This window comes from Protobothrops mucrosquamatus, unplaced genomic scaffold (genome assembly GCF_001527695.2).
Source record: "Protobothrops mucrosquamatus isolate PMUCROS unplaced genomic scaffold, P.Mucros_1.0 scaffold546, whole genome shotgun sequence".
Lineage (NCBI taxonomy): Eukaryota > Metazoa > Chordata > Lepidosauria > Squamata > Viperidae > Protobothrops > Protobothrops mucrosquamatus.
In genome coordinates, this window is record NW_015386850.1 from 525,996 (window position 1) to 598,084 (window position 72,089).

Below are 72,089 nucleotides of genomic sequence, written 5' to 3' on the forward strand. Positions count from 1 at the left end.
CATTTTTAGTCCTAGGTAAGAAATCCTATTACTTATACTCAGTGGTGAGATTCAGCCAGTTCACACCAGTTCCGCAGAACTGGTAGCTAATTTTTTGTTGCCCAGGCCCTGAATGGACTTCCGGAAGCAGCATCCACACAGAGAACCGGTTGTTCACGTATTTTAATCCCACCACTGCTTATACCAGTGATGGCGAAACTTTTAGAGACTGAGTGCTCAAACTGCAACCCAAAACCCACTTATGCATCATCGAGTGCCGGGTGGGTGTGGCCCATTGGGTGGGTATGGCAAATTGGATGGGCGTGGTGCGGTGGTAATAGCAGACTGGGTGGGCTAAAAAGTTCAATCAATCAATTCCAACTTTGCAAGATCTTTTTTTTTCTGCGAGAAGTTGAAATTGACTGATTGAACCTTTTTTTTTTTTTTGCACACGGTGGTGGAGGCCTAAAGCGAAAAGGTTTTATAAAACCCAGCTGAAGGCCTAGGACTGGGGCGACGGCACGCGTGCCCATAGAGAGGGCTCTGAGTGCCGCCTCTGACACCCATGCCATAGGTTCGCCACCACTGGCTTATACTGTACTTCAAAACATCCCTAAATTGCAACTAATTTTCCCTTGCAAATCTTTCAAAATGTCCAAAACCCTCTTGACATTAGCACAAGATTTTCCAGCACTGGTTAGGCTAAATTCCCATCTATATTTACTTTCTCACTGAACCATTACATCATGTCAGGATTTTATAGCTTTGGATGACAGGCACAGTATAGAACTGAATGCCACTCCACTAAATAATAAATATTGAGAATGTTTATGGAAAACAAGATGTCAGAGGAAAAGGTTTAGCCTAATACCAAACCTCTCTGTAATATGCCCGTTTTGGGGGGGTGTGTAATGTATGTATAAACCTAAATCCACATAATTTAACACTCAACTCCTAACTCCAAGTCTTGGATGTACCTAAAAGCGTCTTACTAACGTCTTATCCTTAAATTGTTATGAGACACAATCAAAATATCTGGAACAATAGAAAAAAAAAATCACAGGTAATAGGTTTAATCACTCAAGTACTGTGCGATGAACTGAGTGAGAAACTGGGGATAAACGATTTTTTTGTTCTTATATATCTGCAATTATTACAGAAGCTGCGTGAGTATAAAACGTACTTATAGGCATGCAAACAAATGGCAGCATGTTCGTTTTTCCTCCTTTTCCGTTCAGCCAATAAAAATGCGGAGGTATATCGGGCAGAGCCAATAGCAAGGCTGAGAGGCCTCTTCAAGACTCACTTGTTCATTCTCGAAATAAACGTAGAGAATGGTGGGAGGCAGGAAGTTCTTGTGCTTTTTAAGGGTCGGACTGTACTTTTGCTGGAGAGATGTCTCCACGTCTGGACATGCTTGGAGAGAACGGGTGGGGGAACGAATGCGGTTAGTAGGCGGCATACAGAAAAGGTGTTCTCGATTTTCACCATCTGACGCAGTTGGCGCTCTGAGGTTGAGAAGGGTGCCAGTGAAAAGACATGGCAAAGGGAAGTAAACAAAAATATTTTTGTGTGTCATTTGAAGGAGTGACCACCGGCGCTGTTCATGCAATACGCGGGTGCCACAGAATTCCAAAGGAGGAGTTTTGACTATCACACTGGAAAACAATATCTGTAATTTGAAACTCAAAACAGCGGACGAACCGTGTAGGAATGGCAGTCCGAGAAGCCGAAGTGCGTCAGAAGAAGAGAGGAAATAGATAGTTAAAGATGGAATATATAAATGAACGCTGCTAGGGAGGTAAGATCAGCTCTCGAATGATCAGCGTGGGCTCTGGTTATTTTGGAATCTCTCCCATAAAGATTTGAGGCTCCTGCGTGTATTTGTTTTGGTTGTCGGGGAGGGGGGAAAAAAATTACAAAGGAAGTACGTTTCGGTTCCTTGCCCATGGCGAGCAAAAGCTATAGTCCCTGTGCTCCTCTAATGGATCGCTTCCTGATCCTGGGTTGGGAATGCGCTGGGGTAGCGCAGCTGTCCGCAGGGCGACAGGATTATTTTGCGTTGTTTTCGTTTTGGCAAGCTGTCACGAGCGCGCGGCCCAGTTAAGACGGGCAGCCACGTGGTGGAGCCGGTCGGAAGGAGAACAGCTCGAACTCGCCTAAAAGCGGGAGGGCGGAGGGAGGGAGGTGGAGAAAAGAACGCCGAGCTCCCCGGGGGAGGGAAATGTTCTGTTCTGTACCGCTCGCTCCTGCAGTTGCCGAGGCGATGAGAGGCTGCGCTGATGATGCAAATGTGTAAACCGGTTCAAGAGGCACGTAAGCGCCGCCCAGATCCTAAATTCTGCCGACGCTTCTGAGCCAGCCCGCAGCCGCAGGTGCAGCCCTTTTCCGTGCTTCTTCCTCGTGATAGTCGAAGTTATAGAGGACCGTATTGGAAAAAAAAAGAGGGAAGCGGTTGTAAAGCTGCACTATAAGAAAAGCCCTTGTTTAGATGTATAGGAAATTAGGGGCCCGTGCTGGTGCACGAGTTAGAGATTACAAGATCCGCAGTGCTGGATCCTGCGTCTGTTCCCTTAATAATAAACTCTGTTCAGGAAGATTAGCCCCCGATAAAAGAGGTAGACCGCATCCATTTGTTTTAAGTTTGACGAATCAGTTCGTAATTATATATCTACATCTCAACTTCCGGGATACAGGAAAACATGTATTTATAAACAATGTGTATTCGCAATGGTGGAAATATTTATATGGACAGTATAGGGCATAAGCCACCCAGATTGAAATATTGTGAATATCAGTGATTGGGATGTGTGTGTGTGTGTGTGTGTGTGTGGAGTAGGACAGTTTAGGAATTTCACACGTCTACCAAATATAAAAACGACATTTTAATTACAATTCTGCATTTCAAGGAATAGGTCGCTAACTTTGCAAAAGGGACCATACTTTCCACTAACCGGAAGAATAACCTGTGTTTCTAACTGGCACATTTTCAGTAGCATTTTATTTTTTGCTTTGGAGATAAGGTTATTTGTTATGCATTCTGTTAATTATGAAAATTTAAAAAAACTGGAAAGAATGAAATTACAGACACGGTGTGTCACTATATAGTCTTTATTTTCAAAATGTTTTGCTGGTGCTTATGGTTGCAGTGAGCTGTATTTCTCAAACATACTATTTTTTAAAAAAAATACTATATGCATTGTGTTAGTTTAAAATAAGTGCTGTGAAAGTAATCCATATCTAAATGATCTTAAACCTGTGACCAGGTTATATGTTTTAATGTTTTCTGTGGATTTTTCTTAATAAATTTATGATTGATTCCTATAATAACTAACACTGCATTTTAGCTGTCTTAAAGCTACATAGGCTTCTACATAATTATGATGAAATTGGATCTGCAGGAAAAATTATAGAGATTCCTGACTGTTCAGAATTCCAGATAACCATGCCCTTTTTAGGACTTATTCCACTTCCTGCCCCCAAGAAATAGATAGTCTGTGCTGGCATTTTGTTGTGCTGAATATGCTTAGTAATGATTAGGCAGTCTTGGTTCAGCCTTCCTTGTTTTTACAAATAGTGTTGGCTTTTCTTTGGGTTTTATTAAGCTTCAAGAATTTTGGATATGGAAATGGTATCTCAATATAAAAGGATCCAGAATCTATTGTTAAGAGTTTTGTTTTTAACAGACCTCATATTGTCCTAACTTGAAATGGATTCATTGTTTTCAAAAGAATGTACTAAATCTAGCTCATACTGCAAATGTACGATTTGAAAATAAATTTTCTGTGATTAACTTTTAAGAATAATAAATGCTGCTATATCTTATAACAAAAAGCAAATGATACTATCAGTGTACATATTAGGGATGTGAAAAGCATTCCAACCTAGTAATGGCTGTTTTGAATGTTCAAAAATGAAACATGTTCCTTTCAAGTGGCTCTATTTTGAATATTCTGATTGAATTTCAATTGGACAATTAATTTGGCTGGATTTTTTGTTCTTCTAACCATTTTCCAACCTAATTGGCACAGCAGCATGGGCCAATCACCTCCCTACTACTATTGAGATTGATGGAATGGGATGGGTAAATTGTAGGTGGGTTTTGTCTGGTTCATTATTTTGCAAGCAGGTCAGGCAAAGGTGTGAATTGTTATCTATTGGTTGAATCATGGCAGTTGCCATGATTCAATCTTTACATACCTTTGCCTGGATGATTGAGAGTCTTCATGGACATCTGAATTGTGTTTCATACAAAACTTGCTAATGCTCCTAGGGTTATGTAAAGAGTACTGGTATAGTGTGGGTTTGGCAAACTTAAACTTAATTTGATAAGCTTTGACAGTTTTGCATATTATCTGCTTACTCTTAAGCACTATTGACATGATATTAAAAAGCAACAGCAAATTTGCCCCTACATTATTTTCTTTTTGCAGCCAGCAGTCTCTCCTGTATACAAGCAAAAAGACATAGCAAAGAACTAAGCAATTACTTTTGCTGGGCCTAAACCCAGGGCTTTTTTTCTCATAGAACGGCCAGAATGGAGTTCCGGCACCTTTTTTGGATGGAACCTTGTAGGGTAGGCAAGGTGGGTTGTATGACGTGTGTGAGTTCCGGCACCTAACAGAATGTCTACAAAAAGAAACACAAAATCTGTTTATTTCTATCTTTTCTGGTAGATTAAGATATTTTGTGGAGTTAGAGATATTAGTATTTGCTTACTTTTATATGAATATTATCCTGGGATTAGGTTTGGGAAGTCGAGGGGGGTGGGGGGTTTTTTGATTGTTCATTGTGATTACTTATGATTGTTTTTTTTTATGATGGAAAAATAAATAAAATTTTCTGAAAAAAAAGAAACACAAAATCTGTTACTCCAGTTATGTAGCAAGATCAAGTATCAATCCCTATAGAAAAATTGACTAAGGAACTTCTTAATATTTTGAAAAATATCTTCATTAAAAACTACAATTTGATATTTTTAATCCCTTGGGATCACATATGCTAGCAAAACTAATTTTTTAAAAAATTAGTTTGGTTCAACAATCTGGGAAAGAAATGGAAAACACTGATTTTCTGTTGGGAAACGAATGTCACTTGCTGATACCTGTTTAGATTAAAATATTTTTTTCCAGTGACTAAGTGCAGAGATGTTGTGAGCCGCCCTGAGTCCTTCGGGAGAAGGGCGGGATACAAATTGAATAAAATGAAAATGAAAAATGAAAATGTATTCCGCAGTTTCTCATGGGGTTTATTTAATGTTTTCAAAAATGTTCAAAAAATGCTGCCAGTCTTTTCTTAAAAACCTTTAATGATGGAGCAACCACAACTTCTGGAGGCAAGCTGTTCCACTGATTAATTGTTCTTACAGCCAGGAAATTTCTCCTTAGTTCTAGGTTGGATTTCTCTTCTATAAGATTCCAACCATTACTTCTTGTCCTGTCGTCAGGTGAAAATTTATATGGTTGCCCACTTCAAGTGATTCTGTGTGACTTATAAGGATAAAACCCAATATAAAAACAATAAAAAACAATAATTCCTCCTCCCCCCTGGTGACAATAGTCAAACATTATGACCTTGAGGAATAAATCATAGGAACAACAGTCCTGAGTTCCAGTTGTTTTTCTGGCCATAATACTTGAAACTTTCTACTTTTTTTATTGAAGTAAAGCAATAACATTCTGGTGGAGCATTTTAAAAGGGAGTATTTTATTCCAGATCCAGAACAAAGCATTTTAAAATTTTGCTTTGTACATATCCTTATGATTTATGCTTCCAGCTCCAGTTGTATTCTTGCTTTCAATATGATTGACTATTTAGTATAAAATCATATGGTTTATTAAGAAATAATCTGAATTATTTCCTTATTTCCTAAATAATAATAATTTATTCAACTTCTATGCCATCCATCTCTCAAAAGTACAAGTGCAGTCAAGTGACGGATCTCATTTTGTCACCGAAGGCCTGGGTAAATGGGGCTTTTAGTGCTATGTTACTGTGAGTATTTAAATAGCCTCATGATGCTCAACAAATACGTTGTCTGTTTCATAATAGAATCAATTGAAGATAAACATTCTTAATGGTATAAAATTTTATTATAGAATAAAGTATCAAATGAAGTTTCTGTGTAATACATATAAAAAGCAGGAAGGCTATAGTAAATGAATAGTTCCATTTTCAAATCTTTATATCATTTAAATGTGATAAGATGTAGGATTTCCTCACCATAATGATTCTTTATAATGGGGAAGAGGGGGCTTGCTTGTAATTGATTCCTTGAAACAAAGTAAACACTTGCTTGATCAGTTTCTTCTGTTCTACTGTTACCTATGTTTTTTGAGAGCAAATGAAGCCTGAGGTATAAAAACAAATAATTGAAATGCTGTGTGTGTGTGTGTGTGTGTGTGAATTAGTGATAAGAATGTCACTTTTCCATAAAATTGTGTGTGTGTGTGTGTGTGTGTGAATTAGTGATAAGAATGTCACTTTTCCATAAAATAGTAGAAAGTGGTTGTTTCAGTTTTGGAATCAATTTTATTTTTTTTCTTATGTTTAACTATATTTATACTGCTGCTTTCTACGTGATGTTCCATAGTTGTATGTCAGCTCCAAGGGGGAAATTTTGTAGTCTTGTAAGGAGTCTAATTATTCTAGTTTCTGTATCAGTATTGCCTGCAAAAGGCCAGTCTAAAAGTGAAGGTTAGAAAAAATTTGATGCATCACTTATATTGGATTGATAATGGCTTCTATTCCTAAGCTAAACATTATTTTCACTTTTTTTCAGTATTCCTTAAGAAGAAGAAAAAACTTTGTTCACTCTATAGAATTTTTAGGTTCTGTGCTTTCTTACCTTTCATGAATAAAATTTAAATGATGAATATGAACAAGAAATACATAAAATTGATGTTTAATCCAAATAAATATTTAGCTGTTTGAACCTTAATTTTTTTGCCTAACCACCACATAGTTACTTACTATAGGATATCATGCCACCAGAAAAGATATTAATGGAATTATCAGTGACAGTTCTCACTAATGTATGCATGGGCCTTCATTTGCACTAGGTGCTTTGGGTAGTAAGCAAATAAAGGATTGAAATGAGTCATGAAAAGAAATGAAGAATTATGCCATGCAAAGGGGATTAGGCCCCCCAAATAGAATACTAAGAATCACAGAGAAAGTAATTGGATGGTAAGTGAACCCCAATCAAACCTGTGCCAAATTACAAGTTTGACAGTGAAAATGAGAGAAGAAAGGACAAGTAAGCAATTACAGTGTTTTGACCAAAGAATATAAAGAATTGAGTGCTTCTTTGGTAGACTCATGAGAAGTACAATAACGGGACCAATAGAATTTGGAATAAGTTACAGTATTGGAGATTTGATTGTTTTGGATCCGTTAGTGAACAAGATAGAGTTGCTGGCAAATACACTATAGAAGAGCTGAAGTATTTTTATCTGTAGGAAGGAGGTAACACTTCAGCATTGGGCCAGTTTCTACCAGGGATCTAATTTGTCAATTCAACATCTCCCTCATGGATTAACCAGCAAGCTTTTGGGGTTAGATAGGGCTCTTTAGTACCTCTGGTGCAGTTGCCATTTGTAGCCGTTTCAAAGTGTTTGCTTGGTTGGATTTTTCAGAAAAAAAATAGAAGGAAGTTGAGTGAAGGAAGTTGGATAATGTTGTAGAAAAATACCACATACAAACAGCATTTAAACAGAAAGGCCATATTGTATAGTTGAACGTTTTGTAGCAATATAAAAATGTCTGTGCATGTCTGCACAAGCGCATATACTGCTGTTTCATAAAGAGGAGGCTATTGATATTGTAAAGGCACCTCTATATGCCTTTGCTATCTTTAAAACTAATAGGTATTAACATAGGATTATTGTCTGATCTATTCTAATAGTTAAAAGTATTATTTGTCCCCTCTATGTTATTGTATCTGGACTTGTTCTTAACAGAAAAAAAATAAACAAAAAGGATAAAACATGCCTCAAATGGGAAGGTTCTCCATGTGCTTTTCCTGTCTGGTTAATAGGTAATAAAATCAAAGTATTTAACTAGGAATAGCAAATGCATGTTTTGTAAACATAATTTCTGCTTGTTTTCCTAAATCAGATGCACTAAGAAAGCTCTGTTCAAAAGCCTTCTCTAAAAGCTGCCAGAATAACTACTTCTATAATTGTAATTCATTTTTTTCTGATACACCTCTTTTTGGTTGCTAAGTAACCAGTCACATTGCTTAGAATCCATATTATTATAGTATCTTCATTGTTAATCTTATGCCCTGTCCTTTTTCAATTTATTTTGTATTTTAATTACTCAGTTTAATGAAACAAGGAGAGGACATTCATACACATGTTTGAAACACTAAAGATGACTAAGGATATGATTTTAGGCCCTTTCTGCGGTAATCAGCTAAACAGGCCCCTTGCTATGAGAATTCAGGTTGCTACGGTTACCTATGGAAACTAGGACTTTGGGTTAACTCAGGACATGGATGCACAAAGCTCAGTACCTCACGTCTCAACATCCGCTAATGTGTCCTTGCCTCTGTATCTGAGTCCCAACCCCACCCCCAGACTTTAGTTGTAGGATAACAAGCTGAAATTTACCTAACAGAATTCACCAGTTGTAGAACTCTACATTCAATTTACACAATGGAATGGAGACCAGTACATCAAATATCATTCAAGTTAAGCTGAAAGACAAAAAGACAACTGTTTTAATTGGTGATCTGAGTAAGTTTTAGCCTGACATAAATGTTTTATTTATCCATTAGACTCTGAAATAAGCATCATCCTGTAATATGTTCGTTTCTGAGAGGGTAGATAAGAATAGCATTAGTAGGATTTCATTGCAGATCTTAAACAAAAGAATATTAATTAAATATGAGTAAAAGAAAAGGAGTTGGAAAATGAAAGATTAACATAGGATTTAAAGCTTAGCAACTAAATATTGGATCTTGGTATTCTCTAAATAGCTAACCTAAAAGATAAGCTAAATGTAGATTTTTTAAAAATAAAGTTACTGTCAAAATCCATTTAAATTTCATTTCTATCTCTTCTGATCTAAAATCAAATCTCACCTTCCCCTGGATTCTGCCATATTCCCAAGGGGGAGGGGGCATATGCCTGCGGGGTTATGACTTTCACTTCCTCTATTCGCTACAATGTAACCTTTTGTTTATTGCCGCTGGGTCTGCTGGCCATTATAATGTAACAAATTGCCCCCTTTAATATGCATCTCTCTGAACTTTCTTCTCCCTAACCGGGCAGTTAGGAAGGGGGGGAAAGAAGTATAAACATGTGGAACCTGACTTATTTCTCTGATCCCAAAAGGAGGTGTGAAGAGCTGTGGTACATCGTACTACAAATGGAGACGGACTGATGATATCTTCCCTTTCCCACGATGGACTAACCACCTGGGGATTGGCCGGTCTGAACCATCCGGATGAATTATAGGCTGGAGTTTGCTTAGGGACCCTTTAAAGTATCGATCTGTAAAGAATCCCTCAGATCCTGTCTATTATGCCTGCTATCAACTACTCTTAATAAAAGTTCCTGTTGGAAGAAATTGTTCCCAAGAGTTCTGCTTTTTTAAGATGTGGGATTGAAGTGGGTCCTTACAATTACAATTTATATATGATTATAAAGTGATCTTCAGTGGCAGTGTAGATTTGGAAGGAACCAGAAGATCACCTAGTCCGGCTGTCTGCCCAGGACAGAAATCCATACATGTAGTCCTCAACATATGACCACAATTGAGCCTAAAATTTCTGTTGTTAAGACAGTTGCTAACTGAGTTTCGCCCCATTTTACAATTTCTCTTGCCATGGCTGTTAAGTGAATCACTACAGTTGTTAAGTTATTAACATGGTTATTAAGTGAATCTGGCTTTCCCATTGATTTTGTTTGTCAGAATGTTGCAAAAAGTGATTATATATCCCAGGACACCACAAGCATCTGAATTTTGATCATGTGATCATGGGGATGGCACAAAATGGTCATAAGTCATTTTTTCAGTGCTGTTGTAACTTTTAAACAGTCACTAAACAAATGGTTGTAAGTCAAGGACTACCTGTACTGTAGTATTTGTAAAGGATGAGCATCTAGCCCTTATTTAAACATCCACCCTGGTGCCTTTGATTCTTTATTCACAATTGTAGGACTTGCTGTGAAATTCATCTCACTGGTTTCTGTCTATTCTGTCTGTTCTTCCAATTTGTTAAAGTTATTGCCACCAGCTTTTTCTTGAATAATCTGCAGATGTGATAACTGTATTTTCTAAGGCAGTGTTTCTCAACCTTGACAATTTTAAGGCATGTGGACTTCAACTCCCAGAATTCCACAGCCAGCAATGCTGGCTGTGGAATTCTGGGAGTTGAAGTCCACATGCCTTAAAATTGTCAAGGTTGAGAAACACTGTTCTAAGGCCTTATCCAAGTCATTGATAAGTACATTGAGCAGCACAGGGAGCCCTGCAGTCTGGCTCTAGACATTTCCTTCCATGTGACACAGAATCATTGACATCCATAGTTTCATTGGGCATGATTATTTCATCAGCTCTGCATCTATTTATCTCCTGGTTCTAATTGGGAGCTCTCCTTTTGTCCAGAAGACAACAGTGGGTTCTTCTTGACAAAAATAGCAAGTTTCTGAAAGTTTTGTATAAAAATAGAAAGTAAATGTTTACCCTTAGGTTTTGCAACAATAAAATTACCACTTTGATCAGCCAGCATTTGTTATTAATGGACCTTTTAAAGGATCCTTTAAAGGTTGATCAGGTTAAAGTGCTTCTGAATCTCATTCCTCATTCAGTGAGACTTCTGACCAGCATAAAAGTAGTAGTAAGTAAGTAAGTAATGTATTTTAATTTATTTGATTTCATGTGGCCATCCACTCCAGAAGTGGATTATAAAATCCACAAAAAAATTAAAACAAACTCACATAAATAGGTCATCCAGACTAAAACAATTAGAATAACAATATAGAGAGTATGAAATAATAATATGACTGGGACCCCAATAATAATAACAACAAAGTTGGAAGGGACCTTGGAGGTCATCTAGTCCAATCCCCTACTCAGGCAGAAAACTATACAATTCATACAAATGGCTGTCCAGTTGATCACACCCATATTGACCCAGGCCTGGAGACAGAACCAAGTTTTAAGGGCTTTCCAGATCTGAAGAAAGTGGGAGCTGCATCTCTATTATTTGAATTATTCAGTAATACTGAACAAATTTTTCTAAGAAACTCATTGACAGGTCTCTGCTACACATTTGATATCATGTGAAAACTATTTTAAACTAGGGAAAAAAATCAAAATATAATTTAAAGTATAAAGAGTAAAGTGAAAAATAGCCTTCCCTTTTTTCAGCTTCCAAGTATGATGTAATGCAGTGGTTCTCAACCTGTGGGTCGGGACCCATTTGGGGTCGATCGATCATTTCATGGGGGTCGCCAAGCAAGGCTGTCCGCCATTTTTTTGTCCGCCATTTTTTCCCCCTTTTCCGGCGGGTGCCTTACCTCCCTTGGGCTGGGCCAGCTGGTGGTCGGCCTGCTCCATCTCTGCTGCTTGCCAGCTACGCCTCGGACGGCGCAGGGGGCGGAACCACGCATGCGCGGCGCTCCCGGGCAGGGAAAGTCCTCAACTTACGACCGGTTGGGTAGTCCTCGACTTACGATCGGTTTAGTCCTCGACTTACGAGCGGTTTAGTCCTCGACTTATGACCGATTGGGGTCGCGGCATTAAAAAGGTTGAGAACCACTGATGTAATGCATATTTGCTGGTCAATTATTATGGCAAAGTAGTAATTTAATCAGTAGTAGGTGGATTAGACATAGCTCAGCATGGAAGTTTATATGGTTTATATTGACCTAACCAGAACTCAGTCGGGGTCTGTATAGGAAAATGAAATGTACTGATGTATATTCACTATGTGGTTAGTTAGGCCATATCCCTTCCTTCTACTGTTGTAAAACTTCTATTACCTGTTTTGGGCAAATAATGGTCTGACTGGAAATGAAATGCTGATAAACTATTTATTGTTGGAGTGACTGGAATTACTATTTTACAAATGCCTCCTCTGAAGTTTGCTGCATTGTACAGAGTATGGAAAATTATCTTGATGGAATACAGTATGTAAGAACCATTAACTCTAGGCAAAAGGGGCTTAAACAATTTTTTAAGGCCTAAGAAATTAAACAATGCTTCAAAGTAGCTCTGGCTGAGATCTCCCTGTTTCACTGGAGTGTAAAAAGAGGAGGAAGTAATGTACAACCCAATCAAACTAATTTCAATAAAATTAGTTTTAGCCTCCCTGTAGAAGTGATTTTCTGATCTAGTCTACATAGGGATCAACACAGATGATTAGGGCTCAGACAAAAATGATGGGGTGTCCTGTTGCCTTGTGTACATAGTAGCTGAGCTGTTCTTCCATTATGCAAGAAGAGCTAAGTGGTAAGTTTTAACTTTCATTTATAATATAAATTTGCTCTTGAATATCTTTCCCATATAGTGTCATGAAATTGTTATTTTATCATGGCTTCTATTTCTCATTCAATTTCAGTTTTTACAAAAATGTCCCAATTATCCTTTCATGTTCAGTAATGTGATACATGTTCTTTGTCAACATTTAAATCAGCCTTTTTTTCAACAAAGGGGCAAGTAAGAAGACTTATCAGCAACATGATCAAAGTTTTGAAATTCTGTTTATTACTTAATTTTCAGATCATTTTTCTTTTCGCTTTGCTGCTATTTTTGCTATGTTTATCAATTATAAAATTATGTTGAAAATTTTAAAACTGTTGCATTTTGTTCATTAGTTTCACATTAAGAGTCAACAAAAATTTGATGGCACATAATCAAAATACAAATTTAAAAGTAGTGAAATCTCTCTGCATTGGTATACATATTTTATAACAGAAATACTTCTAAGGGATGGCTACTTAGAAATGTGGGTGATATATTGGGTTAAATGTTAATTTCCTATTTTTTCCTGATGTTTATTGATAGATGTTAATAATTTGATTACATATGAATATGAATATATACGTAAGATTAATTGTGATTAAGATACAGTATGTATGTGTGTGGATATGTGTGGATATATTTTTCTCCTCAAGTCTTTTTTTACTTTGCATAGGTGTCATTCTATAAATATGGATATGAAGGATGCCAGTTCTTCAAAACTAAAACTGCAAGGATGATTGGTTGAATATTCATGCTTCATTTTAAACATTAAAAAAGCCATGATTACTATGACAGAGCATGCATTTTATTTTATTTCATTTCCCCCCTATTCTTAGGAAAATATTATATGGATTTGTTTCATGTATGTAGGAAATAATAATAATAACAACAACAACAATAATAAAGTTGGAAGGAACCTTGGAGGTCATCTAGTCCAACCCCCTGCCCAGGCAGGAAACCCTATACCATTTCAGACAAATGGCTGTCCATTCTCTTCTTTAAAACTTCCAGTGTTGGAGCATTCACAGCTTCTGGAGGCAGATTGTTCCACTGATTAATTGTTATAATTGTCAGGAAATTTCTCCTTAGTTCTAGGTTGCTTCTCTCTTTGGTTAGTTTCCATCTGTTGCTTCTTGTCCTGTCTTCAGGTGCTTTGGAGAATAGCTTGACTCCCTCTTCCTTGTGGCAACCCCTGAGATATTGGAACTGCTATCATGTCACCCCTCGTCCTTCTCTTCATTAAACTAGACATACCCAATTCCAGCAACTAGACATATAAGTATATAAAGCTAGGCTGAAAGATGTTTACACAAACCTCCAATGCACTGAATAAGAACAACCATTGTTAGTTTTCTAATTTTTGTTTGTAAACGTATGGTGTTTAAACATGTTTTATACGCTGGCTGCATCTGGAATTCGTTCTACAAGTCTGTTAATTTTTAAAGTGGCCATTGGCAAATTATTGTTTTCTTTGCATTTAAGTGATTAATGTAAAACTGAACAAAACAGCAGATTTTCATTTATCTACTACATTTTGTGTTCATATTGGAAAGGATGGATCTTAAAGCAAATAATCTGGAACTTAGCCTATTCAGATCTGAAATACAACAGCCCAGAAAATTAGAGTAGAAAAGAAGATTTTGTTGATATTTATGTTCTCTAAGTTAGAAGAAAAATAAAATAACAACAACAACAATAATAATAAAGTTGGAAGGAACCTTGGAGGTCATCTAGTCCAACCCCCTGCCCAGGCAGGAAACCCTATACCATTTCAGACAAATGGCTGTCCATTCTCTTCTTTAAAACTTCCAGTGTTGGAGCATTCACACCTTCTGGAGGCAGATTTTTCCACTGATTAATTGTTATAATTGTCAGGATCTTAAAGCAAATAATCTGGAACTTAGCCTATTCAGATCTGAAATACAACAGCCCAGAAAATTAGAGTAGAAAAGAAGATTTTATTGATATTTATGTTCTCTAAGTTAGAAGAAAAATAAAAAGGTTTCTTGTTGTTTGGTCTGCTGTCTTTTTCTCCCCACCCTCTCCATTCATGAGTTCTCTGTAAGCTCATGAAACATGAAACTTAGGAAAAAGTTGAAGTGTTGCTGTAATTGGGATTATTCTATTTTTAGTTAATCAGCAAGCAGTGTGCTGTCCTATCCATGTCCCAGTAAAGAGATTACATAACTCTCTTAACTCTATCTGCTGCAGCACGGACTTCCTGTTTCCTTTGAACTTCCTTTCTCTCCCTTTTAAAAAACTTTCATGTCACTTTTAAGTAACAGAATATTAAGGAATCTCACAGTATATTTGTATTGGAAAGTTGAATTGAGTGTAACAAACTTTGATACATTCTTATTTCTGTAATATCTTGGGTGTGATCTGTTAATGTTGATGTTTTCATCTATATAGAACAAAAAAATCTCAGTGCTCCAATTAGGTAGATAAAAACTGTTTATATTCTTGCATATTTTGCAGAAGACAACTGACCCATGATTTTCCATGTAAGTAATGGAAAGAAGAAGGAGAAAGAAGAGTTTGCAATAGTGGTGAATAGTGTACAAACGAATAGTGAACGAACAAATAGTGAAAGAAGAGTGATGCTTCTCAAAAAGGATTCTTTAAAGTGGGAATTTGAGGAGTCTTGACATTTGCAGTTTTATTACAGTAGATTCTGAAGCTGCTGACAAAGTTACCAGAACTCATATCAAATCTGTTCTGTGCTGTTCCATCTATTGATTCAAGTGGTATTAAAATGATTATTTTGTGATAGAGTATTCGAAATGTATCTTTGCCTTTATGATAGTTCAACATTTTAATCCAGGGATGCGCAAATTTTACTGGGCTAATGGTTTTGCTCAGATTTTGGGTAACATTGTTTTCTCTAATTTTACCTGATTTTTTTTAAAAAAAGATTAATTTATGTCAGTTGCCCAGTGCATTTACATGCTATATGGGGATTCAGTATTTAAAAATGTGTATATGTGAGAATATTCGTTTACTTGAGGTGAATAATTGATGATATATTTAACTTCTCTTACATTTCTAATAGAAAATGGATTTCAAAACAAGAGTTCCTTCTGTATGTTGTAGAGATAGTTGGATGTTCATATGACAGATATGAAGAATTATCAATTCCTCCCACAATGACAGGATAAAAAAGGGATATAGAAGCCCACTGCATGCTATGTTTTTTTTCTGAATTCTTGTTTCTTGCAATTGTCATTCTGTGCTAGGAAAAAAAACTGACCATGTTTACTGGGGAATAACCCCAAGACGCCACATTCAAACTGGAATCTGAATAAACATACTTGTGTTTGTACTACACTTTACCAAACTATAAACAGTATAAGAATAAATTATATATAATCTTCAGATTGTTAATAGCAACACAACCACCTTGCATTTCTTTACGTTCCTAACATACAATATACGCTTGCCTCTAGAGCTTTTTTTTCTTATGCGTTTCTTCCATGACTCATGAAGTGCAGGGTGCCAAACAGAGAATGGCTATTTCTGTGCCACCAGTGCAAACCCCACTACCTCCACTTATATTGTCAAGTGAACTTCCATGGTAGGAGGCACTCTGTGTTCTTTGTTCTTAGCAAATCTTTATGGAAATATCTTGAACAATACTGGTTTCTCCTGTTCAGAAGCTTGTCTTTTTTCCTACTTGCAGCTTCTTGACATTTACTCACCTGTAGAGCAGGTAAAGGTACTCAATATTATTATCTGTACTCTGTACAGTTTCCTAAAATAGTTCCCATGACTGATGCTATCATACTATAACATAACATATTTATCAATTGAATATATTTTACATATAAAATTAAATTAAGGACAGCAGCTTCCCTTGGTGCCAAAGGACAATTCTGAAACCCACAATTAATTTCTTAAATGTGATTGCATAATTGTTTCTTATAAGGTTTATGATCCTGCATTGTCTCAGCATTACTAGGACTTTGTGTTCTGTATTTTAAGCCTGCTGTTAAGTTCCACTCTTGAGTTTTATTGCTGTTTGTTGCTGGATGTGCAATTTCTTGTACTTCCTAAAATTAGTTTGCAAGCATTTTTGCAGCTATGCAGTATAAAACCTGTTGTCTATTCACTGAAAAAATATCTTTATATTCTTTGATAACTTTAACATATAAATTTTAGGTAGTAGATAACAAGTTTAAAAATGCTTCAAATTTACTGTTAAAAATAAATTCAAATTTTTTGAAACTTAAGTCTTACTAAGGCAACATTCTACTTTCTATTCTCAAAGCACTGCACTTTATAACTTTTTATAGTTATTACATAGATCATTCAACAGGACTTTTTCCTTCTTTATTATAACTATTATTTTATTTTATGAGGTTTTAGAAAACTTTAAAAAGTTGTTTGGGGAGCTTCTGTGACTCAATATGGACTCTGAATGAGTCTCTCTGGTTTTACATCAGAATCCTAGCCACTTCATCACAAGTTCACATGCTTATTGGGGGGAAAATAATCTTGCTGTATTCTAAACCAAATCAGGTTTACAGATCAAAATTTGCAAATGAACCCATGAATGAACTGAAGAATTAAAGTTACACATTCTCTGCAAGTACAGTAGAATATTTTTAATATTGAAACTTTACAAATTGAGCATAGAATTGCTTTCTGGGTTTGCATACTTGTATATGAACTATGTTTAGATATGACTAAACGTCTTTGCTAAGAGATTGAGTTAAAGGGTTTTTTGTGTACATCAATAACTGCACCTCAGTTATTCCCAGGAAGGAAGTTATTTGGTGCTACATATACTTTGGTATTGTTTGATCTTCAGCTATAGGGTAAACAAGGGCTGTGAAATGATTTGTTATTTTCAAGTTCTGAAACTACAGTACAAGGAATTTGCACAGGTTATATAAATTATAGTTTCAGCTATTTTTTTCCAAAAGTAAAACAGTAATTAGTATTCCGTTGTATCCCTAGACTGCCTTTTGTAGGAATTACAATAAGTGCTGGTGCTACTGGTGGAAGAATTGTTATGCACAAGTATGGCCTTTAGATCATTATCTCATGTTTCATTGAGAGAGCCAGATGCCATGAAACAATGGGAGTTTCCTATGCCTGGTTTCAAAGAAGATATGTGGCAGAAAGCTCTATAGCAGTGTGCAGTTGTTTCTGTTGGGATTTGATAATTATGCTTACCCTCTGGTAATGCCAGTTTTGTTCTTTACATAGAATCAAGTTTCAGTGGCATTTATTCTTGCTCTCCATCCTTCTTAAGGTTCTGATTTCCATGACTGAATGAGTTACACTACGATAACTTCAGTGCTTGTCAAGTAGTGGGGAAGATGATAGATTTTCCATTTTTAAGGGTGCAGCTTTCACACTTTCAGTATATCCTTGCTGACTTTTTAAAAGCAGCAATAATTTATTTCCCATTTTAAGTTCAATCATGGCATCCTTCTCTAATGTTGACCCTTTGGATATTAGACTACTGCTGTTTTTCATGCGTTTGCTTCCATTCTGGGGAAAAAAATAAAGATTCTGTTCCACTAAAAAAAGGGGGGGGGGTATGAAAGATATTGCCTTTTTACAATGTACCCAAATGTTTCTGCTCAGGAAAACAAAACAAAACTGTTACAGTTGTAACTGTCTGCATTGCCATTTCTCAGTCTTCCTGGGGCAAACAGTAATAAACAATGTCTGGCTTACTCAGTACTAATTTAATGGTTAACTATCAAGTCAGTGGAAATGTTATAGTGATAGAGACATATGTGGTTCTAGGTTTAGCAACAAACTCATGCACATTTCTGGGGCAACTGTACCTCTCATGGCTGGCTGTAGTCATTATGGTACAGTCTTCTTTTTGGAAATATTATTCACCAATATTGTTGTTGGCCACTTCTCTTGTTTTAGCTCATGGAGACACCATTGTGCTTTTTACACTATCATTTGTCCATTACAGGTTGCTTTCTAGTTATAAATTAAGAAACATATGGGCATGTTTCACTTTTAGGAACAGTTTGTATTCATCAGATATGTGAAAGCATGGCAGACTTTTTATTTTTTATTTTATTCTTGTTTTGGCGAAACATCTTCTGATGTGTACTAGCCATCAGATGACAACTCTAGGAAGTTGTGATTCTTTGGAAAAGCTATTTTTTCTGTGATTATACTCTTAAAGTTTTATTCATTAAACGATTTGGAAACCAATCTACCTTTTTCCAGAGAATTAAAATATTTGCTTTTCTGCTGTTTTGCTGACTCACTGATAATTTACAGTTTCGTTGCTTTGTAAAATTAGTTTTGGCTAAAAAAAAAAAGGGGGGGGGACTCCCAGCAACTTAAATGGGAGTCCCATTCTCATTTGGATCCATTTAGGCATCACAGCAGGGATAGACACTGCTTCATTTGAATTTCAGTTAAAGATGATTCACTGAAACTCTGGAGCATGAATAAAGGAAATGACTGAAGAAATGCTGCTACAAAGAAGTTCTATGAGAGTCCTTGGGAGGTTCAGTCGTGTCTTGGCCTGTTTCTCTGTTCAGTGCCTGTCCTTTCCTTTTCCTTCCTGTGCATTCTAAACTCGGTATCTTGGTGCATTGCTTAGTACTGTATGTGAAAGCTTGCAGTTGTTTTTCTATGCATCGGTGCATAACAGATGTCACTATCAGGCTGGAAGGACTTTAAAATAGCTCAGTAAAGAAGGGGATGAGGAATTGCCTTCCAGTGCAAGAATTAAGGCTGGCATATTTCTGTGTAGGGTGATCACTCCAGATTTTTATTTCATCTACAGTCTCGTGCTTTAAGGGAAGCTGCCTTTCATTTTTGAATTATGTTCTTTTGTCATGCTGATCATTTTCTTCCTTACCCTTAATGTTTCCAATTATTTTCTCTCACTGTTGGAGCAAGCCTTTAACCTCCCAGCATACTTACCAGGGGTAGAGAAGGGATTAATTCGTTGCCCGAGGTTCAGGGAACGTTGCCCACACCCTTAGTAACATTTTGTAGGGAACCCCTTTGCTGCTGCCTAGTCCTGCAGAGCTCAAAGGATTAGCTGGTAAAGAGGAAACAAACAAAAACACTTGAGTATACCACTGTTGGTGACTTGGGCCTTTAGATATATGAATCCAAGTCTGATCTGTGCCTCCTTCTTGAACCAAGGTATTTTATCCTGTTCCCTCACTTCTTTTAATGGACAGTGGAAGGCTTGACATTCATAACTTCAGATAGTCCTTGACTTACAGCCATTTGTTAGTGACCAAAGTTATAATGGCACTGAAAAAAGTGACTTACGACCATTTTTCACACTTACGACTGTTGCAGCATCCCCAGGGTCACATGATCAAAATTCTGACACTTGGCAACTGGTTCATATTTATGACGGTTGCAGTGTCCCCGGGGTCATGTGATCACCTTTTGCGACCTTCTGCCAAGCAAAGTCAATGGGAAAGCCGCATTTACTTAACAATCATGGCATTAACAACTGTGGTGATTCACTTTACTACTGTGGTAAGAAAGGTCATAAAATGAGGCAAAATGCATTTAACAACTGTCTCACTTGGCAACATAAATTTTGGGCTCAGTTGTGGTCATAAGTCGAGGACTACCTGTACTCATTCATATGACAAAAAAGTGAAACACTTACTGGAGAGTGTGTCCAGTCCCGGAGGAAAGCAACTGTTTTCTTGGAACTGATGAGTGTTCTCTGTCCTTTAAAGGGATTAATTCAGATATTGCATGGCTGCTTGGAAAGTGTCCTCTGTTTTGAGCGCAGTTGTATTTGCTTGGGTCATATCTCCTGCACCCACTCAAAAGCAAACAACTTTGTTTCCAGTTCTGTTGTTCAAGAGTGGAACCTGTAACTGCCACTCCTAAAAGAGTTAACTGAGCAAGTGTAGCAGTGGCAGAGCCACGAGAAGCTGATGATGCAAAACGTGAGGGAAGAGTGGAAATGAAGCAGAGAAGCCAAGGTGAGGGGAGAACAGGGAGATATAAATAACTTGGGTGCTTAACTGGGGAGCGACTTTCTGTCTTAGTTTGTCTGGCCCTGGTACTGCTAGCATCGGCTCTCTAGGGGAAAGCTGCAGTTCTGCTGTTAAAACACAAGGAGCAGCCTGGAGAATTTTGAGCTGCGTCACACAGCTCAGAGGGAGAGAGTGAGAACCAGCTCTGTCGATAGGTCTACTAGCAACAGCCTACTGCAGCAAGAGACACAGAGAGAGAGATCATGCAAGAGAAGTAATAACAACATTGGGAAGCATGGTTCCTTTTCAGTCCAGCATGTTTTTTTTTCCTTTAAAGAAACATTATTTGGGAACTTGTTGAGGATCAGTGGATTTTGTCCATTGATGGTACCGGAAAGATGCGACGCAATTAATCCCGCAAAGGTGGGGGGGGCAGATATAGGAAGGGTTAATGGGTGGAAAATTCTGGAATGTTCTGTGCTGCGGCAGAGCGAACAGAGGGTTGAGGACTGCACAGGTGTATAGATGAACAGATCTCATGGTTCCTCTATTAAATACGTACGTATTATTTTTTATCGGAGTTGGGGGGGTGAATTGAACTGAGTGTCTCACTTTGTATGTATGTGGCTAGAGGTATCTTTCTGCCCTCCCATCCCTCAAACTTTTCATCCAGTATTATTTTCCTATGGCTAAATGTTGTTTCTGTGTCCTGCATCAGACCAATGGAATGAAGGCACAAGTTGTAAAATGTCAGTGCATAGCTAGCTATAATGCAGAGTCAAGAAAGGAGGAAGGGAAATAGAACAGCAGCTTCGCAGAGGGTACCATCTAACACCCCCTTCTCCAGTTTCCTTATTAAATCAAGAAGTTGGTAGAGGGATTTATCAAAACACTCTGGATCTTTAAAGCGAGAATCTGTATCTGCAGAGTTAAGAAAGTGGCAAATGGACAAATGATGACGCAGGGATCTTTGCTTGGCTTGTTGTTAGGTTTGGAAAGCATTGGTTTGGGGAGGGAGAGGGGACAGGTACATTGTGAAGCCCCAGACCAGCTGACAGAGGGTGAGTTAAGAAGAGAAGATTGCATTTAAGAATTAAATGTCATCATTTTGGCGTCGGAAAGTTGTTTACCTTTCTCTCTGCGTGTCTCCATGTTGGCAGCCTTCCAGCTCACATGTGATAGTCTTCCCTGTACTGCTGCATCATTAACTGAGTGCCTGAGCTTGCACATGATTGGCTGGGGAGGGCTTTCATTCTAAACACTGATTTCCATTGGAGGGAGAAGCAGTGGCAGGTGAAATGCTATCTGAGATTGGTTAGAGCCAGAATATCAAATCTAAATGTTCCATTCCAATTGCTTTAAAAGGGGTTCTGAACAGTTTGTGACTTAAAATGTTGGCTATTTGCTTTTATTCCCCACCCACTCCTCTCCTTTACAGCAAGCACTTTGGAATGTGTCTGTATTCTCAGAGCTAATGTTTTTAAAGAGAAAAGCAAAAAGCAGGAGCTTGTCTATTGTAGATTAGTTTAGTTTATTACTGGTGCAAGTGACGCAGAAGGAAAAACAAATATTCTGTGACTCGAGTTGCATCAGTGACAGGCATATTTCCGGCTGCTGTGAGACAAGCCACGGTGACGTGACATTATTATAGCTTTCAGAGGAGACAACAGAAAGAGACTTTGGTGGGTGTCTATCTCTGTCTTTGTGTGAAAAAACTCTTAACTAGACTAAGCAGTTTTCTTCTGTTATAAATTCTTTTGAGGACAGAGAGATTGCTTGTTAGAGGAGTATCCGTAAAATGCTGGACAGACCTTAGTAGAAAAACTGTGTCTTAGGTTACAACACTGTGAATCGAAAGTCAGTGCTGGATGAATATAGTGGTAAGAAATACAAAGTTTACTTTCTGTTTTTTTATTTTATTTTGCTTTTAAATGAGATCATTGTGAGTTCTAAGATGATAGAAGGATAGTTGGGCAGTTGTGAACTATAAACCAGATCAGGTAGGCAGTGCTGGAAACCCTTCATTTATGGTACACATCTAAGTAGACATGATTCTTTAATCATTTCAGATCAACCGTGTTTTCCCTTCTGACCTATCCCAAAGCCAATTCCAGATATAAAATTATTATGGAGGATGAAATCTATGTTCTTTTCTTCTTTTTCTTTTGGAATTTCAATGAAATCCTAAGCAATAAGCATCATCACAGAGCATAGGGTACTATTCCCTGTGGCATGTTCTCATGAAGTGCTCCAGTAAACTAAAGGATTTAACGATAAGAATCTGTGTGGGTGACTCACTGGCATTGAGAGAGTCAAGTACAGCCAGTTGTTCGGCAGTAGTTTTCTGGCTTTGGAATCAGATCAGATAACATTTTGATTCGCCATCTTGATTCTTCTAGAGTACTCCTGTCTTCTCAAGTATTGTTTCAAGATTTTATTGCTTGCAGGCTTTAATAGCCCCGGAAGAATGAATAAGCATAGTCTGCTATTCAGAAGGAAGGAGAAATAACCAGGAAGCCATATCTGAAAATGGACATGATACGTGAAAGGAGAAGACGGATAGATCTGACAGATACCTACCTCCTCCGATACTCTCTCAAACATAACTTCATTTTTACTAACTCTTCTCCGTTATCAAGTATTATGCTTAATTTGAAATTCTTCTACTGGAAATGCACCACCTTTCGTTTCTCCACCCTACTGAGTGTCCTTGCTCTGCAAAGTTGTCTCCTCCAGAGGCAGTCTTGCATCCTGCGGTGCTAATTCTGCAGAGGAGGGCAACCAGAGGTCCATCTGTGATAGGATACACTCAGGCTGAGATTTTGCTTCTTCTGTCACGAACAAAAAAAAGTGAGTAGATTGGTAGAAGTTGGGTTACTTTCATTTTGACTGACGCCATCTAAACAAACATAGCTTGCATATTTTAGATATAGCCACTAGGTATTATATATTGGTACGGGGGGGTGTTCATTTGCTTTTTCTTGACACATGATGCTCTGTAATGGCATATCTTAAATATTTTTAGAGTGAGTTGGATTTGTAGAGGACGATTGATACTACATAATTTTTCTTGATTCCTCCAAACAAGTGCATTTTCTCACCCAAGCATTAAGGGTTGAGATTGTGTATGTGTATATCCATATTTTTTTTTGTAAATCTAAATGCAGTTCTTAAACATTGCTGCTTTAATAAATAATTGCTCATATAAAGATACTTTAACATATGAAAAGTGAAGCTATGGTGAGTGAAAAGGCATCACTTTTGCTCTACTATTGGAAAAAGATTTGATTTATGTCTCAGGTTAACAATACAAGTGAACCACAGCCTTATACAGAACTTGTCTGCAGGTGGTTTTGAGACTTCTGGTGCTGTCCTGAAGCCAGAAGATTTGGCATTAGTACTTTGCTCAGCTTTGTGACCTTGAGCTAATTTGCCAGTTTCTGCTTTTCTCAGTCATCCACAAAGTGGGCATAATAAGATGTGCGTCACAAGAATGTTGAGACTTCTGTTTGTTTTTTAATAAGAACCATGAAGTATTTCCTGAAATGAAAGGGCTTCCTTATAAAATGGGATTATTATTTCATATTAGGATTACATAGTGTGGATTTACCAAGACCATGCAATAAATATAATATGTGTCCTAGCTACTGCTATTTTTATTTATTTTTTTGTTGGACCATTTTGGCAAACAGATGGACCCAATTCTTAACTGTACATTTTTGCTAGTGATTGTGACGCATCTAAATTTGAATCTACTATTTCTTTAACAGACTAAATGATATTAACAAAAATTAGTTGTGGGAAGGAGGGAATCTATCTTAAAAATCATACCAAAACTTGTGTTCTTAATCAGAAATGTTCTGGTATCAGCATGTATTACTTTCACTCCTGCTAACAGCAGGAGAATATATAGTTCAGTGGTGACTCCTGTCCATTTTGTTGCTGGCGAAATATATTCAGATGCGGTGGTACTATTGCTATTAATTTCTGTCTCGTACAAAAAGAGTCCTGGATTTATATCCGGAAGATACTTGCTGTTGCTGGGAGCAGAATCATTTTCTTGAGGTATTTTTCCCTCCTGGATTTTATATATATATATATATATATATTTAATTTTTGCATGGTTCAGGAAATAATGTTTGATTATAAACTTGATACCTCCCTTTGATTTCCCTCACCCTGTTCCAACCAGAATACAGACTTAAAATATGGTCACATTTTGCATTTTCTTGTCTTGCACTAGGTAGTCATTTGTATTGATCTGGGTGTGGTAACTCTCCCATGATTTAAAAAAAAAATAAGAGTTTGAGGAAAATACTATATTGCATTTATAATTGGGAGGAAATAGCACAAATGAAGCTTAAGTTTCTGTAAGGAAGACAGAATGGAGAATTGTGGCTTCCTCTATCCCCTCCCCACAATTAGGTTTTTTAATATTTATTTTTAAATTAAACATTTATTTTTAAATTAAACATTTTACCGTGCCTTTACAAAAACACATTTTTAGAAGATTTTTGTATTTCAGAAGTGCTTGAAGAAGAGAAACAATGCCAAATAGCTTTCTGGGTAGCCATTTTGCTGCATCACCACCTACTATTACTACATTGCAGAATCCTGAATTATATTTACTTGTAGTTCTGGCACATAATGCCCAAGACCAAGTTGTGGAGTCAGTTATTTGTCTTTTCTCTGTAATAGACTGAACATAAATACCAATTCAATCGTCTATGCATAAATACAAATTAAATAATCTATGAAGCTCTAAATTATAGGCAGAATTAAATCTGTAGGGTATTTTTTTTTTTACCAAATTCTGTTTTCTCGTAATGTAAGATTTTCGTTTATTTTATCTATCTGTATTTATAATCTTACTTTCTTCTTCAACAGTCTATGTTCATTTGCTGGAGAGATCATTAAATTGTTCTCCAGATGTAAACATTCTCACTGAAATTATATATTTACATCACATTAGAACATCCAGCTTAATACAGTCATGAAGCCAAGATGGTGGGCAGCTCTGGAGTTGTTAGCACTCTCAATGAGCAATAATCTAGCAGGAAAGCAAGACTTTATAGATTACATTCCTTAATTTAGAATGCACATAGGAAAAATTACTGTTGTTTTTTTTTTAAAAAGGAAAACATTTAGTATGGAGTAGAAAGTTGTCACTGTTGACCCAAATGTGCAGATTGGTCAATTTGTATTTCTGTTACTGTTCAACGTTATGAATCTCCCGCCTTACTCTGTGACTGCTTTTTCATACATGGTGGTGTGTATTAACTTGTATTTTGGGTTGAATTCCCATATTCTCCAAAGAAGTAGGCAGGTTCCTTACTTTGGGAGACTTTATTCTATTAGCTGCTATAAACTATTCTTCATGGCCTTCACATGTCAAAGAGCCTGGATTTCTTCCTTCTGTCGTTTGTTTATGGTTATTAAGTGCAAACGTTTCTTGATATTCCTCATGTACATGTTAAAAATTGATCTATAATCTGAATACACTATAGAATCTTTCCTGAGGTTTATTTTATTTTAGAAAAGTGTCAAGCTACATTTTTTAATTCTTTACATTTGAATTAAGAAACAAGAATATAAATTACAATAGTTCTTTGTTTCTACCTCTGATATGTTTTAAATTAATATAATATTAAATTGAAATATTGCTTAAATTATTTGGGCTTTTCTTTAGTCCTAATGTTGGATTACTCCTAGATTTTAAAAAGAATGAATTAAACTTCCCTCTGGTTTTAAGAAGTGATAAAAATAATGTATATACTTTAAAGATGTTCAAACAATGTCCATTCATTTGTTCTGAAAGGATTTATCCATTATATATAGTTCTGACTCCAGTCTAGATGTCCATAAACTCTTTTCAACTACATGACATGGACTTTCATCCGTAAGTTATCCTTTTCTTCCTTGAAGTAAGATTTGTATTCTAAAAATAGGTATCTCATTATTTTATTTGGCAAAGGGTAACTATAAAATGCTGTTGATATTGCGGGTAAGTTGATTGCAAAATACTCATTATTGGAGGGGTCTGGAACAAAAACCCATATAGCTCAGTTAATTTATATATAAATTAGACTAATATATTTTGGCTGGGATCCAAAGACGTTTGCCTAGTGATTTATCCCCATGATATTCTTTTATACATTCCTTTCAAAAATCAGTTTATTGCAATTTGAAATTGTTGCATCTATGCCACTAAAAAATGTCATAGGATGCTGCATTATCTATATGTATATGCAACATGGAAATTTTTCCACATAGGATTGTAAACAGATCTATATTAAGAATAAGCAGTAAATACAACATTTCATTTTTTCCCCTCCAGGAATGCATTGCCATTCTCATGAGAAATAGATTTTGTCCTTACTTTGCTTATAGGTTTTGTTGTTTGATTTCATAGGCGAATATGTTCCTTCCAGTCTTACTAGAGCTCAAAGGACTGAAAGGCCTATAAATATGGTGGATGACTACTTATTTCTGTATTTTTATAATCCATGAAAATTATAGCTTCTTAATTTGAGGCAAAATTATTCCCGAACTGAATTTAACTTTATGAATCACACATAAACTATAAATTTAATATACCAAACTTGATTAATTTATGACCAAATTTTACAATTATATAATACAATTATACAAAAAAGTGTTTATTGTTCTAAAGTAATACAGCATGTTGTGAAGATTGTTAAAATCAGTTTGGTTAATTTTTCAGAATAAAAATAAAACTTTTTGCATCTTACTTTAATTTTTTTGAGAAATGCTCGCAGGTCTACTCAAGAATTAGCATCTTCAGTGCTCTAAAACTTGGCAGGATAAGTTGATGACCCACAGGATTTCCTAGATTTTCTCCTTCCCACTGTTGCTCTGTCCAAGCATTCAAAGACCAAAAGATCAAGGAAAAGAAATAGCAGCCTTAATTTGATGTGAACTAAACAAAGAGGCACTTGAATGGACAGTCGTAATTGTGGTCGCCAGTGTTAATTTTAATTCTGTATTAGCTCTAACTGTGATTAGAAGTAACACTTATATTTCACCGTATTTTGAATTAGTTAAAGCAATTTATAAGTGTTAATTATAAAGGATCCTCGCTAGCATGGATAATAAAACCAATATATAATATTTTTATAAATAATTATAATTATTTAAACTTTTATAAATAAATCAATGAGATATCAAGACTTCTTTTTTCCTTACAAGATGTAAACTATTCTCTACTTAAACAGTGTTGTATAACATTCTGTAGTCTGAGACAATATGTTTAGGAACTGAAATGTGAGAATTCTCACTACTACTGCTTTTCTCACAAATAATGACTACACTCAAGACATTGTCAGGTGTTTTGGGGAGGCAGGAGGAAAGATCTTGCAAATTTCAAACCAATATAGTTTTGCGAAACTGAGTAGATTCAGTAAATATGCCAACTTTATTGTTTTGTCTCTGTATACCCCAATTTCACTACTACTTTGAAAGTTATTATACCATTAAGTTCCATATTAGGCAAAACTCCTATTCCTGGAATATTTTTACCACATATCAATCATAGCTTGTATCAGAACAATTATTTCTGAACACATTTCTAAGTTTTGAAGCTTAACAGTTTTGTAGTTTTTTTTCCTCCAAAAACTACAAGTAGTCCTCAACTTACAACCACAATTGGGACCAGAATTTCCATCATAAGTCATTCTGGCTATAAATTGAGTTAGGCTTTATTTACAACAATCTTTAAGGAGGTTGTTAAGCAAATTACCCTTCCTCTATGGACTTCTTTGCTGGTTTTTATTGCCGGAAATTGTAAAAAAAAATGGTTGCAAATCACAATCATGTGACCACAGGATGCTGCAACCAGTCATAAATCAACAGCAATAGCACTTAATAGTGCTTTACAGCCCTCTCTAAGCAGTTTACAGAATCAGCATATTGCCTCCAACAATCTGGGTCTTCATTTTACTGACCTCGGAAGGATGGAAGGCTGAACCCACCTTGTGCCAGTGAGGATCGAACTCCTAGCAGTGAGCAGAATTAGCCTGCAATATTGCATTCTAACCACTCTGCCACCACAGCTCTAAATCAATTGCAATTAAGTTGCTGCCAAGCATATGAATTGCAATCACGAGACCATGGTGATGATATGGTCATAAGTATGAGTACAAGTCATAAGTCACTTTTTCCAAAGCTGTTGTAACTTTGAACTGTCATTAAACAGAAGGTCATAAGTTGAGAACTACCTGTACCATTGCTTACTGTAGTTCTTATAAGCAAAGAAAAAATATTACAAAATGCCTCAAGACTGTTTCCCCCCAAAAAATGCCTTGTGCACTACAACAGTTTTCTACCAATACTGCCCAAATTTGATAGCTATCGTCCAGGATGTAGCAAATAGTTCTGACTAACTTGGAAACTTTTTAAGGAAAGATCTATGGATAAAATGGCAATACAAAACATCCATCTTGTTCATCCTTGCAATAGTTAAAATTAACAGGAGAGTAGTTGAGAACATTTGTAAATCTCATTTCTATTTTGGTGCCATATTTCAGAGAACCTTGGCCCTTTGAAAAAAGAGATTTTGAAAAGCTTCCAAGATTTTACAAATTAAAAATATCAATTAATTTGAGATTTGGTTCTAATTTGCAGATTGTAAATATTATTTTAAATACTATTTCTTTGGTTCCAGGTTCCAAGTAACTTCTTTTTTGCTTCCTTTTTCAGTAATATCTTGAATCAGTTGCCCAAACAGGCTATGGAGTCTGAAGACATTTCTGATAGCTGCCATCACATCACTTCTGCTGTAAAATAAGATTTGCTATTCTTTAATCTCATCAAAAACAGATGTGGTAAGGTACATGAATATGCAAAAGTTTACCTTTTTAAAATGTTGTTTATTATACTGTTTAAGAATAGGCTTCCAATTCTTACTGATTAAGTTTTAATAGCTGAAAAAGTTGAAATAAATGAACCATCATAATCTGTTGAGACTATGTTAATTTGTTTATATCTCTTAGCCTATTTATCTGCTGATGCCTCATATTCTTACTTCAAACCACATAGTTGGAATGCCCTTGACAGGATTTATTGTTCAGGAAAAACTGCTTTTAAATACCTTTTTTTACATTTAAAACGAAATGTAAAATCATTCAGACCTTTCAGTCTGTCTCCATGGCCTTTGAAGTTTCTAGTTTAGAGCTGTACAACTTTTTTTCATACTGAAGCTGCATGTCTTTGACACTCTGGACTCATATTTTAAAAAGTGGGTAGAGTTGAAATATAGACAAAACTCAGTACAATTTCATTTAAATGTAACTGAAATTAATTAATTCTTTTTGTATGTTTAAGGCCAGATATTTAACAATTTTTCCCTTGTTGATGAAAATCTACAGCATAATAACAATTAGAAAAGGGTTTGAAGGTTGCATTCAAATCTCTATAGAAACATGTATATCCTTGGGGCCATAGGTCATGCACTTTTACTATAAAACCTTTATTCCTATGATGCTCAAGGCCACCATTGTGTGCAACATGTACAGTGTCTATGCTATCTATAAAGCAACTTTTTAAAAAAACTTGTTTAAAAACTTTTTTAAAAGGTAGTTGCACCATTTTTAAGGTCCTGTTTGGCTACTTCACAAACTGCTACTTCACAAACTGCTTCCTGATGTTCTTGCTAATTTCCACTAATACTAGTGCCACTCTTGTGAATTAGGCAAGTGAAATTTGATCTTGTAATAATCCTTACAATGATTATTACAAAGTAATTGATTTAAGGCAAACATGTCAAACTTGCGATGTCATGTTTTTCTCCATTGCCAGCAATGGGGTGGGCGCGGTTTCCTGGTGACGCGTCCAGCCCGTGGGCCGGCAGTTTGACACCCCTGATTTAAGGTACCTCTTCCAGATTCCACCCATACTTTTGCCACTTGTTTTTAAAGTAGAATTCTTCCATATAATTAAATATACATGAGCCTCAACATCAAAATCCAATCTATACTTCTTGACTTTTTGATGAAGATCAAATGGAGTATCTGCTCTTAGTTTCTCAGTTCTCAGTTTACTATTGCCTAGTTTCTACTTTATTTTAGAATGTGAATGCTTCTAGACCATAGAAGCTTTGGGTTTCATATATGAAAAATGGCACATGTTATTTCTCACTAGTGCATCATATCTTTATCATAAGCTTTAAAAAAGAAATGGGATGCATTTTAAACAAACAGGCATGTGATAAACTAAATAGAAGCTAAATTGGTTTTAAAAGAACCCAGCTTGAAACAGATCACTATTTGATGTACAGAAAATGGTTGCTAGGTGTAACTGTCAATAGCTGTGAATATAATGAGTTATGAATATCTCTATGGAAGAGGAGGATGAGGGGGCAGAAGCAGAGGACTCCTCAACAGAACAAAATGAATAGGAACACAGAAAAGAGCTGTGCCAAGTTTCCACAGTTCAATTTAACTGTGTAGTTTACCCTTTTTATTTGTGAGAATAATTCTGGAGAATAGTAAAAATGAAGTTTTCTAGGGAACTAAGAATTTCATGATCTGAGTCTGTGCAGGCCTTGTAACACAGTCCTATTCTGAAATAAATTCCATTTTGTTTAATGGATTTTATGTGGGAGCGTGTATTGAACTGCCTTAACAATTCGTACAACATGTAATAAATTAGATATATTTTATTGAAGCTATGCTGTTGTTACAGTATGTTATATAAGGTGAGACATTAACTCGGGCCAAAAAAGAGGAATAAGGAGCGTGCAAAACAGCCCAGTGATTGGCATACAGAATGAAACTTCTAGATTGCTTCAGAATCTTATAAATACCAGATCTCCGGAGTTATTTCTTCAATTGCACTAGTCTGTTACATAGACAAACTTCAGGCATGGTTCAGCAGCAGTTTCTCTAGGTTATTTCTGTATAGTTTATTGCTATAATCTGATGAAGAAGTACTTCTTCAATTTAAGACTTTGACTTCATTATGGAGCCTTTGTATATTATGTGGATTCTCACAAAGATGGTGCCAGCAGCCCTTACATGAGCAACACAAAGGCATAGAGCACTCAGAAGAGATAAACTCCTCCCATCTTTGAAAGGACAGGAGAAAGAAAGGAGCTAACTATTTTGAATTGCCAAAATGTAAAATTCAGATATGAAACCAGAAATACTTGTTGGGATTCTTGTGTCATCATACTAAAAATTTTGCTTAATGAATCTTATTAATCTGAATTTAGATAGATTTGTTCCTGAAATATTATTGTTTACTGATTATTGGTAGAAGTCTCTGATAGCAGTAAAGGAAAAAGATATTCTATGTAATTTTGTTTGCTGATTTTTTTTCTATTGAGTCCAGCTGCCCCACCCCCCAAAAAAAATCAGGGATGCAGTAGAACCTCCTGCATTGCTGATCCTAGGGTAGCAAGATTTCAAAAATCTCTTTTAGCTGCATATTGTTTAAATACCAGATTTGGTGCTTATTTTTATTTAATCAATTTGTTGTACCATAGTTCATATTTTTACTGTTACAATAGTCAAAAATCTAAATTTTCCTATTTTTATTGCTTCCGTGTTTGTGAAACAATTTACTGAAAATAGACCAGAAATTAGAAATCAGGTCCTTAAATAAATATTTTTTTAATGTTTTAAATAAAATTTTGCAGATATCATCAGTAATAGACACAACAGGATATAAATTAGATTTCTTTCTTCAAGAAGTAATCAAATGTACAATTTAGTTCTTGATTAACAACAGCAATTAGGACTAGAATTGCTATCACTAACAACATAATTGTAAAGCTTGATGTCATGTGACTGCACCATTTAGCAATGGCAATTTCAGCAAGTATGGTTGCCATCATTAAGCAAATCATCATAAGTCCTTAAATAAGCATATCACATGGATGCCAGGCCACTTCCTGCTGGCTTTCCCATTGACTTTGTTTGTTGGAAGCCAGCAAAGAAAATCACAAATGGTGACTATGGGATTGCAGGTTGCTGCAACATCATAATCACAAGCCAGGTGTAGAGTACACAGATTGTGATCACATATCTACAGGAATTTTGCAACAGCTAGAACTCTAACCTTCTATTATAGTGCCACTCATTCAGTGCCAAATTTGAACAGTTGCTGAAAATATGGTCTTTAACAAAGAACCACCTGTAAAATAAAGTTAGATTCTTTGTTCAATTCCTTCTTGTGTGTCAGTCTTTCAAGGTAACCAAGACCAGGAAACCCATGTCATGTAGTTCAATACTACTTTATTATAAAATTATAGTAAGAGAATCTTGAAAGTATGAATGCACTTCTCGCCATTCTCCCTTCATTTTTGTGAGAACTAGGGGAAGCATCTGAGATATTTACTAAGAACTATATTCTTGCTCTAGATTCAGACGTCTTTTACTTGACGGTTGTCTTGATAGCAGTAGCTCTTCTTCCTATCCTTCAAGACAATTTCTTCTGTTCGCTTTGCTGCATCATTCATTTTCTTTGCTTACTTGGCTACAATGTGTACTGTGGCTTAATTTCATAGAGGTACAAATGAATGTATCAGATACTTAATTCAACACAGCTTTCATTCTAATATACATATTAGAAGCATAAAATTAATTTTCAACTCAAGTGAGTTAGAGATTACCTTTTATATTGTTAATATCCTATATTAATTTCAAAGCAAATTACAAATTGTTTCCCTGATGCACTTCTAGAAAATACCCAATACAGTTGACATTCAGTTTATGCCTTGGTTTGGCAGATATGTATTCTTAAAATAAATGTTAAAATTTCTTATCCCAGTCTTAATTTGAAGCAAATTTGGGCAGCCTCTTCTGATCTGGCAGAAGAGAACAATAATTTCAGGTAAACGTAATCAGACGTTTGATAGAATATAGGGGTATTTGAAACATTTATTTTATTTATTAAATTTATATGCTATCCAAAGTGATTTGTGGCAGCCAATAATATTATTTTATTAGTAATTATTTGATCAGTTATCTTTTCTTATTTTGCAAAGAACTGCAAATAATTCTTTACACTGTGAATAACTATTGAGTCAATGATTACATTCAGTAATCTAAAATTATTTGGGTTTGCTGCAGTCTTGATTCTGCATGGATGGTCTTTAGTGGACACTTACTTGTTTTCTGGGACTATAGTAAGATACATATTTGGAATTGTCTTTTCTGCCCATTATAGAAATTAACCAATACTTATTTGCATACTCAAAAGAGTTTATAGTTCTTGGTGAAGCTAGTCTAGAATTATTAAATTGGATTCCCACTCTATTACTTCTTCTGAATCTCAGATTGGCTGCTTCAGGGAAGTGCAGAACCAATATAGAAGCTGAAATGAAGTCAAATAGTTTATGCATGAACAGTGCCTCCATTGTTTTGAGATTCAGTTTTAGCTTGTTCAATCCATCCAACTCCTCTGCATCTCCAGTAAAGCTTGCAAGGAAATGTACTGAGTTATTGTCAGCATACTGATCAATACCTTAAATTAATGGATAACCTCTCCCAATGGTTTTACCTTGAGTTTAAATAAAATGGGATTGCTGAGTCCTGTGGTATCCCAAATTGCATCAGTCATGGGTTCACCTTTTCATAACTTCACAACTTTCATCCTGAACTGCTCACTCAGAAAGGAAACGAGCCATCATCTTTACCACCCCCAATCTTTACAGTAGTCCATTGTAAATGTCTGAATGCAAGTGTGTTGTCTAATAAGACCAGGAAGGGTGAACTCCCTCCATCCAGCTCCTCCTAGCTTCTCTCTTCCAGGTTTCTCCCCCAAGTTTCCAGCCATTGCCCTGACTGAATCCTAGATTCAAAAAATCCAAGGTTCTCTGCAGTTGACATCCTTCAAGTTTCCCCAAAACATCCCTAAAAAGGACAGCTTAGACACTGGGCAGAAATTGCCTAATAAATGGCCTCTTCAGGAATAAGTACATCTTCAAGGCAGCTGCTACTACCACCTCTCCCAAAAAGGTATTAATCACCTCTCAAGTCTATCTAGAAAACTGCCAGAATCCACCCACACTGCCTAAAGGAGCTAGGTAAGGCATAGATCCAACCAATGAGTGGGAAAGTTGAGTTTTGTTTTGTAACTTCTTGTATGCTTTGGTTAGCTTTTTATTAGGGATGGTCTAAAGCAGGGGTCCCCAACCCCCAGGCCGTGGTGCAGAACTACAAATAATTGCAGTGGGCCATGGCCTATTTGGAACCAGGCCGCATGAATGGCAGGCCAACACACATGCAGGCAGCTTGATGCTAGCCTACTGCTCATGCAACCTGGTTCCTCTCCCCCCCCAAAAAATCCGGGTCGCCAAGCCACAAAGATTGGGGACCACTGGTCTAGAGTGTGTTATTATCGTGATAGCTATTAGTATCAGTTGCTTTGCTGATAATTATATGTTTTCAATTGATTAGAAACTGATATGTGTTTTTCCATTCTATGCATTATATGGGAAGAAGTAATTCATTTCACTATCATTTATTTTCAGACCTTTTTCCACACAATCTATTGTAACAATATATTGGTTCCCTTTGAGCTTGAAAGTGCTGTTGGTTAATAATAGGCAAATAACCATTCACAACATGATCACAGATAAACAGATTAAGTACTTTTCATTTGATAAAATAGATGAGATGATTCTACCAAATGTCAAAACATCAGATGAAGAGATGGGTCTGATAGTCATGAAGATATTCTGAATAGATATAAATTGTTAATATTGGATTTACAGAAAAGGATTAAGTTTTAGTCAGTGTAAGTAAACTAATCAGGTTAATATCTAGGTTGAGTGCAAGCTAAAGTCCCTGCTGTAGTTGCAGTTGAGAATGTTGGGTCCACTATGGCTGTTAAACACCTGTCTTTCCCAGCTTGTGAAGGTGGATGTAATGATGGAGAGAATTTAAGATTGCTATCTAATATGGTTTAGATTTATTGAAGGTGAAAAGCTAACTTCTCCAAGTATTTATCTTATCAGAATTATCTCTTGAAATTTGCACATTTGAATTTTGTCCAGCACTATGTCATGTTGCAGTCTGTGGATCAAGTAAAGGGGTAGTCAAAAAGCAATTGAGTAAACAAAGCCAATAAATAATCCAGGTTAAATTCTGAGGGATGCAAAGAGAAATAAGGTCAAGTTTAAAGGCCAAGGACTTAGTGAGTCAAGGCACAGGATGCAAGATGCTTAGTCATAAAGTACAAAATGTATAGATTTTGTTTCCAGTAACACATTTGTTCTTGAACAGAGGCTTTTATATAGGAAGAGGATAATCTAAAGTCATTAATTTATTAACTGCTAATGGAGTTTAAGTCTCCAAGGGAACAGTCACTAACTCTCAAGGAAGTTGTAATTTCTAAGAAACTTCTGCTTGGACTTTGGTATTCTTGCTATGTTCTCCGTCTCCAATCTTTATCATCAATTTGCCTTGATTTTTCAGGCAAAAAGGTTCAACAGCCTTTCCTTCCTTCCTTTCCATTGAGGACTCAGTTCAAAGGTTCGGGTATGCATACTTACATTTCATATGGAATATCTGTTAACATGAGACTATTTCTGAATTTTTTATTTTATTTGTGCACTGCACTTTATTATTTCTAGACAAATAATACTACATAAAACTACAAGTCAAGGTAGATTCCTGATAACTTCATAGATACAGCTGTGCAGTTTTAATTGAAGTGTTTGCCATTGTCTTCTGTGATATTTTTTCAAATTATGTTGATCTATGCTAGTCTTGTGATTTGATTTGATTTGATTTGATTTGATTTGAGGGTTCCTTGGTGGTCTCTGAGCTTGCTTGTTTTCTTACAGACGTTTCATTACCCAAACTAGGTAACATCATCAGTACAAAAGCAAGTAAGCAATACCCCAATCAAGAAACTGCCAAAGAAGCCAACAGTAAACAGCCCAACCAAAGAATCTCTAAGACCACCCCCTACCGACACTGAAAGCACAAGCCACTGGAATATAAACTGACAGCAAACCACACTCCTTACTAGCACTGATTATGTTACCTAGTTTGCGTAATGAATGAAACATCTGCAAGAAAAACAAGCAAGCTCAGAGAGCACCAAGACTCGCTCATTTCAATATTCTCCTTTATTGATTTGATTTGTGTTTCAAATTCCTGGATTAGCTTAAAGCCTTGGTATTCCCAGATGCCTCCCACCCCAATACTAACCAATCTACTAAGTACTATGCCTATCCCAGTACTAAGCTGCCCAGAGTTATCCTGTGGTAGGACAGGAGACCAATTAGATAGATAGATAGATAGATAGATAGATAGATAGATAGATAGATAGATAGATAGATAGATAGATAGATAGATAGATAGATAGATAGATAGATAGATGATAGATCCTTCAAAGCTTCTCAGCACAGATATTTCTGCTGCCCACAGAGCTCTAATACCACTATATTCTAATTTAGCATACTATCTAAATTAAACCATTGATACATAGATTATTGCCTAGCTCATGTCTTTTTTGCTATATAGATTCAAGCTCATTGAATCATATATTGCAAAAACTTTTGGAAAACCCACAAAAGGTTTGTTAAGAATATTTGTATAATGTTACATTAATCATACCTAGCTTTCCAGGGAATCATCATAGAAAAATAGTTCTCCATGATGAGTATATCAAAAAGAAAATATTATCTTTGTAGTAAATTTGCCAGAATGACTTTTTGTTGGAAATTAATACAGTTTCTGGATATCATGTGTATCTTCTTCAAAAGTTCTCCCTAGCTTTGCTGCAAAACGAAACACTGAATTTCTGCATGGCCCTAATTATTAAGAATGAGTATACCCCATAGGAGCGGTAGAAGAAAAATGAGCTCAGTGCCATTTGTGCTGTTGGTATATGCTGTTCATGCTTCCATGGAATACAATTGATTTGGTGGTTTTTCTGTTTTTTGGACAATAAAACCGGAAAATATTCAGGACAATTGTTATAACAGGAAAAATGAAATAGTAAAGGAAAAGTTTAAAGGAGGAATGATGATGGAAAATATAATAGAATTGCTGAGATAAATAGCATATGAGTTTAAAAAAACCACCATTCTATACTATTAGGTTTTGAAGGAATGAAATATATTTTCGTTTGTAAAGTTGAAAACATGGGAACCATAAAATCTTACAACTTTTTTTAGCATTTTTTTTCCAACCCAGCTTACTTACTTCAAGGTTACTCTATAATATAATAAATTCAGTTCCACACCTGCATCCTTTTCTGCTTCTCCAATTTATCTGCAATCACTATCGAAGTTTTAGTGCCTGCTAAATCTTTTTTTAGGTCTATATTTTAGAATGGGACTTTCCCACTATGCTATTTATTATACATTTCTTCTGCTTCTCTAAGTATACTAACTCTTCTAACACATTTCTTATTAATCTTTTTAGGCCTGTTTTTTTACAGAGATGGCTATCACAATCTAGAGCTCCATCTTTTGTACTACTATGGTCTGCATCCTCAGACTTGAAAGTGCCAGGAGAAGAACATGCATCTGAACCTATTCTCTTCTAATATGGATACCCAGGACTTTCTACTACAGGTAGTCTTCGACTAACGACTATTCTCTTATCATGTGAAGTTATGACAGAATACACTGTGGGTACTTATAACCCAGTTCTGAAATTCCAGTGCCCTTCTATCATGTGACCACATTCCAGGTGCTCAATAGCAGGCCCGCACTTCAAGCCATTTGCAGCGTCCCATGGCCATGTTTTACAACAGTTTTGCCAAAAAACAGCTTTTACTTCCAATTTTTGGCAAAATCAGCCCATGGCAAACCATTGCTTTGCTTAACAGCTATCACAAAAAAAGTCATAAAATTGGGTCAGTCACATTGGTGACCTGATTTACAGCCATCACAACTTACGACTGTAATGGGCAGACTCTATTACAGTCATAAGTCAAGGGCTACCTATATATGACTTGCGATCAAGAGAGTGTTATTATCAATAGAAATAGTTTTCTCTTCTCTCTCTTTTTACTAAGAAAAATCTGCCAGTTCAGACAGGTTTCATGTATTTATATTATTTAGGAAAATTCCAGTACTCACTAATCAATGCATACAGACTGTAAGAGGTCCATATTTTTTTCAAATGAGGCATTTTGCTTCTCAGATGGCAAAAATTCAGTACTGTCTTATACACATGCATGTATGTAAGCCATTATTCAAAAGGTTTGATTATTCAGAAAATAATACATATTTATAATCCTGTGATATATTCTAATTGCATTGACATATTTTTATTAATAAAAAATAACAATGGCAGATATGTCAGAAACATCTAAAGTGCTGTAAGGCCAATGTTTTGATTTTTCACAAAGTAGAAAAGCAGTATTTACTCTGATGTCTTGGGTACATTGTATGAAGAGACAGATACTGACATTTTGTACTGTACGTTCTGTTTAAAGAACTTAATATGGTTTTAGGATTGTAAAGGCAAGAAATAGATTGAACAATTATATGTAGCATAAATTTGTTTTTTAATCATATAGGATAATAACAGCTTGATTTTCCACTCATATGACCTTGCCAGGATACTTGGAATGATGTGGAAAATGCAAAGCTGGTAACTAGCAATATCATCGTAATGTAGTTCTTTATTCATTCAATGTATTAGCATTGTATAACAGAATGATCTCAAGTGATTTACTGTATATAACCCACATAAAACAAAAATAAAATTCAGTGAACTTCAAATATGTGTAAACATTAAAAGCAGAAAACAAGCAGAAAAAAGAGACTAAAATAATATGTAGCACTAATCATTAAATATACAAATATCTTTCTGAAAGAAGTTCAAAACAATGACTCAACAGCAAGATCATATAACTGTTTTAATGGCCTATAATATAAGAAGAGTTACTAAAATCTGTTGCCAAAAATATATATATAAAAGTGATATCTTTGGAAGTAGAATGTGTGGTAGGCTATAATTGAGAAGGTTCACTCATGTAGTGCTTCCTTCATCTTAATATCTGAGAGCAGCCAGAGAAGAGCCTTGAATGGTTATCTTAGGACATTGGTGGGACTATATATTTTATTTTGAAAATAACTGATATTAATGAATTACTTATACATTACATATCATTCCCTGTGATAAATCCATTTCATCTTATCCAGCAGTGAATCTATATTCTTAATGTAATCTCTAGACTTCAGGATACTGTTTGATTTGTCGAGAATAAGTATTTGTCTAATATGAATATTTTCATATTGAATAAGTTTTGTTAAGTTTGAGAGCCATAGACAATCAAAACAATAAAATGTCTCTTTTTGTCCTTGGCAGAACAGAGTTTGGCAGGCTGTCGAGCAGGAGACAAAATAGATTCCCATTGAAGCAGATTCCTTTGAATAATACCTCTTCTTATCTGAAATTAATTAATAACTCTCACTACTTAATATGTGTTGTAACTTTTTCAGAAATTAAGGAGAAAGTTTCAGAACAGAATATTCTGACCTTTGTTTAATAAATTTTGGATTCAGATTTATGTCCAGAATGTAGGTGTATCACACATTTTAAAATGTTTGATGTTAGTGTAACGTATACATTTTGCAAACAGCATTTGGATGCATTCTCAGAATAGGCTATGTAACAAAAGAGGGATTTTTCCCCCTACAGATTACGGTATTTTTGTCAGTGGCACTGCATCAGGAGCCAAGTGCTAGTGATAAGAAAAAGAGTCTTCCCTCTCTTTTTGACATATTTCCTTCCTTCAACCATTTACTTCACCAATATTTTTCCAGACAATTGCCAATAAATTATCAGATTATTCTTCCTGGAGGAAAGAGATTTTGAAATCTATCCAAGGTTCACAAATTATCCATCCAAATTCTAATGACAGAATTAAAAATTTAAAATCCGTTTATGTAACTTTATTAATTTTTTTAAAAAAAGGTAAAACCTAACAAGAACTAATATTTAGAATGGAAAAAAAGAAGAAAAAGGAAAGAAATAAGAAAAGAACAAAGACAAAAATTCAGAGCTGAAAAACAAAGAAAAAAGAATATAAAAAAATTACTTCCAATTTTCTTTTATAGCAATTATAAGTATAGATGTAAATTGACCTCCTGAGCTATGGTTACAGCATTGTTTACATATTTCTATTATCTTTTTTAAAAAAAATCATTAAAACCATTAAATTTAGACAGTGTCCTTTCTCTACTTAAAGCTGGCTATCTCAGCAAGTTCAGTTAACTTCACCATTCATTGCTCTGTTAAAATCAAATCTTTCTACCTTTCTACATAATAGTCACACTGCAGTTACAAAAAGAAAGTTCAATGGATTTTTTCCAATTGCTTATCCATCGGCCCCAAAAGAAAAGTCTCTAGTTTTAATTGTATATTAATCTTTAAAATATTCTGTATTATATGTAATTCACTCCACAATTTTCAACCTTTTTAACACTGTCCACCAAACATGATAAAATGACCTTTCTTTTTTATTAAATTTCTAGCATAAATTTGAAGAACCTTTATACATGCTAGGCTATTTTTTCTGATGACATGCACCAATCATAATATTTTATTAAAAAAAATATTTAAGACTATAATATAATATAAGTTTCAATCATTTGAACCACATATTTTCCCCGATGCATTTGTATATTGTAATCAAAGATTTTTGTTCATTTTATCATGCATTATTTCAATAAATCTTATACATTTTAGCAGTGACATGTTTGTCATTTTTATGCAATTCCATTTCAAATTCAGTCTTAAAACGTTTAACTCGAAATTAGTTTATCTAATTTAAATTTCTGATAGTTCTACATAAGAAAACCATTGACCTGAAAATCTTTCTACCATCAACTCTTGACTTCATTTTATTTTACATTCTCCTTGACCAAATGCTAATATATCAGAGTAAGTTAACCATTTATGCTTAGGCATCATTTATTTTCTATAAAATGTTTCCTATGCTAAGCACCACAAACTAGGTGTATATTTGTTCCATATTCTCAATATGGCATGTCTAATAAAATGTTTTTTAAAATTGACATTAACTTTAGCTTTATCATGCCATAGATATCCATGCCACCCAAATCTTAAATCCTGTTCTTCTAATTCCAAGTCTTCTGTTTGTGGCAGCATCCATTCTTTTACACAAACTAAGCAGCAAGCTGCAAAAAATAATTTCAAATCACCTAAACTCTATTCTTTTTGTTTTGCATCTTGTAACACTTTACATTTGACTTGTATTCTTTTCACTGCAACTCAAATTTACATATATATTTCTGCTATTGTTTAAATGATACACCAGATGTCTAAAATGGTATTATCTGAAATAGAAATAACATTCTAGTTAAGATATTATCATCACTAAAAATTTACAGCTAAAAACTGTAAACAATATGGTGGAATTCATTTCTAAGTAAAGTGGCATGTGATATGACTGCTTTGCAAGTTTAATCATGCCATATTAGAGAGAAATGAGTTAGGAAAAATAATAACAGATCATGTAGGCATAGATGGTTTTGGAAATATCAGGATGTTGAATGGATTTTAAAGTGAGATGCAATATTACAAAGTTGTATCTACACTTTGTGGAAAAATATTGTGCTAGAAAATCAATTTTCATATATTGCATACCCAATCAAATATCTCAAAGATCAAGTCTCATTGCGTTGTACTTAGATTGCATGTTGCATTTACTAAACCTGTCCACATAGTCAACATCATGGCTGACTCCAGAGAAGAGAGAAACAGTGTCATGTTAGATATAAATGTTTGACTTGATATGATTGTGTGTAACTTGTTGATTTAGTTGGCATTTGGAAAGGACTGAGTACAGCTCATTCACAAATGAATGCTACGAAGCATCTATACTACTGAGCCTGAGAAACAAATGTCAGTATAGATAATATTGAGTTAGACAAATTACAGATGAGACAATACAGATATTACTCTAGTTAAGAATTTTCAAATTGCAAACTTTCACCAATATGAAGAAACCTTTTCCATGACTCCATCCGAGAAGATCCTTGGAACTGGGAGAAGGCAGGAAAGTTTCTGGTGTGCCACATATTCTACAGATATCTTTTCCCACTTTCTCCTAAAAAAGTGGTTATTTGCCTCAGCAGATATTCAATTTAGATATTTATTGTAAGAAAACAGCAGACAAACCTACATCTGGAGGGAGGAGATGATAATGCCAACCTTCAAAGCTGCGAAGAATAGGCTAACTATGGTGCTAGATACCAGTACTTCTGCTAATCCGAGCCGAAAACCATTCCATGAATCTGCAGTCTCTTTAAAAATATCTCAAAGAGCTCACTTCCTGTTATGTGGAAAGTTAATATGAAACCTTGATTAATTCTTCTCATCTTTGAAGACTGGTTCTTCCACCATTTCACCCCAGAATTGGAAAATTATTGCCATGAGAAAAACATTGAGTTCAAGATTCTGCTTATTTCAGATAATGACTCCAGGTCAAACAGCTTACCTGAATGATTTCCACCCAAATGTGAAGTTTATGTATCCACCTCCAAATGCCATCTTCCAAATGGCCCACATACAGAGGTCTTTTTCAAAAAAAGACCTCATGGAATTGGAAAGCCAGCAAAAACAAGAGGAAGAGATTGAAGCACTGAAGTGGTTTTAGATCAAACTGATGGCTGAAGTTTTCTGCTTGATTGAGAAAAAACTGCCATTGTTCAAGATGACCCTAATATCAAGCGCTTTACCAAATGTCTGCAGCTGTCCCTATGCAATCCACTGGTACAGTGTCATCTATGAGAAAAAGAGGAAGGCCGCCACCAAAAGTTCACTGGACCACTTCTTTGGGAAGAGGAAGAAACATGTCATATCAACTCATGAAGACGAGCCAACACCATTACCATCAGGTTTTACTGCGATGCTACCACTTATGTAAGGTAAGAATTGTTATTGTGCATGTTTTTGTACTAGTTTGGACTTGCAAACAAAATGGATTTGCGAACCTTCTCTTGGAGAGTAATCTGTTTATAAGTATGGTATCTATTATTCTACTATATGTTGTTGTACTATATTCCTCATTGTGCAATTATATTTGGCCATCTACTGTACAAAGCAAGAAAAATAAGAAGAAACCAAACTATATTGATATCCATTGCATTGTCTTACCGTGCATAAAAGTATTTAGAAATTGAGTGGTTGGTTGAGTGGTATAAGGTAGGTATGTCTTTTTATAAATGTACTTGAAAGTAGCATTTTTTTAAAAAAAAAAATCTGTATATGCTTTTTGTGGACATTATGTGAAAGTTTATCTGCTAAGCCTGGAATTATTGGAATTTAACAAATCTAGGATAAGATATAGATTATATCAATGAGTAAATTATGATGCGGTTAGACAAAATAGTCTTGAGAACTTATATTTACCTACAGATGTTGTTCTGAGATTTCCCAGGATCTCTGTTCCTGGTTTACCATATTTATTAAGTATTTTTTTTTTAGGTTTTTTTATTCCACGTTTTTTCATATACAACTCAAGGCAGTGAACATACCAATACTCCTTCCTCCTCCTATTTTTCCCAAAACAATAATCTCATGAGGTGGGTTGGGCTGACACAGAGTGACTGGCCCAAAATATTTCAGCCAGTTTTGTCTGCCTAGTAAGGTAAGTTTGGAACTCAGTCTCCTGATTTCTAGGTCAACAACCACTACACCAGACTAGCTTTGATTGTTTGTTTTTATTTCATTTTTGAAATAATAATAAATGGAAAGGTGTGGTATTAAGAAGCAATTGGCAAGCATACTTTGAATTTACTTCTACCTTTCATTGAGGAACTCAAAGCAATCACCCATTTTTACCCACAAGAACAACCCTAGGATCTTCTTCATATGCAAGCTGCTGGTTGGCTTTTTATTTTTCAAATGAAAATAATAACAGATATGGTTATTTGGTAGGTGGTTGCAGTTCTGTACTTTTTAGATATTGGACATATCCCAATACAAAGAAAACTGCTGTGATGCAGTAATCAGGATTCAAGATTAAATTCAGTAAAATCTGATTTTTTTACTACTTCCTCAGAGATATTACATAGGTTTGAATTTGGCTGCTGTTGATATCTTGTTTTGCTTGTTTCCATTTATATTGTATTCTTAGAATAGATTTGTATATATGAGAAATAATATAGTGAACTAGGTAAGGAAAGCATACAGAACATGTTTTCTGCAATTGTTTTCGATCTCTTTGTTCATCATGGTACCACAAAGTACCATATGTGTATTTATCCTTATGTGGCTATGAGAATCAAATCATGACAACTGTTTGTTTGTTTATTTATTTATAAGGTTTATATCTCTTTCTGTTCAGTAGCTGCAAACAATGTATATGGTACCGTCCTCCTGCTTTTATCCTAGCAACCTATGAGTTAGTTTCAGCTGGCCCAGTGTTGTGGCTGAGGATGAACTAGAATCCAGGTCTTTCCATTGTCTTTCTGCCTCCCCCATGGAGATGCATAAGGGATTTTTTCTGGATTTGATTGTTCAATGGCAGCTTTGCTATATGCAGATGATTTGTTAAGTTTGTCAGTCTCCCAGATGGGAAGGAGAAGGTATTGATTTTAGGCTTTCTTTTGCCTAAAAAAATAACTTGTAATAAATTATCAAAAAAACTAGTGTTACGTCTTTGCATAACACACTAGTAGGTTGCATGAATAGCAAATTGCTAGAACCCCAGTAGAGCAGATGCATGTTTATAAATATCTTGGGGTGAAGTTTCAGGGTTCCTATCTTGGAACACACATTTCTTTTATTGGGCAAGTGTTGTCCAAAGTACTCTCCACATTTGTCTTAAGATTCTTCCATTTCAAAGGGACACTTTTTTATTCAGGCAAGCTGCAATACCTTTTCCTTAGCATCTGGGAGACTGACAAATTTGCTAAGCTTATTTCCCAGGTTTATGGTATTCAGACAGACATTTTTACAAAGTTTAATAACTGGAAGTTGCCCAGTTCAAATTTATAAGAATTATATTTGTAATTCCAAGAGGAATTTGGTTTCTGTGGGTGCCAGACCCTGGTTGTACCTTCTTAATTTCTGGTTAAAACTGATTCTTTTCTCTGATTCTCAGATACTGTTTTAAATTAAGCTGGCTGACAAGAGTTTCTAGCAAACTCCAGTTCTAAGGTCTCTCCTTGGAAAGCCTCCATCAATTAGGATTAGGAAAGAATAATATAATAATCAGTCTGGAAGGAACTTTGGAGGTCTTTTAAGCCAACTACTGCTCAAGCAGGTATCATCTTAAGCAACAGGTCTGGAATACTGATTTTCAAATCAGTCTAAGCCTAATACCCAACTTCCCAGGTAATGGATTTTTCTCACATGTACAGTACATGGGTCAACATCTTTTCTCTGCTTGTTCTATTTCTGAAATTTCATTGGATCCTCACTCTAACCAGGTTCATTTTTGAAAAGCAAATTTTCCTTTTCAGCAGCATTTATACCCATATATATGGGGAGAGTTCTGTAGAATCCCTAAACCAAATGCTTCTTCATGGCCATCTTTATAGGGAATCTCGGGACATTAATCTATCCTGTTTTAAAGAACTACCCTAGTAGAAAGCACAATTCTTATACATCACTTCTACCTGAATAAAATCTGGTGTGTATGTGTGTGTGTATATACATATGTAATTTTTACATGAATATAATACAAACATAAGAATATATATAAAGAAGAGTTAAAAGAACAATTGTGAGAAACAAAATAAAGAAAAAAAGAAGACATAATTAAAGCAATTTCCAATCTTCTTTACAGCAGTTACAAACCAATATATATTATCCCTCCCTCTCTCTAAGACTAGATCACATAGTTCCTTTCTATCAACCCATTTAATCAGCACATCCAAAAATCGCCATTTCTTTTTTTTTCATTTTCAGCAAAAAATCCGTAAAAGGTTTCCAGTCTTTTATAAAAAAAAGTATTTGTTTTATCCCTGATTAAATAGGCCAGTTTTACAAATTCTGCCATTTTTACAATCTATTCCTCAGTTGTAGGAATTTCTCCAACTTTGTACATTTAAATAGTCTTGCTATAGTTATCATATACAAAACCAATCCTCCATGAATCTTTTTTAATTATTTTTTTTCAATCTGAAACACTGAAATTAAATTCTTAATTTCTCCAATAATTTATCTATTCCATCCATAGAATTTTCCAAATTAAAACTAAATTGTTTGCAAAAGCGCTTAACTTATGTACTTCTTTTTCAACCTTCACCGCCAATATTGTCTTATTTCCAACATATTTCCCATATCATCTATCTGCGACTCACTTTAGCAATATGACATCAGAATTGGACCCAAACAATATATAACAATCTTAAAAATCATCTTAGGAATAAATGGAATAGTAGAATTAATAGCCAGGCTACTACATAGCCAATAGGAACAGCAGAGCAGCTTTAGAGTAGAATTCCAACATGGGACATTGTAATCCATGAGAGATACTCAGTCTGGATCATTGATTATTCTATGTTGCCATTTCTGCTGAGCAGTCTTTTCTTTTTTAAAAGATGCAGTGAAAATCCCAAAAGGCAAATATGGAAAATTAGATAAGTTTTTGTTTCAGTTTTCCTGATGGCTCGTGACATTTTAGCCACAAATGAACAGAAAATATACTGATGTTTCATAACTTCTTCAGTTGGTCCAGTTTCAATTAAAGAAAAAAACAAAGTAGTACATATTAGCTGTTGCAAAACATCTTGCGTGGCAGCATGATGATTTGCATATGTTGCAGGAGGCATCATTGTACTGTTCATGTTGACATTTTACATGTCCTTAAAAGGACTCAGGGAGGGGGATGAAGGCAGCCTGTTGTGTTTATTACAAATAAAGTGATTAGTTAATAACAATAGCTTTTGATGTGAACACTTTTCACAGATATTGTTTGGTTCTTTTAAAAGACCATCTGTCTCAAGAATGTTCCTTTTAAATAGAGTCTGCAAATGAGTTTATTCCAGGATTGACAAGGAACTTGATAAAAGCTTTCCACTGTGAGAGAGGGATGTTTCCTGGCCATAGGTTTAAAGCCACCTTCCTAATACATTTATTTACATACATTTAAATGTCTTTCTTTATAGTTTCCACTTCAGTGCAGCATATAAATTCAAGGTAGCCCATTCAAGGCAGCAGTTAAGATATTCTTCTTAAGAACGAAGCATTTTTTTTGTGTTTTTGTAAGTTTACATGTAAAGAATGCCATATTTTCTCAGGCTGCATAAATTCAAAAGATTTCTTTGTTATGAAACAAAAAGTTAGTTCTTTGCATAATGCCTTTGCGTTGCAGATTTGTGGGAGCATTCATACTATTTTTCATTGGGCTTCCATTCTTTGCCTTTTCAATAAGTAAACTTTAAAGCATAAAAGTAGAATACATTGATCGCAGGTTAAATATTTTTTACTTAGGATTCTAAATAAATATGGTGGGAAAATTACATTTAGCTCGACTTTGAAGAATGTAACGTTCTTCCTCTTTTGAGAAGAAAAACAAGGAATTTATTGCCAAGCACTTGAGCAAAATTATTATTACTGGTATCACACTAATTTGCTTTGGCAGCAATCACAGCATAGTGGGTTATATAAATATATTTTAAAGAATGTAATTTTTAATAAGCCAGGTAGATTTATGCTATCATTAAAAGTAATCATTATATAATAGTATTTTAACTTATATTAATTCACAATACAGGTAGTCCTTGCTTAGCAATCTCAATTGGGACTGGCAACTCTGTTGCTAAGCACTGCCATTACTGAGTGAAAAATCATGTGACCACAACAGTCTTACAACATCACTTCCCATTCAGTTATTAACCAAAACATTAAATTACTAAGACTTACAATTTTGCTTCCACATTCTCCATTAATTCTGCTTGTTGCAAATGGTTTGAGAAGCATGACAGTGGTGATCATGTGACTGCAGGACACTGTGAGAATTGTAAAAGCAAGAATTGGTCACAAACCTAGTTTTTTTTTTACACAGTTACAATTTCAAGCAGTCAGTAAGTAAGGACTATCTGTAAAGACTTGAGTGTGCTAATTTGCCCTAGAGTGTTTAGGGAAAGTTAGATCTGATCCATTGAAATGTTCCTATCGTGAAAGTATCTGTGAAGACCAAATACCAAATCTCCTAATTCCTAAAATATAATTTCTTATTTGTGAGCAATTTACTGACATAGTGCATGTTTACTTCTCTTCTGTCATGTTCTTATCAGACACTAAATAAATAATAATAGTGACATAGTAATTCTCTTCAAAAACATTTTCTTCCAAATGTTCAGTAGACTAGTTGAGTGACTGATGGCACAGTTTGTCCAACGTCAACTCCAAACATAACAATTGCCCTAGACATTATCCAAAAGAGCAGTATGTAGTATTCTTGAGTGAAAACATGCCTTTAAGAGCAAAATAGGTTGCCCAGAGATACTGAAGGGATTTAATTACTTCTGTGAACACTCAACAAATTGATAGTTTTAACTTACATTGATCACCTTCTTTAAAAATCATTATTCTGCATACCAGTATAAAATTATTTCCCGAATTGAACAGATTACTAAAAAGCAATAATATTACTTTGCAAGCCTGTTCAATTTTTTTTTTAAAAAAAGATAGTTTATATGTATAATCCCTTTGCTTTGCTTGGAGAAAAAGTAAAAGCAATGTAGTTGATACATTCTGCAGAGCATCTATATAAACCTTGCAAATGATGCTTATGGTTTAATTATTTGAAAATAGGTACATCATACACATTCCTACATGCTGCAGAATATCAGTTTTGAAGCTTTGCACAGAATAAAAGTAACAATACTAGTTATTTGATTTTTTTTAATTTAAAAGAAATAATTATTTAGCATTTACAATAGAATAGAGAATCTACACCATCTCGGACAGGTGATTGTTTAGTCTTTTCTTTAAAATCTCCAGGGATGGAGCTTCCATGATTTCTGGGGGTAAGCTTTTCCACTGGTTGATTGTCTTCACTATCAGGAAGTTTCTCCTTAATTCCAGATTGCTTCTCTCCTTGATCAGTTTCCAATCATTGTTTCTTGTGCTTCCCTCTGGTGCTCTGGTGAACAACCTGACCTCTTCTGCCTTGTGGCAGCCCCTCAGATACTGAAACACTGCTATCATGTCTCCCCTATTTCTTCTTTTCTTTAGACTAGCCAAACCCAAGTCCCACAGCCGTTCTTTGTATATTTTAGCCTCCAGGCCTTTGATCATCCTAGTTGCTCTTCTCTGAATTTTTTCCAAACTTTCAACATCTTTTTTGTGATATGGTGACCAGAATTGGCTGCAGTATTCCAGGTATGGTCTTACTAGGGCTTTGTAAAGCAATACTAGTACTTTGCATGATCTTGATTCTATGCCTCTGTTTATACAAGCCAGGATTGTATTAGCTTTTTTGGTTGCTGCTGCACACTGCTGGCTCATAGTCAAGTGATCGTCTGTTAGGACTCTAAGGTCGCTCTCACAGTTACTGTTTTTAAGCCGGGTCTCACCCAAACTGTATCTGTGCCTTTGGTTTTTCCTGTCTAAGTGTAGGACTTTGCTTTTCTCCACGTTGAAACTCATTTTGTTGGATAGGGCCCATTTAAATCACCTACCCACAAGAATTAAATTACACTACAGTTATATTTGCAAGTTGTATTATAATAACTGCCCAAATCCCTCATACACATTGATGACCAATAAAGTGAGAATGAGAGTAAGCTGAAAGCTGAGGCAAACTTCACATGTATGGTGGTCTAATTCAGAAAGAGTAGTTTGATACTACTCAGTAAAGATCAGGTAATTATTAATTCCAAAATCTGGGAGAAAAAATTACAATGAAGAGAATTTAATATCTAAATTACTAATTAGTAACAAAATTTATTAATGCTTCCAAACTTCCAATCTAAATAAATGTGATGCACAAAAGAAGAAAGAAGATGCTAAATGTTGATCAAGACAAAAAATATCACCTGGAAAAATCAAAAATAAAAATGTCTTTGTTATTTAAAAATGATTGCTTTCTTTTTAAAAATAAGGAATTATGGGACAATGAAAGGAACAGATGGAGATATGCAAAATTCCACAAGGAAGTAAAATGAGGGGTTAGATGAGGACAATGCTGAATAAGAAAACTTGAGGGAAAAGAAGGGGCTTATGAAGATGAAGGAATGGCTAGAAATAAAAGGAAAGCATGTAACTGAGGGACAAAAATATTTCAAAAATATCTTCAAATTGTGAACTTTCTATGTGGAATGAATTACAAAAATGCCTAGTTAAAGCATGTTAGAGGAAGGAAGGTTTATGAAGAAAATCACTTTGGCACTAATTCTGAGAAAATCTACCAGCCAGATAAGCATTCTGAAGAACTAGTGAACAAATAACCTATTTGCACAAATGTATTTATTGTGTAAGAGCCAGTATAGTATAGTGATAGTGGTTAAGCCATCAAGCTAGAAACTGGGAGAGCATGAGTTCCAGTCTTGCCTGAGGCACAAAGCCAGTTGCATAACCTTGGGCCAATCATGTTCACTCAGCTCTAGGAAGGAGACAATGGTAGACCACTTCTAAAAAAACACTTGCCAAGAACACTGCAGAGCTTGCCTGACAGTCTCCAAGAATCAGACACAATTGAATGGAACAAAAAAAATTATAAAGAAAAACATCAAAAAATAATGAAAGGCATAATAAGAAAAGGAAATTAAGACAAAACATTAGCAAAAAGGTTGTATGAGTATTTCACAAGATTAGATTGGTCCTAAAATTAAAAGAAAAATTGAATGTATGTAAAATCCTCCAAAACATAGAGGATCTTTAATATTAAATGCAACCAATAATCCAATAAGTAGATCCAGATATGATTTTAATACCTAAAAACAAGCTTCTTCAAGAAAAAAAATCTGATCTAGAATATAAAAACGATAAAAGAGACAGAGAATAAGTTGAATAAGAAATAAAGATGGGAAGCTTTTGAAATAATGTATTATGCTTATCTGAATTGCCATCAATATTTCTTCATTTCATTTTTTTCAGTAAAAGAACTACAGAAGAATTAAACAAGATGATAATGATGAACAAAGTCAAAACTTCAAGAAAGTAGTTTGGTTAGATGCTTGTGGCTTACTACAAGAGATAACCAAATGGTAAGTGCTATAGGAATAGTTTTGATGTACAGGTAGTCCTTACTTAACAACTACCCTGTTTAGCAACCATTTAAAGTTATGATGGTGGTCTTGTACGTAACGAGCATTGTGATATCCCTGTGGTCACATGATTGAGACTCAGACGCTTCGCAACCAGCAGCATTTGCAACCAGTGCAGCGCCCCATAGTCATGTGATCATCACTTGCGAGCTTCACAGTTGGCTTTCAACAAAGAGAATCAATAGAGAAGCTGGCAATGAAATGCAAGTCGCAGTTTTGTCTCACTTAATGACCATAGGTTGATTTTCATTTAACAACCGCAGCAGAAGTCAGGTGGTAATTCCATCATGTGCTTAACATCATACTGTTAATGACAGAGTTGCCACTTCCTATGGTGGTCCTTGTCAGAAATGCTAATGCTTCTGGTAGGATTTAAGAAGGAAATGCAAGCTTCCCATGCTAATAAATAATTTAATGTTATACTACTTTCTTAAATCTATTTCCTTACCAGGTAGAATATTCTCAGTTTTTAAATATTATGTTGAATGAAATGTTGCTACCTACTTTTGTTATTGTATGTATGAAACAGAAACAACAAAAACATTTCCTTCTAGGAAACTTGCAGGACAACTTCCTATAAAATGCATGGATGCTGAAGAAGGAAACAACAATGTGTCTTCCTCTGGAAGCTGGTTTCACATGGTGGCTTAGATTTTTCCATCTCTGTATCTAGCACCATTTGAAATCAGTGTTCTAGGAGCAAGAATTACAGCACTGGATGTAGAAAAGAAAGCAGCAACAAAGCTATCATTAAGCAAGAACTGAAATGTTAATTTAAAATAAGATTAAAAACTGATACAACAAAGGATTACTCTATCCAGGTCTGTATACATGTAACAGTTAGAACGGTAGCAGAAATGACTTTAAAAAACAATAATCCAACAGTGGCATTTCTTTTCATTAAGAAAAGATAAAACTGTCCCTTGCTCCCCAAAATCCTTGATCAACTAATAGAAACTGATTTTTTTTCAAAAGGGCTTCTACCACAGATAGTACTAGAACATGGAGAGAACCACATGTCAATTATCTATTATACACAACACTCTTCTACTACCTTGAAACAATTACGTAAAATACTGCTTTTATTTTGTTTAGCCCTGATTGAACTGAAGCTATTCTAACAAGGCCAATATTACACATAACAATACTTTTTTACTGAAAGAAAGACTCTGAATTGGGTTTTCTGGTGTAAAAGGAATTTTTTGGTTTTGTTTGCTTATTAGCTAGTAGAATATTTCAATATACTTACTTAGAAATGAATCAGGTCACCTAGTTTAATAAGATTTGCTTATAAGTATGCATGTGTATGAGCATACACTTACAGTCTATCTTGAGGGTGCCCTGTGCTTTCATCTCCTCCCCCCTCCAAAAAAAATCAAATGCATATAATGGACACTGAGCATTTAGAAAATATATACCAGTACACACATCAAAGTAGCAAATGAATAAAGTATTGTTACTAATACAGGAACTTTAGGTTTTACAAATTGAAATGGTTAGTGTTTACATTTAATTGGTACAGTTATTAGTCACAAATTGCAAGTAAAAAATATTCAGTAACCAATAACATCTGTTTAGACTAATTTTTCAAGATAAATAATAAAGAATACTTGCTTAATGAAAATGCCTATCAGATTGTTAGTATGTTCTGCATAACCTACAGCACTTTAACAACCAGTGTTAACTCAGGAAAACATCTCTTACACAGGCTGACCGATTTCTCTTGGTGTTCAGAGTCTTAGTTTTTGTCTAGCACCATTTGAAATCGGTTATGATGTAGGGGGAAAAGCAACGGCAGTGGAAGGACATACTTAAGATGATTTTGGCTAAAAAAGTATTGAAGTGAGATACCATGTACTATGATAGAAATAATGCCTTTTCTGTTGCTTGTATGTACAGAAATCTGTTCTCCATTGTGAATTTCACACTGAAAAACACTGCTATAAAAATTATAACTTAGGTTTCTTTAATGTTATACAGTTTTATTGCACATTAATGGTAGCAATTTTTTTTGTTCTACAAAATCTAATACTTTTAGAAGTAAGCCTTCTAAATTGCTAATAGATGAACATTAATGATATACAATGGCAAATAAGCTGCAAGGACAGACTTCTAGGCAAAGCTCAGAGAAGTGCTCCAAATAGCTCCATAGAGGCAGCAAGGTGAGCTTCATTCCCTTCCAGCTTTCACATTTCTTCAGGAAGGTTTTAAGTTCAGTTAAGAAAAAGGTAAAAGAAAATAGGAGATATTTATCTGCAGGGTGCTACTGCCACCATCTGGGGAAGGTGAGAGGCAGACTGAACAAGCAATTGAAAGTTCTTAAACTTTTATTTATTTTTATTTTTACAAAGAATTCAAGGTGGCAAACAGTAGAATTATCAGTCAGTAAAGTTACTAAATATGATATTTGGGGGTAAGAGAGAAGATAGATGGGCTGAGAAGCACTTTTCCAAGGCTGAACTGTCCTTTGAAAAATTCCCCTAGATCATTTTTTTATTATTATTATTTCTCTAACCACTCATCTCAGCAAACGACTCTGGTCCGCCCATCTCAGCAAGCGACTCTGGTCCGCCCATCTCAGCAAACGACTCTTGTCATGATTTTACTTTCTAATCACTATATTCTTCACCTTGGAAAGAGTAAGACACCCTTTAGTTACCAAATTTGGCTGCATAAGGTCCCTGAGGCAGTTTTACTCAAGGTAAGAGAGACAAAGTAGTACCGTGTTTCCCTAAAAATAAGACTGGGTCTTATATTAATTTTTGCTCCAAAAGACACATTAGGGCTTATTTTCTGGTTAGGTCTTATTTTTGGAGAAATACAGTACTAAATGCGTCCGTCTAGCTGACAATCTTAACTGGGGCTTATTTTGGGGGTGAGGCTTATATTATGAGCTTCATGAAAAATCATACTAGGGCATATTTTCCCGTTGGGTTTTATTTTTTGGAAAACATGGTTTTTGGTGTTAAAAGTGGTTAAGAAAAAAAATCAAGATATGTTGAATGGATAATAAACATACAGAAAAAATGTGTTTTTTATTCTATTTCTGTGTCACTCAATAATTTTTCATTAGGGATTAACAATAAACTAGCATATATCGAGAAAGAGAGAGAGAGAGAGAAAATGCCCATATATTTCCACTATACATCTTCAGCTAATAGCAGACAAACATTTTATTTATTTAAATTTTAATATTTATTTTTATCACTATTTTAATTATTTTATACATGTTATTGAGTCATTGGCTTTTGTTAAAATTGCCTTAATTGTAATAGAAAGCTGATTTACATTTATTTAAAATATCTGCCTGTTTTTATTGCAGAATTTTGCTGTTCTAAAAAAAATCTTTGTTTCAACAGTGTAAAGAAAAACAATTGTACAAAATGTTAAAGATAATTTCTATTTGATATGAAAGTGTAATATAAAACCAACACTAGATGCCATTGCTGTCAAATTTTTGTAAAAATACAATAATTAATTTCTGTATTTTGCCACCAGTGAATACACATTGATGAGTGATTGGAATTTCTCTCTAGAAAAATGAATTTGAACTGAGTTCAAGATCTTTCCTCAAACACTTGTTGGAATTTCAAAAGCTCTTGAATTCATTTTTAACTGATGCTACTCTGCACAGAGCACCTTCCTTTACCAACAAACAGCATAACAAAAAAAATCACAAATACAAAAGAAAAAAGTAAGTGATGCCACACTAAAGTAGGAATATTTGAGTGCTTACCAGAAAAAAACTAGTTTTTAATAACCTCTGAAAGCCATCAAGACAATGGCTAGCTCAATGTCCTTTGGGACTTAATAGCTCAGTACTGCCATTTTAACTGAGCAATACCTTTTAGTTTCAGCTTCAGCTACAAGCTTGAATTACTACAATTGTTATCTAGGAGCAGAGGGTCCAGAGATGGTCTCCTAGAAAATGAATGCACCACAACCTCCTTCAATGCTGTTGGCAGCTTTCCCTCATGAAGATATTGACAATCTGAGGGATCCAGGTGATCACTTCTCCATATACACTTTGCAATAGCCAGGATTGGCATAAGACCAAATCACATGCAGCAAAAGCAGTCTAGACAGTATCTTTTCCACTTCCTTGATGTTTACAAACCTGAAAGAGTCCCAAATAATATGCAAACAGTACCCTAATCACCACCTCAAGAGACATCAAAACATTGGCAAATCCAGGTGAGTTTGTCAGTGAACTGCTGTACAAAAGACTAGGACCTATGCAAGTATTGTGTAACTGGGAGGACAGGGAGAAAATTTCTGATTTCACAAGAAAGTTCAATGGGGAAGCTTGACAAGAAGTCAGAAGTCATCACTCCCACTGATTTTTTTTGCCCACCCATGCTAATTCTGTCTCCCTTTTTAGATAAGGAAGTATCTCTGAAATGCTGACCTAATGGGTCATGCGTTGTTCAGTGTAAAACTTAAAAAAGAGTGAGCACTGATGGAGCGCAGCTGATGAGAATGGCAAAACATCATAAAATCACTGTGTTTCTCTCGTGCACATTACATTTTGATATTTGATATTGTCCTAAATTGTGACTGCCACTTCCTTAAGAGCATTTTCAACCAACGTTCTTTGTTTCAGTAGCAAATAACTAGAATCTATTGTGTCAATCAAATTTCATTTATTTGTTTCCCCAAAAATATTTAAATTTGTGGGCATTAAATGGGAAAGTCACACTCTATTTGTTAGTTTATTTCTGCATTTTAAGCTATATGCGGATTCACATTTGGCTGAAGAATAAATCAGCGCCAAATACTAAAAGTTTTTAGTATTTTTAGATACAAAATTGCATTGAAGATTATTATTGCTGAGGCATATATAAAGATAAAGTTATCAAATTCCCAATCATAATTATGAGAAGTGTCTTGAGGGCTAAGACAAAGATTTGAAAAAATCAAATAGGGATTAGCTGGTCTTCCATATGAATTAAGATACAAATTCCTAGGAGCTCTTGCTGAAAGGTTCACAGAATTGGGCTACAAGCATTTTAACTACTTATTCAATATAAATAATACATGTAAATATATAAAGGACTCACCATTCTTTTTTTTGTAAAAGCAATCCATATCACTCCACCAAACATGAGTAAAAGCAACAGGATACCAGCCAAAGAACCTATTAAAGCCAAATAAATATATTTTTATTTAGTTATAATGTTTTCTAAAAGCAAAGATTAAAGTAGAAACAGAAGACATTCCAAAATAAATGGAATAATATGTTAGAATAAAAAAACAATAAAAATATTTAATATTAAAATGCTATTAAAATGGACCTATCATAAGGTATGTTATGTAATGCACTCTGTAGAGTTCATTCTTTAGAATCCAGAATAAAACTTTAGGACCACAATAAAAAGTTCATAATTGCTCCTGGCATATTTTAAATATTCCTGCCTCAAACAGCCAGAACAATTAATGCCTTTATAGAATGCTTAGAACCAGAGTGGAGTAAAAATATACAAAAAAGTATCAAATACATATTTTTGAGGAGATAAGTAACAAACAGAAGGGAAACAAAACTCATCTTCAGTTTTGTGTCATCTGTATGTTTTACATTTCTCATCTTTGAAGATTTTGAAGCTTTTACGTTTCTCTGAGAAATAGAGGCATTATTATGGCAACTAAGTAGCATGTAATGCAATGGCAATATAAATCAATACCATTCAATTCTCAGTAAATAATACTGACTGGAATATGAGCCTTTTATTTACATGCAGTAGAATAAAGAAATGAGATGGACTGCTTCTAGATAGAAATTCCACTTTTCCCACATGATCATATTGTTTCTTGCCAAAGAAAGGGCAGGCGCTGTTAGAAAATAAAGTTCATGGAAAATAAAATTATTTGTACAATAGTATTCTGTGGAAGTGAGCATATTCAATCCTTACTAGACTACTTAGAAAATATTCCTTCAGCTTTTCTTTTTTCTTATGACAAGTTCTTTAATTGTTCTTTGCTGTTAAGATTGTATAGCAATAACTTATTTTTCTTTTTCAATTTCCTTTGGCTACACAATCACTCCATAATTACTCAGTATATGTGCTCATCAGACAAGGAAGACTGAAGAATACAGCAAACATCTGGCTAATACACAATGGCCTATCTTAACTACCGTAACTTAATTTCTAGAACTTACTTACAAAAAGCCATGCTAGCAAAATTGTAGGAAACTAAATACGGAAGCAAATCAAGACTTACAGTCTGCTTCATTAGGAATGAAGATATAATGAAATTAAAAGAGAATATTTGAATATAAGCTTTCAGCACCAACATGAGTTAAAATTGATCAGTTGAATAGGAGTATCTCCAGGGGAATATTTTGGAAAATTTGGTAATGAAATTGACATGTCACAGCTGTTCTTATACAAACTATGAGCCATCAAATTTTGTACCTACTCAATACAGTCACTATAATTGAACTAGTTGAGAAGTATTCAAAGTCTCAACATGCAGAATGAGAAAAAAATATCACAAGTTATAAACACACATAGCCTTAAACATTATTTCTCTATATACTTTAAATACAAAGAAATATAAAGAAACTCCTTTGGCAGGGTGCAGGAACAGAATAAAATCTTCAGTATTTCAACAATATTTTGCATCTTGCCATAGGAGTTCAGCTCCCTTTGGGAAGCAGCTCTTTCAGAGGTAAGAGGCAATCCTCTCAGCAGGTGGCAGCAGCTTGCAATCTTCCCTGGTGATTTCCCCACTGACTTTCTAGAGAAGCTGGCAGGGAAGGTTGCAAATAGTTAATCATATGATCATAGGGTGCTTAGCAACTGGCTGTAAGCGCAACAATTTGTCAAGCAACCAGATTATAATCATGTGACTACAGAGGTGTGCAGCATTTTGTGATGGCTGAACGTTTTACTGGCCATAAAGCACCCTTTTCAAGACCCTTGTAATTCTAGACCATCGTTAAATGTACAGTTTTAAGTCAACAACTACCTATGCTTTATAAACTTTTATTTATTATATTTAAATTCTAATCTTCTACTACCAGCACAATTAAAAGCATGATGTACTATCAGCATAGAATGAAGGCACTACCACTATTGCTAGGTTTTTTAACAAAATATGGCCTGTTACACAACTAAGGGCCAAAAGAATGAAGGGAAAAAAATAAGTTAAATCTACCTGGCAGTTGTTGCTGCTGCTGAGTTCCTTCACTAAAGCAATGATGCCGGATACTCTCTGAACATACTGCAGAAAAGGTCATTGCTCATGCAATTGTCAGTTTTCTCATGTTGGAACAAATTCTACTCGTGTTCCAGGCAGCCAAGCAACTATTATAGCTGCTGTGTCAGTACTTTCTTCTTTTTCATTCTTCTCTGGCTTTCTCTTGTTCACCTGTTAAGGAAAAGAAATGTATGTCAGTAAGACATCAGTAAGAAAAGGCAACTAAAGTTTGTATTTACATTCATTGGAGGAGGTTACAAGAGAATAAAGCTAGAACACAATGGGGCATATACCCATCAGAGAAATGCCTTACCGTGATATGTGGTATATTTTCTCCCCAGAGATCAGTTTGGCCCTGATCTTGCTAACCTTTTGAAAGATCCTGAAACACAGGGCTTTGTCAGTGGGCATAGAGACCCAGGAGTGTGATACAGCTGGCACACTGGTTGTACTGAGCATTATTAGATGTGATTATCTTGATAATAAATTTTGTGGACTTTTTATGATGGAGTCTTAGATCCTTTTGTAATTTTGGAATTAGGACCACAAAAAAATTAAAATAAATTGGAAGCTAGAGCAGAAGATGATAAATTATACAAAAATAAAGGATATCAGAGAACTAACCTATAGCCAGAATAATAAAATATGTCAGAATACAGATTTAATATGGAAAACAGAATAGCATTTAGAAAATTATGAACAGCCAGTAGAATAATAGACACAAGATAAACATACCAATTATGTATTAGAAAGTGATACCAAGTTTTTTTCTTTTGTAATTTACAAGTGTTCCAATAAGAACGTTTGTGAATCTTGCTTCGATCTGTACCATCACTACTACTAGTAGTACTTCCATGTTGGAAGCACTGAGTCATTTCCATGGTGAAAAAAATTAGCTAATGACATCACCATTGCCCAGGGGGTGCCCAATTGGGGGCTTCTCTCATATCCCCATTAATGAGCCCACCGAACTGGTACCTATTTATCTACTCACATTTGCAGGCTTTCGAATTGCTAGGTGGGCAAGAGCTGGAGCGAATGACGGGAGCTCTTCCTGACATTCAGCAGAACTTGAGCTTCAAATGTGGACTTGCAAATTAACTTAGCGTCCTATTCATATGAGCCTCCGTGCTCCTACTACTATCCCTGAATTCATGATAGACATAAATATATATGTAGCTTTTTTTCTTTAACAAAAATACACATCAATGGGAAAAAAAAGATTTAGAACAATTTCTGAAGGAACACATATAAACTGATACAAGCCCAAAACAGCATAATCTGTCTACTCCTTAGCTTTATTTTTCCCCCACCATGGAACTACAATATATAAATATAATGCATGAATGGCATTTACACTGATAACTACATTTTTTCTATCTAAAAATACTGTAGTGCCCATATAAAGGAAAAGAAAAACAAAAATCAGGAAATAAGACAAGTTCTACCTTTCTTCTAAATATTTCTGGTAAAACTTTTTGACTGCCAGAATCAACACAGGTAATGAACACCCTAAAAAGAAAAGAAAATTTACGTGCCATAGTAAAATTACAGTGTCATAGTAAAAATAACTAAAATCAAAAAAATTAATACATATTCAAAATGTCAGTCATGCAATTAAGTCCTTACAGCTGGAATATTATTTGGAAACTATTCCAGCTCTAATACCTGTTAATTGCAGAAATTAACTATGTTATGGACAATTAAATTGGTTGAACAATCAGTATGAAACTTAATTCATAACTTTACAGCCTTCATTCTTTGTATATTAATGCTCAACTGGAAACAAACCAAATTATTATTATTTCAAGAATGCAAATTTGATTGAAGAGATATCTGAGATACTGTTGGATCAGTCTCATTAATAAAATATAGCAATTGAAGGATACAACTTTTTACAAAAGAAACAGAAGCATGTTGCACTGGAGGAATTCTTCAAGCTTTGATTTTGGGTTGCAGTAAGGGACTGCAGGGAAAAGATCACTACGTTGGATGGCACGAAGTTAACAAAACATATTCACAAATACCAACTAGTGATTAAAAAAAATAAAGTATGGCTTCATTAATCTCCCTCCACCCAAAGAGTCACGTTTAACCAATTGGGAAACATGGAAATCTTGGAACAAGCCAGATTGAAAATTTCAAAAGAATTCTTAGAATCAGTGACCAGTAGACACAAAGAAGTAAAATTGGGCATTACAAAGATCCAAAGTTAACACCTTCACAAAAAGCATTTTACCAAACACCTAGGTAAGATAGAGCCATGTATCTAGTATCCTAATTGTTAATCTCTTAGACAGTCTTTGGGAATTATCATCCACATACCATATTGCAAGTATAGAAGTAAGCAAGCAAGCAAATGCATACTAATAATTGATAACCATCTATAGTGCAACAATCATGGGAAAAGAACAACACCTTCCTAAGGAATCATCTCATCATATAATTATCAACTCTACCAATCACAAAGAATGCAATCAAAATGCAGATAAGACAAAAGCACCATCTTATCAATCAAATTATCTACCAGCATCATGGATCATTCACTTGCAAAAAATACCATTTATCCATGTATCATCCATGCCACTCAAGCACATGCAGAGCTGGTATACAGAAGGATATGTAACTCCTTCATCAAAAACAATTTCTTCAGAATTCCTGCTGCAATATTACCTAACAAGGTAATGAAATGACTATATCCAAAATCCAATTACAGAACTCCCACAACATGAATGCAAACTCCAAGCTATACTGTACATGTCTCAGGAACAGAAACAATAGAGACAAAATTGTGTTCTTTGTTATTCATATCTGCACAGAAGTTCAAGGGAGGAAACTTGATTGCACTATTGAGACATTTGGGTAAAAATGAATGGAACAACTAATTCCCCCAATAAAGAAATAGAAGATGTTTCCCAAAAGCAAATTGCAGAGTTTTTTCAAAGCAGAATTGAATAGTACTAATATTTTCATTTACAACTTACATACCAAATATAACTAGTTTGAGGAAGATACCTAAAAAGAAGAAGAAAAATTATTCTGGTAAGCAAATTTCTTACAAAGTGAGCATGCAGATTATTTATGGAACGATGAAGTATTTGGGCTTGAAAATTATTATTATTAGCTGAAATTCTACACTATGAGTAGGTTCAAATAATTAAAGTATTTAATTTTTTTTAAAAAATGAACTTTCAACTTAAAAATTTATTGTACAATCAAGAAATCACAGTTTTAAAAGAATATAAATTGATCTACTCATTCTGAAATAAATTTTTGATAAAATTTCCTTTTAAAAATATAAAAAATATTGGTTATTTTAAAACAAATTTAATAAACAAATAAATAATAAAGGATAATCATTTATTTATTGATGTATTCTTTATTATACCCTAAAGTACAATGCTGCCAGATCACACAAGCAGATGATACACAGATAGCTCCTAAATCCATTCTCATTTCAGGAAAATCCTAGTTAAAACTGCCTCCAAGTAGTCCTCTGATAAAGAAAAAGTTATCTCTTTTCCTAATATATAGTGAGCAGCTGAGGTTAAGAACTGGCAGAATCAGGAATTTCCTGGCTGGCTAATCAAGCACCATCTGAGAGGAGATGCAGATTTAAGCAAGCTCACTGCTCATTCTTATCACTGCTTGCAATTGAAATCATAATTCTGTGCTTCTCTGTTGTTCCCAAATAGTGTATCTGAACCTTGAATGGTTCTATGAGTTACTTATACTTCTGCTCCTCCCCCCTCCAAAATGGATACAACCCAACTACCAATACTGATTGCTCTATTTTGTAAGCTAGGTTCTTTTTCAAGCTCACTCTTTCAGCTTGCTTGACTTCACTTTTCTTTGGGCTGTCCCCCATTTAATAAATTCTATCTACAATTATGGATGCTCACATTGGCAGGCAGATGTTTAGACCAGATTTAGGACTTTTGTCCTGCTGAGTCCTTTCCCAAGATCTTGGGATAGGCCAATGCTGATGTTTGATGCTGTTAAAGGTATTGTTGCAGGATGCAACAGTTCCAAGTTAAACTGCCTTTTGCAATTGACTGATAGTGATTATTATTTATATTACTATTGGTATTATTATTCCACCTTCTTTGAATATAATTGACCATTTGATCAGTGGCTGCAGCAAACTGACTACAATTACTCAAACTAGGTACAAGCAGAGTCATGACTGAGTTGCCAAAATGATTTATTAGAAACTTTGCTAGAGGTCTGGATTTGAATGTAGTATGAACTACTGGGACCATCAAATCGAAAAGGTTTTGGAAAATTTTGAAAGCTTATGGAATAAGAAATCCACTTTTATACCAATCATGATTGGGCCCCTTAAAGTAATACCTAAAAAACTTCCTCAACATTGGGAAATTTTGAATGTATTAGATCTAAATACCATAATTTTACAAAAAAAAAACCCATTCTGCTAGGAACTGCATGTATTCTCAAATGCTACCTTAATAATTCTTAGGCCCTTGGTTAGGATTTGAGTTTCTAAAGTTCCAACAGTCTTAGACATGAATCTAATTGTAATTACCCATAGTAAGTGAAGCATTACCTTGACCCCCAGTGAGGCACTACCTTGACGTGGTTGTTGGGCTTGTGTATTCTGAAGAAAATGAGAGCTATGGCAGAGGTTCAACCATATTAGACAGGTCTCATGAGAGGAACCAAACAAAGTGTCTCTCCCATAAAAAAATATGGTGAGATGTAAATTATAGAAACCCATACCAGCTCAGTGGTCACCAGTCAACAAGGACTATACTAGATGTTGGAGTTCCTGGACATCTGGTAAAAAATGGGCTACAGGGCTCAAGATTGATGGCTGAACAACTAGGGCCAGCAGCTGCAGCTGGAAAGAAAGGAATTTACTCATCACAAATATACAATAATTGAAAACAAAGAAATAATTATCTGTTGTTGCACATCAAGTCCAACAATAGGATGTTTGAAACAAATGCACCATTTCTGGGAAAACAACATCCAGAATCAGAAATAACAGAACAGATCAATGTTGATTTATAGTGTGAAATAAAGTATTCACACAAGCTAAATTGGAAGAATTGCAAAGGTTTACAATTGCAAAGGGCAAAGAAACTAAAGCCTTCCCATTAGTAACTCAGACTAAATGCAAACCATGGTGAGTTGGCAGTAGAGGAAGCCAGCACAGCTATAGAATTGTTCTCATTTGGAAACCAGACACCCTTTTCTCTACCTCAGATAGAACAAAGCCCTCTAACTAAAGAAGTAGAAGAATTGAAATAAAAAATCACTGAGCATCTAGAACAGCACAAAACAACAGAATAAGGTTGCTTGCGTTGAAGCTTTTTCCAAAGAAATAGCTAGCACAAGCATTAAAAGATGTCAAATAGTGCAATATCAAATTTAAGCACTAGCTCATTACAAATAATATTCCAACTAATGTACAGCACAATTGCAGTTATAACTGAATATCTGGGATGCAAAATCAACAAAGAAAAATGCCAAACAATACACAACCAAAATGGAAGATCAGGCTGCAAAATATGATTAGCAAACTGAGGTAAGATTCAACTAAATTAGAACAGATGAATGAAAAGAAACTTAAGAAAAAGAAGACCAAAGAATATCTATAATCAAGAAATACCACTTAAAAACAAGGAAGATCAAGGAAGCAGTGGAAATAATAAAGTAGCAAATAACAGTTATAGTCAAGAAGATTAGCAGATACAAAGCTAATTATAGACAGAATCTCCAATTTCAATTCAAGTAGAAACATTTCTACCAATCTATCAATGGAGAGGTTGCAGTGAATCAATCAGCACCTGACAAGGAAGAAATGGCAGTTTTGGGTAAAGCTATAAGAAATATAACAAGAATGCAGCTTGGTTAAAGGAGGTAGATAAGAATAAAAAAGAAGATAAAATGAAAGAACTTGTAATAACAGCAGAAATGATGGAGAAAAGGGCAAGGAAGATCAAGAATTGGTCAGCAGCAAGTGAAGATGAATTTCATAGATTTTGGTGGAAACATCTGATCAGTTTACAGGTACTGATTGCCAAGCAGTTTACAGTAACAACATACTGCAAGGAGGTGAAATGGAAGAGTAGCTAATATCTGGCAAACCTACCTGATAATGAAAGATCCAGCAAAAGAGGCAGCATCAGGCAACTACAGGCCAATTCCCTAATAACCAACAACTGTCAAATTGCTGACTGGTGTGGTAGCTGATGCTATCTAACAGCATCCAATTGAAAACAAGCTCTTTCCATCTGAGCAGAAAAAAATTGCTCAAACAGGAACAAAAGATCCACTCCTAATTGACAAGATGATTCTAGAAAACTGCAAGGGAAGAAAGAACAATATGAATATAGCATAGATTGATTACAAGAAGGCATTCATCTCCCTGCCACATGATTGGATAATCAAATACCTAGAAATAACAGGAGTCAGTAGAAACATCAGAAACATGTGCAAAGATCAAGGGCACGATGGAAGACATGGATGCTAAGCAATGGTAATAGATTGACATCAAGAGAGGGATCTTTTAAGAAGACTCACTTTCACCACTGTTTGTCAATTCCTCTGTCAACATACTGACAACTTAGGCCATGGCTATCAAACACCAAGACTTCTGACAGATTATCCACCTCCTTTACATTGATCTAAAGCTGTATGGAAAAACACTATTTGAATCGCTGCTCAATACTGTCCATATATATAGTCAAGATATTACAATGGAGTTTGGACTGGACAAATGTGCCATGCTTATTATCAAATGGAAAAATGGTAAAAACTGAAGGAATCAAGATGCCCCATAAAAATAACTTCAAAAATCTGGATGAAAATGATCACTACAATACCTGGGCATCCTTCAGATTGACAGCACCAGCCACACTGAAGTCAAGAAAAAGATTAGAATTGAATACATCAAGTGAGTGAAGTATTGCTGCAAGTAACAAAACAATCCCACTAATGTATAGCACAGTTGCAGTACAGTTAGGAGGAAATACCATCAAGGCAATTAACACCTGGGCAATTCCAGTCATCAGATACACAGTTGGAATAGTGGACTGGATTCAAGCAGAACTAAAAGCTCTGTATAAGAAGACTAGAAAAATAATGACAATGAATCATGCCCTTCATCCTCAGAACAATGTTAATAAACTCACCAAGGAAAATGGATGGGTGCAGAATGTTGCAAGTATATGAGACACTTGAAGAAGAAAATAAGGCATTGGAAGAATATCTGAAGGACAGTAAAGAAAATTCTTTGAAGCTAGTATACTAAGAAGGCCTACTGAACACTGGAGAGACCAAATTGCCCTGCAAGAAAGATCAAATGAAGAGGCATGGGAAGACAAAGCATTACATGGCCAGTACATTTTAAAAAAATTGCAAGGAAAACAGATAATATCAAGACCTGGCAATAGCTATGATCAGGAATGTTGAAGAAATAGGCAAAAAGACCAATTCTGGCTGCACAAGACCAAGCCCTAAGAACAAAAGCATATAAAGCCATAATTGAAAATATAGCAACAGATAGCAAGTGCTGCCTCTGCAAAGAAGCTGAAAAAATAGGTCACCTGGTTAGCTGCTGCAAGAAAATTACAAACAACAGTATGACAAAGTAGCAACAATAGTGCTGCTTTCGAAGATCTGCAAGAAATACCATTTGCCCACAAGCAAGAACTAGTGGGACCATAAAATAGATAAAATAATAGAATGTAAAAAAAACTAAAGTGCTCTGGGACTTTAGAATTCAAACAGACAGGCACCTGCTTCATAATACGCCAAATGTAACAATTGTCAATAAGAAAGACAAAAAAGTCTAGATAGTGGACATGGTAGCATCTGGAGATAACAGAAGAGAAAGAATTGGAGAAGATAACAACAGATAAAGATCTGAAAATAGAAACAAAACAACTGTGGCAAAAGAAAGCAAAGGTAGCACCAATCATAGTAGACTCCTTTGATGCAGTCCCAAAACAACTGGAGCACTAATTAAACATGATAAGCATAGACAAATTCACCATCAGTTAATTGCAAAAGACAGCTCTACTGGGAATAACTTGCATACTTTGGGATAACTCTAACAGTATAACATCAATATCTGCTTATCCAAGGTCCTTGGGAAGTACTTGATAGGTGGATAAAAATGCCAAATCCAGTCTGAACATCTGGCTGTGTGACAAACGGATCATAATACCATCAACAGGTTTTCAGCACAGCAATACTAAAATGTTATTTACACACTATAGGAGCTGGTAGAAAATATACAGTTTAAAAAGAGCTGACCAGAATTTACAATCTCTATTTTACCTTGCCACAACAAAGCAAAAACTGATTTCTTTTCACAAAAAAGAAACAAAGGGAATAGAGAGGTAAACTGGGAACATATTCTTTGGTGCTATTTACTGTCTTCTATCTACAATCTTCAAATTCATGCTATATTGTAAAAACAGAACAGCAAGACAAATAATTTCTAGGCAGTTAAAACAATGTTTACTTAGTATAGGTATATATTTTCATTAATACTTACTCAGATGACAATTTGGGACACTAGGAAACCATTTCTTCCCACCAATATATTTAATCCTAGATGGCCCTATCAATATATAGCCAGCTTGGCATGCAATAACCACCTCATCTCCAGGGTTGTAATATTTTTTCTTCCCAAGGACTATTTTTCCATGATTGATGAAAAGGTGAAAAATATCTGGTGAAGTTCTAACTAAAAATACAAATATGTATTATAAGCAAAAAAAAAAAAAAAAAAAGCATCCTCGCATCCTGGATATAAACTGTTTCAATTTCTTTCCTCAAGACAGTGCTATAGGGCACTGCATGCTAAAACAACCAGACACAAAGACAGTTTTTCCCCCATGCTATCAACTCTGTTAAACAACTAATCCCCACAACACTGTCTATGCCCTGGGATGTCAAAGCAGCTAGTAGGACTGTATTAATTATTATCCTTCTCATCTGTTTTATTACCTATTTCCTTAGATTCTTATGACTATAACTTTGTTGATTTATGCTGATTGCTTTTATTTAGTATTCTATTATGATTTATGTTGATTGCTTATTTATTGTTCTATGATTATCACTGAGTGTTGTCATGATTTACGATGATTGTATTTTATGATTATGATCATGATTTAGCACTTGTACATTGAAAGCTTATGTACCGGAGACAAATTTCTTGTGTGTGTCCAATCACATTTGGCCAATAAAGAATTCCATTCTACTCTATTATTTTCCCTAATCCTTAATACTTGGGCTTACAACTGTTATAGTTACAAGTTTTCTTTTGTTTGCAATATCTGAGAAGATAGTCAAAAATGGGGAGAGAGTACAATGGTTGGATGGATGGATGGAGAAAGGTGGGGTGCACATACCAGGGGCAAACATCCTTTTCTAAAGTTACCTTGCTAAAGTGACAAGATGACTATTGTGGAAGTTAAAAAATTACTTCCTTATAATGATTTATCTGCATTGTTCCTGATCTTTTTCAGTAAACTAAACATGCATTTAAATTCATCAAGCAATACATTACAACATTCAGAAACTGTCAACAAAAACATAAGGTGCAATATTCTGACTCTCCTGGAAACTCCAGTCTTAAAACATGTCATTATTATAATAAAGTAGGAAAATATAACTGGACTGAAAGTATCTTTTTAAAAAAATATTCTATCAAACTTTAATAAAAGAAAGATAAAAACTAAAAAGAACTAATATTTACAACAAGAAAAGAAAGAAAAGAGACAAAAATCAAATTTGGTACTCAACACATTTTGATGTGAAAATTTTGTCCTAATACTCATAATTTGTTTGGTGCACAATGCACAAGCTAGAACCTGTCTGTGTCAGCTACCATGTGACTCACTACATTATTCCTTATTGGAAAAAATGTTTTGTACTCATCATGTTTGGTAATCATCATCATGCCTCCTGGAACAAATTAAGGATGAGTAGCAAGATACCACTGTATCATGTTCATTTTTAGTCTGCTGCAAAACGTTTATTATGATTTCCAGTCAAGACTCAATATATTATTTAGAAGCTCATTCTTATAAAAAGATATAAGGAAGTGAATAAGCACTTAATAGACCATTCCTATTCACTTTATGGAAATTGATAATATTTAAAACATATTGCTCCTCTATAGCTACATTTGTCTAGATTATAGCATTAGAAGCAATAGAAGAGAACACTTCACACCTAAATTTATACTTACAGAAACATAATTGTGCGGGAGGATTCCAGAGATTATAGCCTTGACACTGTATAGTCATCATTGTGGTGTCATCAATAAAAGAATAGTTCTGGTTGCAACTTATGGCAACTGTTTTTCCAGTTTCATACTGAGGTTGCAAAGGCTGTATGTTGCCATTGAGAATCAGTGGAGTACCACATATGTCTGGAGAAACTGTAATAAAAATAATTTTTATATAGAAAAATTGTGAAGACACACCATCCATATAGATTCTGATAATGCTATGACAGTATGTTACAATTCAGTTTCTCTTAATTGGTTCATATTCATGTCACACAAAGTCACACACCTGGTCCATTTCAAGCTAGAGATGTGTCTATCTTACACCAAATTACACTCTGATATGTCTATAAATAGATTCTTAGGCAACCAGACTAAAATGGTTTATTGAATTTCATTTCAATTTAAATTCTCCTTCAAATCATACCCTGGGGAGGTATCTATAATAGGGTTGATTTGTTTGTGGGTTGTTTTTATTTGTTGCAACACTAACAATAATTTATCATTGCCTTCTGGGATTTTTTTTTTAATTTCCCAAGGATATCCCAATCCAAGTCATTCCAGGTATGGTCCCTCTCAGCCCCAACCCTCAGTTCTTCTAAGGGACTTCCTCATCTTCAATTCCTCCCACCTGCCTATTCCCCGCCATCTCTGCCCTTTTGGCTGCTCTATATCCTGCCTTGCAGTGTGGCAAGCAGCCCCAGGACTCCATAGCCTTGAGGCTGCTTGCCATGCTATGGGTCAGAGGTTTCTTGGCATGCCAGACTGCTCTGGTCTTCCAGATAAACAGACGAGGAGCTGGAATCCAGTCCACAAAAATGCTGCCAGGTCCACAACAAAACAACAAACATGGTTAGCAAAACGCAATTGCAAAAATGCTGCAAAATGCCATGAAATGGCCAGTGCAGTAAAACAATAAAAGTAGCTCTTCTGCAGAGTCTGCTCCTGTCCAGCCCAGCCTGTTCCAAACTCCAAAAAACAAAAACTCCACAAGTATCCATAAATACAGCACAAAATTCATAAAGGCAGCCTGGCAGCTCCCTCCCTCTCTTCCATATTAACAAGAAACTATTTCATTTATTCAGTGAAAGCTAAAATAATATAACATGCATTGTACTAAGATATAATGTAGTGTGCTTGTCATTCTAGAAATCATGATTAAAACTATAATTCTTGTCCTTATACTACCCTAAGGGGAGAAAAAGTGTGGCTTTTCTTTTGGCAGTGCCCAGATATTAGCCATGCACTTCTGCAAGTAATCTGCTATATTTCTGAGGCTCATTATTAATCAGTGCTTCACTCATTTATTAGATATCGTTGCAACCTGCTTGCAAAAATATTGATTGCTGAATGTTAATGGATTTTTTTATTAATTTCTGCAACTTATTGTGGTTTATTATACTACTGAGAAGACTTAAATTAACAAGTGGAACAGTTTGCCTTCAGAAATTGTGATCGCTCCATCACTGGAGGTTTTTAAGAAGAGACCGGACTGTCACTTGTCTGAGATGGTATAGGTTCTCCTGCTTGAGCAGGGGGCTGGACTAGAAGACCTCCAAGGTCCCTTCCAGCTCTATTCTACTCTATTCTATTACTAAATGAGAAAAGGAATTCCAATCCAATATTTTTTTAAATGTAAAATCTTACTCTTTTTACATGACGGTGCTATGGGAACCCAAATGTTGTTCTTTTCACATCGAATCAAAGAACTTCCAATCATAAAATATCCAATTTTGCATTGAAATGTAACATTGCTTCCATATATATATGGCTTCCCAAGTTCAGTTATCTTTATTCCATGTTCCACCACTGGATCTTTGCAGAATACCTCTAATAAGATAGGAAAATAAATACAACTGTAAGATATATGTTACTGTTTCTGTACATTTTTTAATCTGTATTTTACCTAAACATAGTCCAAAAATACAGTACAACAGAAATCTCCAATGATTTCTCCTCCAAAAGGCAAGCGTTTTTCCTGAAACTCTGAATCAAATTTAAATTAAAAACTTTTAACTGTTATTCCTTTATATGCCACTTTGAATTGAATCAATTGGTATTGATCAATTAAATATATAAGCAAAAACTACATTTATATGATTAAGAGAAGGCTACCATTAAACAAACTGAGAGAACCAGATATAAATATGCTTAGGAATAAAGCAAAATAATTATTCAATGTTACTGAAAAAATAAAAAAGGAACATACAACACGTATGTTTTAAACTGAAGGAGGAAAAAAAACCAACCTTTGCATATGGGTGGCTTCTCCTTCCACACTCCTGTAAGATTTCTAATAGCACTGCACACCATAAACGATGCCCCTATAAGGGAAAAATTTTTACTGCAACGGTAATTTATTATTGTTCCAACAGGGTAAGTGGTTGCATTTCCATTGTGAAATCCATCAATAATATTTGGAGGCTGTCCACAATATATTTCTGGTGGAAGGAGGGGAGAAACAATTTAGAAAAAAATACAAAATGATCATGGATAAAGATTAAGACAGACTACAAATAGTATATAGGCAATACTGGGAAATTATTAATTGTTACAATTTTCACTACTTCCCTATTAAGACCTATAAATAGAAAATGTATCTGCATATGTACATAAAATTCTAAGATCAACAAAAAATGTATATTTTGTAGGGCCCCAATGGAAGTGGTGACTTTCCACCTAAGTACTGTGAACCAACCGAAACTGTCATTAGTGTCCTCAGGATAAGCCAAAGATTGTTATTAAATGCCAGAGAATGCACTGATAGAAAAAGAGGTCTGCATGAGTGCTGTGCTCTGTTACTCATGTAATACTTCCAAGGCTTTTATATTCTAAATGCACTACCAAATTTTATAATAATATACTTTCCTGCTATACACAAATTCCAAATACCGTAAATTATTGAAGCAATTGAGTACTTTAATCCAATTATCAATGGATCTTTACAGAGCAAAAGCTATAATTTTATCTTGAAATGTATGTATAAATTACATCCACGAGCATCATCAAGGTGGCCACACCCACTGCAGCCACG

General features: G+C 35.0%; 1 protein-coding gene and 1 long non-coding RNA gene across 2 annotated transcripts in view; both read right to left on the reverse strand.

The window, feature by feature from the left end:
* Positions 1–14,313: 14,313 nt before the first annotated feature.
* On the reverse strand, positions 14,314–20,653 carry LOC107288371. Its single transcript, XR_001548901.1, has 3 exons — positions 20,081–20,653; positions 19,369–19,489; positions 14,314–16,154 (listed from the first exon to the last, which is right to left on the reverse strand). It is a non-coding gene; the product is annotated as an uncharacterized LOC107288371 (long non-coding RNA).
* A 48,273-nt stretch (positions 20,654–68,926) lies between these two features.
* Positions 68,927–72,089, reverse strand: part of LOC114922624 (complement receptor type 1-like) — a 44,932-nt gene continuing 41,769 nt past the window's right edge. The window contains exons 19-21 of the mRNA XM_029284336.1: positions 71,305–71,496; positions 70,703–70,885; positions 68,927–69,208 (exon numbers count right to left, since the gene is read on the reverse strand). Coding sequence (XP_029140169.1) covers positions 68,958–69,208; positions 70,703–70,885; positions 71,305–71,496 — 626 coding nt within the window. The 3' untranslated portion in view covers positions 68,927–68,957. The remainder of the gene's footprint in view (positions 69,209–70,702; positions 70,886–71,304; positions 71,497–72,089) is intronic.